The sequence below is a fragment of the Chiroxiphia lanceolata genome, chromosome 2, assembly GCF_009829145.1.
Source record: "Chiroxiphia lanceolata isolate bChiLan1 chromosome 2, bChiLan1.pri, whole genome shotgun sequence".
In the NCBI taxonomy this organism is placed as follows: domain Eukaryota; kingdom Metazoa; phylum Chordata; class Aves; order Passeriformes; family Pipridae; genus Chiroxiphia; species Chiroxiphia lanceolata.
Genome location: NC_045638.1, coordinates 13203403 through 13275491, shown reverse-complemented (window position 1 = coordinate 13275491; position 72089 = coordinate 13203403).

Genomic DNA, 72089 nt, shown 5'->3' with positions numbered 1-72089 from the left:
GTTACCTGGCCTAGAGTACAACCTTGTCTAATTGTGCAATGAGTAAAACCTTGCCTACTCTTCCTGCAAACCAGCCATGTAGCCATTGCTTAAGGAATAATGAATTCACAATAATAATTAGCAGTCTATAAAAAGCTGTGAAACGATCACTTTTTTTCCCTGATTGTGGGCTGAGGTGTTGATAAGAGCCAAAATGTAGTTTATTTAACTCTAAAACTATTCTCTTACACAATCACAGTAATTTTTTTTCAGTTTTGAACAACACCTCTGGGCTAGCTGTGGGACTATATTTTACATGGTTGTCTGCAAAAAGGTAAAACATAGCAAACTACTTTGGGCTTCTCTAGTTCAAGCCCATTATTTTGTAGTGTAAAGGTAAAAGAAGATATTTACCAAGTCACAATTAAGACTGAACAAGCCCCTCAGAACCTTTTCTAGATAATAAGGCTTTTTAAAAAACATCTAAATCTGGGAGCATTGTGTTTCGCAGCCTTTTCATACAGGGCTTGTACCAAGCAGACCTCATAAAAAGGCTTGACTAGGATGTAGCTTTGATATTTCAGAATGTCACATTAGGTAACTTTTAGAGCTTCTTTTATTGCTTAACTTGCGAGAGTATTTACTGAGTCTTTATTAGAAGTAGGTTTCCAGGTTTCTCTGCTTTTATCTTGCCACCTACAGTATTTAGTGAAGTCTAACTTGGGGAGGAATTGTTCTTGGCTTTATTCTCTAAGTGATCCAGTCCTAACAATGAGTCCATGATGATCAATTTAACTTAATTTATGTTTTGTCATAAATTGTTACCTTCTTGACTTGTCTGTGTAATATGCAGCCTCATTCAAAAGAGCTGTTGGATACGTTTTCAATTGCTTTGTGTGAGTCACTGTTCTAGAGGGAGCTTTTATTATAGTTTTAATACTGCGGATGATAAATTTACATGTATAAGCAAAAGTATACGCTGTATTAGATTTATACCTCTTTCCCGTGTCTGCATATATTCATGCACAAATATACATTTGTATTAGTATGCACACAGACTCACAGGGGCCTGGAGACAGAAGGATAAGAAGGAAACATTGCGATGTTGCCAAGAGTAAGCACAGTATCTTTGGTCATGATTATTATTCATTATTTATTCCTGTTGCTGCATATGACAAGGTTGTTCACACATAGTTGTCCCTACCCCTCTGGCATAGTCACTTAGGCTGTTTGCCTTTTTTCCATTCTAAGTCAGCAACTTTGAAAACAATATGATGTGAGAGAGGAGGAGGAAAGGCTGATTCTGAGCCTGCTGAAATGTCAAAAAAAGCCCACCTGAAATGAGAAGCTGAATACCTACCACCCCAAGAGACTAGCTTTAACCTCCTGCAAGTACATGAACAACTAATCAGGAAATAACTAACTACAAGAACATGGTACAGGGGGAGCAGTTTATAGAAGGTGAAACTGAACCACAGTAATTAGAAAAGTGGACCAGATCTAACTGGAGACCTTCCTGCTAGAGCCATACAAGTTAGGAGTAAAGGGTATGTGTGTGTTTGTTTGCTTGTCTGTTTGTTTCTGGCAAATGCTTTATGTTGCTAGGAGCAGGCAAGACAAGTTGCTCAAGCATAAGGTCTTGGTATATCTCCCTCACCTTGCCATCTGCAGCATGGACTGACATATTTGAGTCAGTCCCTCTGAGCTCCATCTGCATATCAAAGGCATTTTTTGAGTTCAGTTTATCTGCTCATTTTAGGTATCTGCTTTAAGATGAGTGGTGCTCTGCTCATGCCCCCTCCTCTCCACTCCCTGCAGTGAGCACCCTGCTCCTGTGAACAATCTGCAGCACATGCCAAAAGACATCTACACTGGATCAAATGACTCTCAGCTGAGCTTTGGGAGCTGTCTGCGCTTACTTTTGCCCTCAGTAAGCATGAGGTTAGTTATATTGCCTGCAGTGTAGTGAAGGATTTGAATTAGTGTAATTTACCTTGCATTTGCAGTAGGATACGTTTGCACGCGTGACTGGTCACTACTGTTCCTCTGAGGCAAGCTGTCATGTGTCTCCTCTGGCACTGATGCAGTTACCCTGACAGGAAAAGTGCTTCCATTACTACTTTTTCTACTACGTGAGTCAATACCAGCCAACGTGGCAAAGTGGTTTAGCTTTTTTGCTGGTCTAAGCTAAGTCTGTGCTAGGAGCTGGCCTTGTAGTTGTGCCTGTGTGCAGGCTCAGATGTGGGACCGTGGAGGCATCGGTGCAAGGATCTGCTGGGGTGATCCCAGGGGGATAAAGTAACATCAGACATCCAGTGGGTGAGGGATGAGCGATAGAGTCCTTCAGAGAGTGAGTCAAAATACACATTGTAAACTTTCTCCCCAGTGTTATCTCCACGGGAAACATAATTTTGGACGTCTAAAGTTCAAACCTGTCAACCATGTACACCTGACAGCAAATGTAACTGATAAACACACTCAAGTAAACTGAATTGTCATTTAAAACACAAAGTGAAATAAAGAAATTAATTTCAAGTTTGTTGCTAATTGCAAAAAAACCTCTGGTTTCATTTTCAGGTTCATCTTTTTCACCGCATCTAATTGGGAAACTGTGACATTAAAACTGGACAAGAACAAACTTAATTTTAAAAAACAAGCTGTCTTTCACATCTACTGTCAGTGACAATAGCCAGCTTTTTGTGTGTGATTCTGCTAACTTCAAAATGAGAAAGGCTGGAAGTGGTGCCCTCTTTGAGAATTTGGAAGGAGGTTTTGGAACTTACTTTGGGTTTTCTGAACTATTTGAATTATTTACTGGCAGCCACAGGCAAGTGGCATTTTACAGTATGTTAAAAACAAGCTTTGATATCTGAAAATAGCTCCTTTGGTACAGTGCTTGTCTTCCTTGATTCTCACATAAGCTGCATATTTATCATAGCTGAGTGATAAATGGTGAGATTCTGCTGTTTTACATTCAGTGAAATGACAAGGTCAGTTTTAATTAAGCTGAGATCAAGCCCAGTCTGTATTGCACACTTCTGATTAGGTTACTTCAAATTAACATAAGTTTTTGGAGACTTCACTGAAGTCAGTGGTGTTAAACACCAGCTGTGCTGGCAGATAAGCGTGGGATATAAGAAGGAGATAGAATTCACATTGAAATTAGCACTTGGCACAATATAATTCTCTGATTGCAAACTATGCGAAGTTGCCTGCGCTAATTGGTTGATTTTATTTGAAGCAGATGTTGTTAGCTTTCCCACTAATGATCTGGAGAGAAATTTTTTTTGAAAGACATGCCATGTTAGGTTCTCTGCAGTATAATAAGCTAATTACAACTTTAAGTACTTGCAGTAATTAGCACAATGTGTATAAAGTGGTCCTGATCTTTTCACCCTGCTGCATTATTGTTAGGACATCTAAAAAACAAAAAAAGAGAGCTAGATGGATTTAGTTTCCCCAATCTAGCTTTTTGTTTTCCCAGACTTTTATATTAAGGAGATAATGAGCTAGACTTTTATCCTTATTTTTAAGCACACCAAAAAGATTTAAACCTTTCACCTGTTTTCTCTAACTCTCTTCTCTAAATCAAATCTGTTTAGTTTTATCTACGTCCATTGATGTAAAGTCTTCCAGCATCTTAAAAAAATCCCATTAGTAAACAGTTCTGTACACCAATGGAGTATTTGTTCTCTATTAATTCATTTAATCACTTGCCCATGGATTACCATGATGCAAAGTATATCTGACCTATAGAAAGAAAACAAACAAACCCACCCTGGAAGGTTCCTTCTTTCAGAGCAACTGTACTCCTTGTGGTTTGTACTGTTGATGATTAAAAACTGCTGTCAGTTTGCAAAATAGACCCAGGGAGACCCATCAAGTGATCTTGCCTGCAGGAAAAAGGAAAATCAAAAAGAGTGATGTGAAAATGGTGAATCAGTTATCATCCTCATAATACTTTTTGAAACTCAGTATGGCTGCTGCAGATGGTGGGTACACTACAGAAACGGCTGAGAATACAGTTTAACAAATACTTTGGTTTACCCAGAGGTCTCCTGGCATGGTTTGGTGAAACTTGCTCTTCAGAAACCTTCACCTGTTATTTACATCAAAGATGCTTTTACTTCTTAGTGGAAGTCACTGAAAGCCAGATAGAACCATTCGCATAATTTGTCACATTTCCCAGTTCCCTTGTTTTGTGGGCTGAGGAATGACATGCTCAACTGTCTTGGACAAATTATGCCATTTCATGCATATCTCTGGGGCCCCAGCCACCTGTGTGACACACGTAAGCTGGGTACCAGAGGCTGGTGCCGTAAGGCATTTCCTTACCAGTACCTGAGAGACGGGTCAGGGACAGTCCTTTCGAGTTTGTGACCTGGATAACTGATTTATTGTCAGGAACTGCAAGGGCAGATATTTCCAGACAACAAGTGCCTTGGACAGGCATTTTTTGGTGGGCCATGGACTGAAGCCTGTTCACATTCAGCCAGGTTGAGCCATGCTGTTTGCAGCCAGTGGACTGTCCCAAGGGACTGCTTGCAAAGACTGGCACAGCGAGAAAGAGTGTGACAAAGTACAAGGCCCACACAGTCTTTTGGGCTGGCATGTGCAGGGGCATCCATGACACTTGAGGGGGTAGAGCAGGAGGGAGCTGTTGAGAACCTCAAGCAGCTAGCATTTTGACCAGTCTGACTGTCTGGTAAGATCCTCTTTGACAAAGTGCATCAGGCCCAAATGTTTCCTCTTTACATCTGTTTAACTGCAAGTCATATTTGTGAACTCTGTTTCTCCTTGGTGCCTATCAGAACACAATAATTTCAACCCATCATGTTTGTTTGTTTGTTTGTTTGTTTTTCCTTCTCTTCTGGTTTTCAAAAAAAATGTCTCTTTTGCATCTTAGGTCATGGGTTGACTGTCCTTGTGTACCTCTCTGTAAAGTGCATGTAAAGGAGGTGTTCAAAAACAAATTGTGGATTTAGCATGGTATATCTCACTGAGGTATTTTCCCGGGTTAGCAAAAGAGACCAAAAAGTTAAAATATTTATTTACTTCCATCAAACTTTCTTCTTTTAAATAAGCTGGTAAATCCACATCTTCAGAATGTGGGTAGGAAAAGGAAATATTTGTCATCATGGCAGTGGTGAGCTTTAAGGAAATCTTGAGTTAGCGCTAAATCCTAATTTAAAATAAACCACAACTTGATTTCTGTAACTCCTTAAGACCAAATTAATTACTTTTATTGCCTGGTCCAAAATCTTCTATCTATGGGTTTAAGCTAAAGCAAGTATGCTACTTCCCTTCACTCTGAAGAATTGGCAAGTAAATTTTCTTTGTTATTTTAATCTCATGATTCAATCTCCTGCTGCATTAATTTGGTGATTTGACTAATTGGTAGTTTAACCTATTATTAATGTTCCACCATTAATTTCCTGATGCAATTTTAATGACATCTTGATGTCACTATTGAATTAAAGTCTGTTTTAGTCTAAAAATAAAAGGAGAGCAGTAGTTTTAGATGTGGTTATCTATTTGCTGAATTTTAATGTCTTTCTTCATTCTAATAAAAGTCATGGAAATACAGCGAGCTGTATCTTTTTAATGTAGCAGATTGGGTTTTAATCCTGAGTCAAACATTAATTTACCCAAGAATGTGGATTTAACTGAAAGAAACAGAGTCCATTACATTGTTCCTAGCCCACTACTCTCTCTGGACATCCTACTTTTTTACACGCAATATACGTAAAAGCCTCTGTGTGAAAAGGCAGCTTCTGGATCAAGCAATGGTGATCATGAATATTCCCTCTGGACTATGGCAAAGTAACGATGCAGAAACTGAGTTCTTGACTTTGCTACAGCTCATCCTAAGTCTCCACACAACTCTTTTCATTTCCTTATGCGTCACTGCCTGCTTCTGACCCAATTAAATGGAGATCTCACTTCATTCCTTTTGCCTTTCACGTTTCATCTGTTTGTGGTGTAAATATGTCAGAGTAGAGACCATTTCCCAGCTATGTTTATGATCTCTACAGTGCCTGTTGGGATCTTGAAGGGCTGTATGGGACATATCAGTAACAGCAACTGGGTAATTAAAACCGAGTAATACCAGATATGGTGGAACCAAAATAACCTACAAACAGAAACTAAGAGAAAGAGTGACTCTACTGCTTCTGGAGCCTTGCAACAGCCCTTCTGAATCATGCTGGCATCATGCTGAATCTGATGCAGAGAAGTGCAAGATGTGTTGACAGAAATTGTAAGAAATGCCACGATGTGAACAGTCATTCTCTAATTTATTGAGCAGTGCAGTGCAGCTTGCAGGGGGATGAGCCATGCAGCTCGCCCAGCAGCAGATGTGGTGACAACCTGTGTCTGGCCACTCAGCACGCACACAAAACGTCTCCGTGCCCAGGTCTTTCTTTGGCTAAAGAGACACTAAGGTCAAGGCACTGTTACCTAGCAACTAATGAGAGCTGATTAATCCATTTGTGGGCGTCGCATGCTGCCGTGATGTATGGGAGCCTGTGCTTGCTTCTACTGTTTGTGTAGTGGCAGGAAATCAAGTAATAAACAACATCAGTAATGCTGACAATGGTATCATTAAATGTCTAAATAACCACAGACAACAGTGACTTTCTGTTTTTAATGCTAGCATTAGATTTTGAATTTCTAAACTTCACTCTTGTTTCTTTGAAGGCTTTGGTATAGACCGGATTTAAATGTGAAGGGAATCATCCTGGTAGATACAGGACAATCCAGTTTTTCCAGAAAAGAAAGCTCTTTGCTTTCCAGCAGATTCCCTGCATAAGCCAAGCTCCCCCTAATCTTCATTGTATGTTCCACAAAAACCTGATCAAACTAAAAGAAAGTGAAACTTTACTGAAAGCTATTCTTTTGAGTTTTAGCAGCTCCTGAAGAGTTAAATAAAAATAGGATATTTTATAATGCATCTGCTTGCTGTCTGCACTGCACGCTCCAGAAGGGCAGTACCTCACCCCGTCAATGTTTAATGAACTGTGCAGTTCCATATGATTTATCATTGCTGGTGTTCCACCAGGAATGATCAATAATATATTCCATATAATTTCTTTTTACTTCCAAACGCACACAGCAGGGCAAAGGAACTTCTATTAAATTGTTGGAAAAAAGTAGAACACTTTCCATATTTTAACAGAGAAGACCCCAGCAGACTTGGTTTGCATTTTAAAAACTTGAAGTCAAAAGCAAGTATCTTTCACACACAGTTTGCTTATCTTTAAACAGAAGATCTCATGAAAAAAAAAAAAAGACTTTATATGTGCAAAAGAGTCTTTAGAGTTAATAGTTTTAACAGAGGAGATAAAACTTAGGAGACTTTATTTTTTACAGTTCAGTTTAGACAATAAAGCCAAAAAAGCAAACTCCCAGAGGCTCCAAAACAAGCAACAAGCAGTGCAGTTTGGCTCAGACTCAGAAGAAGTGCAGTATTGTCCTGTTTTTCCTGCCCTTCATCTTTCCACTCCCTCAAATACCCTGCTTAAGATCTTCTGTTTTTGGGCATTAATTTTACATTTTTTTTTCCCTGGCCCAAGAGGATAATGAAAAGCAAAATTGTCTCCCCTAAAATGGTCCAATTGTTTTGGAGGCAGAAGTAAAGAGGGAGGGCCAGTTCTCTTGCTGCAACCAGATCAATCTGAGGTATAATACATTTTCTTGCTTCTATCATGATCAGTTACCCTTTTCAGTCTTGTTTATTCCAACCACTGAGAAAATTGTGGCTGGAGAAATTTTCTTCTGATTAGTGATTAGACACAGAAAGGCCTTTGTAGCCTTTACAAGAAGGAAGAAGCACCTCCACTCTAACTCCCACTAAATTAATTTTTTTTTTTTTCAAGAGTAGAAAAGAGGGCAAAGGAAGCTGATGTTTTTTTCCTGATTTATAGAATGGTTTGGGTTGAAAGGCACATTAAAGACCATCTAGTTCCAACATATAGGAGACATTTACCTGAGATCAATTGTATATTTGCTGTTTAGTACATTTTAGTCTCTCACCTTCCCTAGCAGAAAAATATTGCTGGAGACAGATAAAAGGTGTTTGAAAACCCAGCTCTGAGAGAAATCATGCTGGTGGGAGCAGGGGGTGGATGAGAAAAGAGACATGACAAGCCTGGACTGTGTTGAGCAATTAGACTTTTTTTTTTTCCCTGCAGGGGATTTTTCTACCCTTGTTCACTTTTCTCTTTAGTCCTGCTCTCTGTCTCTCTCTCTCTCTCTCTGTGGCCTTCAGAGTTTATCATCTCACCCCACTTGCCCAGTTTCCCACCAGGAGTGGACACTGCTCTCCATCTTCTTAAAACTTGGAGTCACTATGATGCCTCTGAATCACTTTGCTTTATCAGTGGTCACATCTCTGTCGTGAAATGTTATAGGTTTTTTGTTCAAAATTGTTCAGTAGATAGACGAGGATGCTCTCACAGTAAAGTCCTTTCATATAAATATAGTTCAGCACTGAAAGAACCTCTTCTGATGCCTGCTTGGTTATTTTAAACAGTTCATTTTAAGCTTCACGCAAACCCACAATTAAGTGCTTTAACCACTGCGTTCCCCTTGCTTTCCTTTTGTGTAGCTCTGTGAAAGATTGAGAGTCTTTTTTTCCTCTCGCCATGTCCCCTATAGGTGGAGATAAGGTTGCTCTTGGGATATAGCTTCAGGCTGGGCCATTTAAACCGGTATCCTAAAGTGTTTTCACTATGCTGTTACAAGTGGCACACTTAGCAAAGGAAGGACTCACTTCTTTCCTGAAGAATAAGAAATACCCTACCTTAACAGGCAACAGAAGTCTTCACCATGGACTGGAAGGGGGTCACCACAGCCTGTTCCACCTGTGGAGAGACAGAGGTTAAATTATGGGCGTACAGTGCATTGCTCCCTGGTATGCCGACAGAAACTTACTCTGAAGGTGGAGAGCCTGTGAGAGACACTGGGTTCTCACAGGTCATCTCAGGCCACCAGAGTATGCATCTCCAGCTCCCCTCTAACACTCCCACATGCTGGGTACCTACCAAAACTTGGTGGGTTCTAACATTGTGGATATTTTGCCTGAGATGAACCCACTCACCACATGACAGGTGTGTTCTCTCTGTGGTGTTATTCTCCTTTTTTTACAAGACACCATTTTTGCTTTGTGTTTGTACTGTACATCTTCCTCTATAGCTGGGTCTGTACAACAGAAATAACAGCTTTGTTTTAATGACAGGGGAGCTGGCAAGTTTTTAACCATAGTCTGTTTTTATTGAATGTCAATCACTGATATGAGTTCATCTAAGTTTGTCTTCCTTCTCAACTCTGTAATCTGTTTTTCTTTGTGCAATATTGATTTTTTTTTTCTTAGAAAAGAGAGCCAGAATCAATTATAACCGAACCATTTTTGACACTTTTGGCTTTGTTTTGTGGTACCAGTTAATCACATGTTCATAAATATGCTAACATACAGGTCAGAAAGATGACGTTAAAATTTAATGCACTTGGGGAAAATAAATTAAAAAGGTCTGCTGGAGGGGTTTTGCCATAGTTCTTTTCCTGGAGTCTGTCAGAGGATGCATAAACCTGTGACCTTTTTTGTACACAATTACAATATATCTCCTCTATCTAAAGCCAGATAATTACAAGGTTACATAGTCCCTTGGCAGGCTGAAGGAAAGGTTACTTTCATTTTCTTCCAAAGGCTTTAGAGTAATGCTATGCTCTGGAAAGGTGCACAGTCATTTAATCCAGTGTGAATGGAGAGGAGGGGTGGTGTCTCCTGCCATTGCTGCTTAGTTACTAATGGAATGACAACCCTGAATTTATGTTTAGTTAGCACTATCATTCTCCTTATGCACACAGCATCCTGTATGCAGGTTTGTCTGCAGGGGTTGACTGGAGCCAATGCTCAGTGATTCCTACCAACATCTTCTAGGTGGAACCAGCAGTTTCTTCAAGATTTAAGCTATAGGACTTTTAATGAACTGCCTAAGGCTGGTTGGGAAGATAAACTTCTGAATGGGAAACTGTACAGTGCAGTCAAAATGGATGTCTGCCAGATGGCAGAAAAATCAGTCAAATCCACACCTGTGTAGTCAGTGGGATTCAACCTGGGAATTTCTTTTGGTCTGTATTTGGGAGGTGTACGCAGTCCCTCTGCCTTCAGCATCAAAGCTGAAACCAGATGATGACGACTATGTAAGTGGTTAACTTTACCCAGCACAGCCTTAGCCACTTCAGAGGGTGTCAGTCAGACGTGAGGACTCAAGCTGAGCCTGGTTGCTACGTTCTAGACCTGACCCTGACGAAAATGGTAATGTAAAAAATGGGCAGTTAGATGGCAGTTTCCTCCCCAGGGCAGAATCTGTCACAGAATGGTTAGCAGGGTACAGACACGTGTGCTAGTGAACAGCTAGCAACAGCACAGGTATGGTAACTGTGAACTTCTGGACAGGAAAAGAATAGGAAGTGATGAATGTAACAACAGCTGCAGATGGGCAAATGTGTTCACATATTGGTGCTGCGAATTACTAAAGAAGAAACTTAATGCTTAAAGGCCTTTAAATTCATTAGCTCGCCCACATCCTGTTTAATTGATCCCTCTGCTATAACAATGCCAGCCACCATATATGATGGATTCCTCATTGTGATGTATGATGCTCCAAAGCTTTGCTGCCATAAAGATGATGACTCTGTCCCAAGCAGGTGGCAAAATCCTCTTCTTTTTCTTGCCCATGCACAGAGGCTGGTGAGGTCACTGAAGTGGTTTAGTGAAAAACAAGAAATACCCCATAAAAAGTCTGCAGCTATTACATCCAACTCACAGCAGACTAGAATATCATGGACAACCTGTGACAATCCTGTGAAGGCTGAATTTGTTTCTGGGCAGACCTGACTGCCCTACTCTGAGCTTGTGGCAAAACTACTGGTCTCTATGGGTCAGCATGCCAGGCAGCATTCTGTGCTGTGATCCTAAGATCTTGAAATACTCTTTAACACTTAATGCAGTCAGCAAGACTAATGATTACAAATGTACGCACAGAATGCTTGAAAAGCTTTAAAAGAAAACAAAAAAAATTAAAAAGAAAAAAAGAAATTAAAATGTTATTTACCTGGAATTTTTTTTGTATTTTTCTCTAACGGCCCACCACCTCTCCTGCTGTAGTGAAGGTACTGTTGCCCTGCAGTAAGGGGAATGTCCACTGGATGTCATGATTGCTCCACAAAAGTGCAAACACAGTGTAATTTATCTAGCAGTCAAGATGTTATTCCTGAGAGGAAACAATTTTAGGATGTATGTTTGGTGTAGTTATTCTCTCTCTCTGTTTCAGCCTCTCATCTATACACACACATAAATCCTCGGATTTCTTGAACTGTGCAGAGACAGTAAGCCATAGCTAAACCCCTGTGCCTGTTAGGTTATATGTGAATTGTGTGAAAACAAAAAAATGACTTAAAGTTGTCCAAATAAATTACAAAGGAAAAGACTCTTGTCACTGTTTTCAGAAAAAGTCAGTCACCTACATAACTTTGAAAATCAGGGTCTTATTGCCATGATTAATGAGAGAGAGGGAGAGTCTCTAATTGCAATCAAATAGATTCAATCACTTAATTCAGTGATTAATGAGGTCAACAAATTGTTTATGGGTCATCTCAGCTTTAGGCTTATGCCCTGCCTGTAAGTTCTTTACAGAGAGAAATAAGAAATGAAACAAACAAAAAACATCTACTATCCCCCTGCCAAAAACTCTTCTCAAATCATCTGAATTCATAGTGCATGGAAAATATAACTGCAAATGCCTATACTCTGCAAATGTCAGTAGTGGCTAGCTATTGTTTTAATTTACTATTTAAATGTATTAAACATAAAAGGAATCTTGTTAAATGTCATAATCATAATGACAATCCAAATGAAATTAACAAGAAGAGTCAATTAGACTCAGAGGCCAAGCAGGAAGTAAAATGAGTCACAGGGAAAGGAGGATCCCCCAGACTCTGCACAGCATGGATTACAGTCTTAAATGTCATGTGGAAATGAATGCAGTCCTAATGTTCGCATATTTAAGGCAGGTTATTCACTCAGTCTCCAGAAGGCAAGCTTTTATTTTTTTTTCTCAAAGTGTTAGACAGATCTGTGGACTAGGTAAGCACAGAAATTGTGCAGCAGTATGGGGCTACCTGAATTGCAAGCACATGAAGACTGTTTGGATGCATGAAGATTAATTTGTAGAAATGAGGTTAACAGATATGCAGAAATTATGAATCATAGAATCATAAAGAAATTTAGGTTGAAAAAGACCTGTGGGATTATCAACTGTTAACTCAGCACTGCCAAGTCTACCACTAAACCATGTCCCTAAGCACTACATCCATGTTTTTTGAACACTTTCAGGGATGATGGCTCTGCCACTTCCCTGGGCAGCCTGTTCTGATGCTTGACAACCATTTTGGTGAAGAACTTTTTCTAATACCCAGTCTAAGCCTCCCATGGTGCATCTTGAGGCTACTTCCTCTTGTTCTATTGCTTATTACTTGGGAAGAGAGACCAAACACCACCACATTGCAAAGTCCTTTCAGGTAGTTGTAGAGAGCAATAAGGTCCCCTCTGAGCCTCCTTTTCTCCAGGATAAAAACCCCTTATCTCCCTCAGCTGCTCCTCACCAGACCTGTGCTACACATCTGTCACCAGTTCCATTGCTCTTCTCTGGACTAGCTCCAGCATCTCAATGTCTTTCTTCTAGTGAGCGGCCCAAAACTGAACACAGGATTTGAGGTATGGCCTCACTGGTGCCAAGTACAGGGGGGCAATAATTTTCCTGCTGGTCACACTGTTTCTGATAGAGTCCTCTTATTTTCAGTATCAAAGTAGCTGGTATTCATGTGTGACCAGAAGGCACATTTGAATTTGTGAACAGGATAGATAAATTGTTGTCATTTAACAAAGAGACTATATTATTTGTTTTCCTCTCTGTCTCTGGCTTTATTTTTCTGAAATGTTGAAGGAGCCAGTTCCATAATCATTCTCTCTGAATAGGTTAATCATTCCTACCAACACTGCCATCTCTAATAACAGGACTTACAGAGTTCAACAACAGATATTTTCCTTCTTGGTCCGTCTCTGTAGTTGTATGTCTTGTAATTTTATGGACTCTAAGGCACCTATACTTTGATCAAAGATATTTTACAAGATCAGCTTTCTGGTTTGTGTTCTACTGTCACATATATTCAGCAAAGAACAACTTCAGATTATGATTATACTGTCATGTCTTTTCTGTCACTCAGTCACAGATATCTTGTGACTATTTGTAGTAGGAGGAGGTCAGAGCAAAGGTACAAGATTAACTCATAGCTTGAAGATAACTTCAGAACTACTTCAAGGGTGACAGAATACAATTTAATAATTATGTAAGTTAAAACTTGGAAAGGCCTTACAGTTTCAAAAATATGCAGCATACAAATGTTATTCCTATCTTGTCCCCTTCTCCCATTAGCTTGCAATTCATATTACAACTTCTCTGATCTTTGTCCCTTTTTTCTTCAGTCTCAACATGAAAGATTGCGAAGGACAAAATGAGAAAAGCAGGTTCACCAAGTGAAAATGACTCTTGATTACTTACATTTTTGGTGGATGATTTATCTCTTACAATACAGCTCCATAGGGCACTAAAACCAAGAGCAATTTCTTTGTAGTTTAATGTTTTTAGCTGTTTTACCCTTGCTTTGAACACAGCAGATAAGTTTCTTTGTCACAGGAAGCAGAAGGAAGAAGCTTGTCTGGGATGGCCCAGGCATCAAACAAAGACCTGTTGTCCTTCAAGATGCAGCTGATGGCCTCTAATGCCTGTGCCTCCCGACAGCTCTGTGTCCCTCATAGGTCTGCCCCATTTGTTTTGGGATGGAGTGGTTGGGAAAGCTGTGTGTGAACCATGGTTTTGTACCATAGAACCATGGTTTTGTGCCATGCTGCAGTGATGTTTTTCTGCGTGCTTTCATCCTCTCTCTCCTATTCCTTACTGTCTTTTTGCCTTTCTGACTACTGAACATTGAGCTGACATTTCAGGAAATTATCCAGAGTTATTCTGAGACCTCTTTCATGAATTGTTAATGTAGAGCCTATCATTGCATATGTATAGTTAGGATCATTATTTTGCCATGTGCATTACTTTGCATTTATTGACATTGAATCTCTTCTGCCATTTATTACTCCTTCATGAGTGCTTTCTTCAAGTCTTTGAGGTCAGCTTTAGGTTTGATTTTCCTCAACTCTTTTCTAGCAGCTGAATATTTGCCATCTCACTAAAAGAGATTTATTGCATTAATAGCAACAAACAGACTTCTGCAGTTCATTTATGAATATAGGGTGAACAGAGATGGCTCTAGCCCTGAAACTTACTCCTGAGGGACAACCTCCCTCAACTGTAAGAACTGACCAGCCACAATTTTTGACTTCTGAGCTTTTAAAGTAAGAATTATTAATTAGCAGGCTCCCTCTTTCTTCTGCCATGACAGCTTAATATCTTTAAGAGCTTTTAGTGTCCAAACTCTTCAAAAGCTTTTGGGAAATTCAGGTACATGATAAAACCATGTCACTTCTCTCCACAGGTTCATTGATCTCTTAACAGAGCATCAATAGCTTTTTGAAATACCTCTTTCCCTTAAAAAGCCATGTTGGATCTGACTTTTCTCCAATATATCTATGTGCTCTTTATGACAGAATTACCACTATTCAGTGCACTATGCCATCCAGGCTCAGTGCACAGCAGCTGTGACCATCAGTGTAGCTTTTAGAAATCATGGTCCCATGCTGTGCCCTTTATTTCTCCTATAAAGACACCCATCTAAAACAGAGATTAAAAGTTACCAAGCTTCATAGTTTAACAGTGTTGTGCCTCTGCTCCTTCACCCTGAGTGAAGACCATCTGATCCTCTCAGCTTCTTATGATTCTTTCCATTTCTTCATCACACTCTGGCCTGGGATTTTTCCCTGGGCTCATCCTCATGAGTAAAGGCTTTGGTGTCAATAAGTCCCATAGTTCCTATAGGAGGGGCACCAGTGGGAGGAATTAATTTAGCTTCTCTTCTTCAGATTTATCTTCCCTGAGTGCTCCTTTTAGATATGACTTTTCAGCGTGTCTTCTTCACTGGCAGCCTTCCAGGTAATCTTGTTTGGAAAATTTAGTATTTTTTATTTTTTTAGTTCTTTTACAAATCATTCTTCCTAATCTTTCAGACCCATCGGATAAAGTTTTACAGACAACTCCTTAAAATTCAAGCTGTTTTTTTATTTTTCTCATTTAGGTCTTTTTTTTTTTTTTAAGATTGCTTTTTGCCTCTAATGGCAGCATTTACTCTGCCACTGAACACTCTTGGCTTTTACTGTGGTCAGATGGTAATCTTTTGTCATGGGCAATGCATTCTGAGTCTCTAATGGGCAATCCATAAGGAATTCCATAATTCTGGTCTCCTACAGGTTTTGTGCCTCTGTCAATCCATTGAGCTACCTTCTGTGTAGCCTTCTCATTCTCCCCTCTTTGAAATGAAATACTCCTGGGAAATTTCTGCATTTTGAGTCTATTTTATGTACCTTACAGTTACTAGCCTAGGGTGGTTGTTTGATATTGATATCATGGGACAGCTACTGTGCCTTGCTTGGGTTAAAATCTTGACAGGACAGAATTAGCTTGTCTGACCAGTTGGTTCAAGAAGTCAGGGTTTATGCTGCTTAATAATCTGTCTGCAGCATCTCCTGTGTATGGACTTTCTCAAGTCATAAGGGGCTAGACTCAACTATTTGTTCTGCTCTTCCTAGGTGGAGTTGACGCCGGCCAGCAGGCAAACATCCATCCAACACCTCTCTTAATCTTCTGTCTCATGGGATTAGGGCGGGGGAGAGGGGAAACAGAAGGAAGGTCAGAAGACTCATGGGTTGAGATACTGATAGTTTAATAAGGAGAGGAAAAGCTAAATGCACAAGCAAAGTAAAAAGAGGAATTAATTCACTACTTTGCACAGGCACACAGATGTACAGTCACTTTGATCAAAGCAGGGCCTCAGCATATACAGTTGTTTGTTTAGGAAGATGAACAACATAGCAATGAATGCCTTGCCTTTGCCCTTTCTTTCTTGAGCTTTTGTTTCTGAGAATGATGCCATATGATATGAAATATCCCTTTGGTCAATTCATGTCCGCTGTCCTGCCTGTGCCCTCTCTCAGCCTCTTGCCCACTCCCAGCCTATTCACTTTGGGGAGAGGGAGAAGAGAGACTTGACATTGTGCAAGCACTGTTTCAGTGATAACCAAAACACTGGTGTGTTATCAGGACTGTTTTAGCCACAAATCCAAAGCACAGCACAATACTGACTGCTCTGAAGAAATTAAGTTCATTCCAGCCAGACCCAGTACAATCTCCACACCTTATTCCAGATCATACCTGGGTCCCACTTTATCTGGTATGTCCAAATATTCTCTGACCATCCCTTTCATATATTGCTTCATTTCTATACCCTATTCAGATTTCTCACTTACTTACTTACCCTACACCTCATTACAATATTTAATCCTTTTATTCCATATTTTTGTTTTTCCTTTTGATTCAATCTTCTCATTCGCAAAGTTCCCTCTTACCAACACTAACAACATATACAATGTACTTAAACCACCTTCACATCCAACAGTCAAGTTAATATATCCACATTAACCATTATCCTTTGTCCCTTGACATACATAGACACATAAACTGAATCTTAAGCACCTTCCCCCTACCCCACCCTTTTTCCTGGGCTTAACTTTGCTCCTGTGTTCTTTCCCTTCTCCCCATGAGTGGGGCAGGGGGATGGGAATGGGGATGTAGTCAGTTCATCACACATTGTCTCTGCTGCAGCTTCTCAAGGGAAAGACTCCTCACACTCTTGCCCTGCTCCAGGGTGTGGTCCCTCCCACAGGAGACAGTCCTTCATGTACTTTTCTAATGTGAGTCCTTCCCACGGGCTGTGGTTTTTCATGAACTGATCCAGTGTGGGTTCCTCCCACAGGGTGCAGTCCTTCAAGAACAGTTGGCTCCTGTGTGGGTCCCCTGCAAGGTTCTACCACAGCAAACGTGCTTCAGTGTGGGCTCCTCTCTCCAGGCTCAGGTCCTACCAGGAGCCTGCTCCAGCACCAGCTTTCCATGGGGTCACAGCCTCCTCTGGCCATTCACCTGCTCCAGTATGGGGTCTTCCAGTGACTGCAGGTGGATATACTGCTCCACTGTGGATTTCCATGGGCTGCAGGGGCACAGCTGCCTTACCACAGTTGGCTCCATGGGCTGCAGTGGAATCTCTGCACCGGTGCCTAGACCACCTTTTCCTCCTTCTTATTCACTGACCTTGGGATCTGCAGAATTGTTGCTCTCATATAATCATCCTTCTCTCTCTCCAGCTTCAGCTGTCATTGCACCATTGCCCCCCTTCCCTCATCCTTCTTAAGTATATTATCCCAGAGGCGCTACCACCATGGCTGATGGGCTTGACCTTGGCCAACAATGGGTTTGCTTTGGAGCCATCTGGCATTTGCTCTGAAAGACATGGGGAAAACTTGTAGCAACTTCCACAGAAGCCACCCCTGTAGCTTTCCCACTACCAAAACCTGACCACGCAAACCAGATATAAGAGCAACGTTTTATAAGCAGGCACTGACGTCTTGCACCAGTCCATAAGGGTTAACCCCTGTGCTGCCAGTTGGTCTGTTTCCATTGCCGCCTCCACAGAGCATTTGCCCAAGGGGTCACTATAGAAGTAGAATACTGGCCATTTTTCTGTAAGTCTGTCTGAATGTACCTCCCTTCTGCAAATTTATTTGGCTCACCTTCTCCTTTGGCAGCTTTGATAACATGTCATGCTAGACTCCACTCAGCGGATTTCCACTTCTGATGGTTTCCTATAACATGAGAGGATCTGTTGGTAAACAGAGCACAGTGCCTTTCACCTTCAGATGTTTCTAGGGCTGATGGGTAGAAATGTGTTCCAGTGTGTCTTCAGGTGAGGAAAGGTTCCCAATATGCAGAGTAATGGGAATGGAACTGAAGAACTGAACTACACCTTTACATGCATCTCCTTGTTGGGGAGAAATTGGAGACTTTCATATATGGGAAAGTCCCAGAGAAAGGGAAACACTTGTGCCATCAATATAAAGCCCAAGGAGTTCTATGTGCTCAGTAACAAATCCCTGAATGCTGATTGCAATCCATGAGGCAAAACAGAATTCAACAACCAGAAAACATGTCAGGGATATAGTGTGCGGTTGTAGCTGTGTGTTTTAGATGTCTATATCAAGATCTACAGTATCAGAGGGGCTACAGAGCGAGCACAGAGGTAAAGACACTTCTGCAAATACTAGGGTAACTGCTCTGTGAAAGAGAAGAGGTGCTCAGCAGTTTGCCATATATGAAGTGCTGGCACTTGGAAAATAATAGCCGACAGTTCTTCTCTGTCAGGGGGTTATTTGTATATAAGCATAAATAAATATATGTTGTTGTATGAATATACACGTTGTTAAAGAGCTGGAGCATTTTGTCCTTTTTCAGACAATCACTTGAAAGAGAATGTATTTGTCCAGGCTGTGAGGTCTTGCTGCTACTTGGAGTCAGCAGGCAGCCTTTCAGGTTTAGGAAAATCAAAATGTAGAGGTCATGTCTCTATTTTTTGCCCTTTGTAGTTATAAAAGCACTTCATTTCTTTCACCCACCAAAATGGCTTCTGGCTACTTTCTACACAAAAGGTTGGTTATTGCATGCTGAAGAGTTGCTTTGGCTATGGAAACAGAAAATTCAGTAATACTGAACATAAATCCAGTCATCTGGACCATCTGAAGTGAATTAAGGATATGTCCAATGAAGGAAAGGAAGACAAGATGAGCAACTAGATTTACCTTTTAAACTTTATCTTCAACTAGTCCAAATTTAAAGATATTTGCTATTTATATCATTATCAGAGGAGTGGGGGAAGGGAAAAAATACATTAAAATTATACATGAAAAGCAGGTCCTGCTGCAGCCTGAACTTCCTTCCAGAATATTCTGATCCACAAGGATCAGAGTCCAGCTCTTAAGTGAATGGCCTCTATGGGGATCAAACCTGTTGCCTTGGCATTATTATCACCAGACTCCTTCACCTAAATTAGGTTTCATGAGCCACCACATGGGCATCTGGGATGTTTAATGGTTAGGTGAGATCTGGAGAGGTGAGTGACAAATAGGCAGTGTCAGAACCGCCTACTGACAGGCATGGAAATACAGAAGAGGGTTGTTCAGATATATGCCCAGGTGATGTTGGATTCTTTGCCTGTTGAACTAAACAGGAACAGGCATGGGCTGAGCCTCTGACAGATAGTCATCCCTACTGACAACACGTGGTTGGCTCTGCTTTAGTATCTGGATTTTCCTTTCCTTGCATACACTTTATTGGCAAACAAAAAGTCTGTCTTGGGGCTAAAGACTCTGGTGAGACATTTGAAGTCTGGGCACTGCACTGTTGAGTTGAGCAATGCATTTTAAAAAGCAAGACCCTGGTATATCTTCCATCCTCCAAAACATATCATCCTGGCAAATGAGTCTAGAGAATTGCTGTACCTCTGTAATATAGGAAAGTAAAACAGAGAGAAATGAAAACACAGACATTTTATCCAAAACAAATGGGCTGAAGTACAAAATTGCTCATCAGAGTAATCAACTTTTTAAAGAGTTCTTCTTTTCTCGACCTCAATCCTTGTTTGCTTATTGCACTTAGGTAGCTTTAAAGACGTGAGTGTAACTATTCTATGCCTGCTCTTGTTAATTTTCTTTAAGTACAGTAAAGTAACATTTTATTGCTTGCACAATTCCCTGAACAATTGCATATTCTTTGTCACACTTCCTTGGCAAGTAAAACTGCCTGAGCCGTGATGGTTGGGTAAATTAGTATCATTCACAAGCTCATTTTGCACTTTGGAGTGTCAAATGTTGTTTGACTAAGAAAACTTCTTCGCTGTTGTTGTTATTGGATGTGGGAGGAAGGGAGCCGATAGGTAAATTTTTGTAATAAATAGCGAGACACAGTTTTGAATGTCAGTTTTATATATGTTGATAAAACCTGCAGACACAAACCAGCTACTGACTGATTTCAGTTCTGGTGTGCCATAACTTCCCACACTGTCTAATGAACAAGCACAAAGGGAATAATAGGCCTATGGATTTAAATATTATTTAACAAAACAAAAAAATATTGGTGACAATGTGCAATTCCAGAGAGAATGTTAGAAAAAAAAAGAAAGTATAGACAGGAAGGGGGGTGAGGTTCTCAAACATTTGTGTTGCACAGTGCCAGGGATTTAATTCAGGGGGTGCCTCAGATTAACCTGTGGGGCAGGCTCTCTCTAGAGGTCCAATGCCCTCTTGTCAAGGTCATGGAATCTGCAGGAGAGGATGCAGCTCCCCTGCTGTCTGCCTGAGCTCTTTCACTGCAAAACAAGGAGGTGGATGATGAGGGGGAATTGATTTCCTCCGGCGTCTCCTGCATTGCCATGTGGCCATAATGCAGCTCGATGTGGTTCTTAACACACCCTGGCGAGCGCTCCAGTGTCCTGTGCTTCTTATGTGGCCTGAGGGGATCCAGTTCAGAATCCTAAATTCACTCACTAGCCTGTGGAAGGAGAGAGACTAAACCTCCATGAGTTTAACTGGCAAACTCAGGTTAGATATTTGCCTTAGATGGAGTTACCATTTCCACAGCAATATAAGGGATTTATCTGTCTTCAAATTCCACTTCTGGGCAACTTTAGGCTTATATACTGGCCTCTAATATAGAGGCATTCTGTTTGGTGTCACACAGAAACAAAACTCAGATTCCAGAGAACAAGATCCAAAATACTGGCCTGGGACGTTTCCAACTGCTAAAACTCTGTGTCAGAGTACAGAGATGGGGGAGGCAGGCTTATGAATGCAGACTTATGCTTGTGGAAGATCATATTTATTATGCCCCTGGTGCCTTTCCTGACATAAATATTTGTTTTTAATGCCAACTAACACAGACAAAACACATGCAATGGAAAAATTGCTGATTAACAATTGTGTGTAGGTTAGAAGGGTTCGGTTGGCTTTCCTTCTGTGCAGTGAAGGGTAATACTGGCGTGATGGAGGAAGGCGGAAAGATGCACTTATTAATGATTAGCAAAGGGCAGAATTTTAGATCTGGCAACTGACATGGGCTCCTGAAGTCTGCTAATTAAACCATCTGAAGATTTGATCAAAGGCATTTAATGTGGAGATTGCTTAGCAAGATGCAGATAATTAGATGAAGGCTACTAATGATTTACTTCTGCAAAGTGTAACCTAGCACTGCTGTCTGGAAAGTGACATTGCCTGCAAGTCCTGTGGGTCGTATTCCTTGGTGTAACAGCCTAATGATTAAATACCAAGTACAGATCAGGCCAGGAACATGCCTTGTATGCTTCACAGTAAATGTAGACTGAGCTGGAGAATAGTAATGATGTAGATCAAGAAAGGGTGGATGTCCTTTCTAAGAAACACAACACTCTTCATGACTGAAGAGATGCCTGAGTGTGGCTGGAGCTAAGTGAGATGATTCCTACAGGTAGCAGGGGATTTAGCTGGGACTGAATCAGCACAAATAACTGTGCCTGCAGTTTTGTCACTGCCTTCTGTGGCTGCTACATTTGCGTCAAACTCCTGGGCTTGCTTTTCCTTTTGTACTGCTGTGTACTTCCCTCAGTCTTAGAGCTGAACCTACTCTCCTAGAAGCCCCTGCCCTCTGAAGAAGACTGGTTACCTCTGCACTCCACAGACGTCTCCTCCTCTCCTCCACCACGGTCTCTTGGGGATGGATTTGCAGGTTAGTTTTGATTCCCACAGGAGTGGGAGGTCAACCTGTCTTATTGCTTCCTAAAAAAGTCCTCTGCTGACTGGGTTACAAGGTAGGAGCAAGCTCTGCTCTTTAAGAGAGGCTTAGAAGGAGCTTGAGGACATTTTCCAGGTGAGCTGTTGCTGTTGCTGAAATCTGGCAGACTGTTACTGTTGCTCGTAGGCAGACCTGAGCTATGCTGAGAGGGCCATTTCTGCCAAGGTGTACGTGACAGGCAGCACACCTACTGGCAGAAATCATGTACCAAGGAGATTTTATGGGTAAGAATGCAGGCATCCAGAGAAATTTAAATAAAAGCTAATTTAAGTAGAAGCTAGCCTGAGGTTTTGGACTTGTGCGTCGTGTAAACCTAATCCCTCTTGACCTACTGGTTTAAACATTCCCTGTCAAAATGTCTTAATAATTTTTTAATTCTTTGTTAACAGTTTATAAATGGATCTCTAATATGAAATCTGATTAAGCTTTGTCCATTTTGCTCCAAAAAACAGCTCCATGCAAGAAATCCCCATAAATTATCCAAAGCAGCAGCAGCCCTCAGCCTTAATTACAGCATTCATTACACTCTTATGCTATCATACAGGATCCTTGGATTTAATGAAACTCAAGAATGGTTTTTTTTTTGTTCGTAATTTTAACATGCATCCTCAGGGAAGCTTCTGTGGAGAGGCAGCAGGCTCTGAAACGAGCTATGGCTGTTGCTCTGCACTACAAAGTAGCCAAATGAGCCCTCCTCCTGCCAGGTCAGGCCTTGCTCATCTGCTGCCCTCATCCCAGAGTTCCAAAGTACTCAGAGGTCACCACACAGACACCACTGCACTTTTCCAAGATCTGAACCCACCTCTTGGTCCAGTGTCAAACCGGCAGACTCTTCCTTTTTTGGGATCCAGAAGCTGGGTGATCCTTTTTCTGTCAGCTCTGAGAGCCTGCATCTTGCATTGTGCACCACGGATCAGACCCTGGTACTGAGGTGAGGAAGGAGGGAGGAGTGTGAGCGCATCATCAAAAAAGTCAGGGCAGCTGGGGTTGGTGGGTGCATTTTAGTGGTGTCTATGGCTCCTGTGCCTGCCACACATGCCCATCACTTGGGTGTGGCCTCTGGTCCAGAATCTGAAATGTTAGGAATTGACACTCTGGCTTTATCTTACTGTCTGGATGCAACAACCTTTGCAGTTTCCTGGTTGTGTGCTGGGGATGGACCCGGGTACTCAACACCTGCATCGTGCCTTCATGGCTTTACTGGGAAGCAAACCTGGGTAAGGACAGAAGGGGAGCTGAAGGTGTGGACTAAGGATGAGGATGACAGATAGATCACAATGAATAGAAAATAAATGAAAGAAATCCAAGTTGGATTTATTAGTAATTAAAAATTAGAAGGGAAGGAGAAATAATAATAATAATAATAAAAAAAAGAACAAGAAGCTGGTAGACCAGAAATGGAGTATAACATAAACTCCAGAGAAGAGAAAGCCAAAAGAAATGCAACATTTTAAAAACAGAGCAGGGATACTGGAAGACCTGCTGAAGACCACAAATAATTCCTATTTTAGAGTCATCATAGTAGTTTCTGATGGATCAGTATTTAGACCAGGCTAGTTCTAAATCAGCATATCTTACTCCCAGATTTGATATTCATCTTCCACTCTGAAATAGGATAAACATGCCAAATTTTAAGTTTCTGTGGAGTGCTACAGTCCGCAGCATTTGTTTCCTCTTGATTGATATGCTTCAAATGAATGTTTATGTTAGTAATTTTTATGGTATCACAGGATGTAAAAAAAACTTTCAACAATGCTAAAAATAAAATTAAATGAAAAATCAGTTTGCAAACAAACCCCAAAGTGTTCCCTTTAAAAATACTTTATTTTCCCTACCCAAGCAAAAGTTTACAGAAGAACTATGTTTCCACAAAATATTTAATTTAAATTTACCAGCAGTGGAATTTGCTTCATCAGGAGCTGACCAGCTTTGTTATTGATTCAATCAAGGAAAGAGCACAGAGGAAAAATTCAGAGACTGATTTACTGCTGTTTTTTGCTCTTATGCATTCATTTGCATTTATGGACAGGAAGTGTAAAATATATATACATACATACACAAAACCAGGCCTGTACAATTCATGCAGATTAGATCCACACAGTACAGGCGTAAATAGTTACATAAAGATCAAGCCAATAGTGAAGCAGGCACAATATTTGTGTTATCCATGAAAATGTAGAGTTTATATATTTTGGTTTAATTGTCGATGCACTATATCTGCTATTCATCTGTTTTGAGTGTTCATCTGCTTTCACCTTAATTGCTAAAGAGACATTACATCTCAGCAAGGATAAAAACTATTTTCTTTGGCATGTTGTTAATAAGAAATACAGTGGAAAAAAAAAAGAAAAAAAAAAGTGTTCCCACTGAGAATAAAACCCCTCAGCAATTGTAAACCTCTGTGTGGTTGGGGATGATGATATGTCAAAAGGCTAGAGAATTTCCTCTAACACCAGAGAATGAGCAAGCTCTGCATTTGAATGCTCATGCATTTGAGCAAATAGATCACACACGGTTGTCTGGATAAAATCAAAAGAAGTAATTAATTGCAAATTATACGGTGATAGCAATTCCTGTTGAGAACTCGGCTGAATTTTCTCGTGTTTAGTAGCTCTCCATCCCACAGTGCCCTCTTCTGAGGTACAGGAGAGCCTGAAAATGATGGGAAGAGACACAGGCTCTCAAAGTACATCCAGTACATCACTTCTCAGTGCTCTCTGTCTTGCTGCTTATGGTGGTCTACTTTGAAGTTAGAAGTGCAGATGCAGAAACTCTTTTAATAGGCATCCCTTTGAAACATGTATTTGCTTTCCTTCCATTTGTTAGCCTTTCCTGTCCTTTGCTTCATATCAGAGAGAATTGTGTTTTGCATTTTTAACTCAGATTTACGTAACTTCCTGCTCACTTCTCCCTTTATTGTTAGCTCAGCCATCTCCATTGATATCCAAATTTTGCTTTCACTCTTCCTTCCAGATCTCCAACTTCATGTCTTCAAGCCATGTAGCACAGCCACTATAGTCACTTTGGATCTGTGAACTGACTGATAACTTGCTAAACTGTTTCATATGATGTCCAGAAACATCCACACTTCTATCTGGCCTGAGTTACAGGAGAGATCTACCAGGGAAAACAGCTGTTAATGTGCTAAGCATGGTGCTCATGCAAACTACAGGCATGGTGTTAATAGCAGTGGCACTCCTGGGCCCAGTCTATCTCCAAGAATAAAAAATGTGTGGCATCAGTTTGAGGTAAAGCTGCTTGTTAGGGTCTGGGTATACACAGCTGTGGAAGCTGGAGCCCAGCTCTACATTTTCATGGATAACACAAATATTGTGCCTGCTTCCCTATTGCCTTGATCTTTATGTAACTATTTACACCTGTACTGTGTGGATCTAGTCTGCATGAATTGTACAGGCCTGGTTTTGTGTATGTATGTATATTTTACACTTCCTGTCCATAAATGCAAATGAATGCATACGAATGGTACCTTTTATTGTCTTCTCAGACATGCAACCACAACTTCTTTGAAGTTACCCTTGCTCTTGTATGAATTTGTTGAGAATATGGTATCTGCTATGCAGACTTGCCTTTGTCCTCACTGTTGTGCATTTCTGCCTGCCTGTTCCCTCCCTGTCTGTTCTGCCTGTTTCTCCTCCTGGTTCTGTAGGTCACGTCATTCTTCTATTAACCCTTTCTCATTCATACCTGCTTGACCTTTTCCTAGCCAAATTCCTATTGTTGCCCACTAATATCCCTATTAACCATAGAATTTTTCTCTCATTTCTATCTTTCCTATTTCCTACTCTAATGTTACTCACTCCTGGCAAACAGCCTGCCAAATGGACAGTCAGTCCTTTTCTGCACTTGGATAAGCCTAACAGTGAGTTAAATATGTATTTTTATATTGGTAGGGACCCTGAGTGCTCAATTTTTTCCCAGAAGTGTAGGTTCTCCAGCCACTGGCTGGGATAATCAGCATGAGGTGGGTGGCATTAAGGGCTCCCAATGCAGTGGGTCAGCAGCTGTCTGGGTGGTATGAGAACTGAGGATTCAGTGGACAGTATGGTAAGTCCTGCAGATCTGCAAGATGGCTTGTTTAGGTAGTTATGAAGTTTAGATACATGTGTTGGTGTGCCTTCTGAATTTGGATGTTAAATAGGAGGTATTCATGATACTTCACAGTTCGAGATGTGAATCTTAGCTGAACTAAAGTCACCTGAATTTGAAGGTATTTTTACATTTAGTCTTCTCTTCAGAAAGCTGTGTTTCAAGTTCAAAGGATTTTCAGAGCAATCATCGCTAAATATAAATAAATATATTTTCTATTAAAAGCAGTACACCATCATTCCACAGGTAGCCAAATATATCTTCATCCTACAGAAGTCAAAGGGATGCTGTCCAATGACACTGATGATCACATGATAGCCATTAGTAAATTTTTGCTATACAGTAATTTTGATGTCCTTGTACTGGTGTTAGATGGCTGAAAGAGTTGGTTTAGCCTTTATTTTAAGGGTATTTTTTGTTGTTTTGCTGCATCTCATGAATATATTCAGACTCGTTTACAAATTTACGTAAATTCTATTGTTTAAAGAGAAAAAAGTGTCAAAATAGATTCAAATATCTCTCATTATGTTCTTTGTTGCTCTGCTGTGTTTCTGTCTCTATCTATATTTTATTATTAAGAAGGTCTGCTTTTACTTTTATGATGTGAAGTCTGTCAAAACAATGCATTAAATAATTCTGAATCATTATTATCCAAAACTACATCTGTTACTTTTTTTCTTATTTTTTTCCCCTTCCCTTAGATGGTCCATGATTGAAACCTGCTATTTCCTGAATATTGTACAGCTGTGGCTAAAATATTCTTTTGTCCTCCTACTCACAATAGTTCAAACTATTGTGTTCATCACTCAAAGATCTTGAAGGGTCTTACTTGTTAGTGTTCTGGGGATCTGAACGACATAGAAATGATCCTTACACTGGTTCTTTCAGTTAATATCAAGAAGATGGTCTGCAGCAGCACTCATGAAGTATGGGCATGAAGACAGAGAAGGAAAAGTATTATGGCATTATTTTGGAAAGCATGCTGTCCAAGGTCTCAATATTCCACAGCTTGCACAATTTTATTTATTTTTTGGGGAAGCAGTTGAGATCAGATGTAGCCTGCAGCCTTTTACTCCTGGAAAATCTCTAAGTGTTTGCTTTAGGTCTGAGGATAGGGTCACACTTGCTCTGCAGCCTGTGGGATCTACCAACTGGGCACCAACGAGTAGAAAGCAAAACCAAAACACGAGGCTTCTTAATTCTTGAATCCAGTCCCAAGAAATTGCAGAGAATCAGAACAAATATCTAATTTAAAAATGTCCGTTCAACCCACAAAAGGCCACAAAACATTTCCTCAAATTTTTACAAACTTATGACCTGGCCTAAAATACAAAAAACCCACAACCAACCTGTACTTCAGGAAAAGGTCAAGGGCAAAGTCCCAGGTTCTTTCAATGACAGGAACTGCCTTGATAAAATATTAGATGATCCTGGTAAGTCATAGATTAGGGTAAAAATCTTCCTCCAGCTCACTCATCATGCCAGGGAAAATGTTACCCATCTCTCTCTGAATTAGCTGTGACTATGTGGACATGGCACACAAATCCAAGACACCAGTGCTACCAGACTCAATCCAACTCAATCCAAGGCACGAATGCACCAGTGCACCCACTGCATCATCTTGGGAACAATGGTTGATATTTGGTGCTTCAGAAGGATGGAAACTACTCTCTCCAAAGCTGCTTACATTGTTCATTGAAGAAAATGTGTTGGCTGTGCCTGTTCCTCTTTGAGACTATTTTCCAGTTTGTCTTAGTGTGGTTTTTCTTAGGGTTTTTCTAAAATTTTGTCCTCTTTCTGCCTTCTTTAAGTGGTCTCTTGCTTTGCCTTGAACAGCTTGTGTGTGCCAGATGGCACTTAATATGGGAACAAGCTCTAGAAAAAAACAAAAGAAAATGTAGACAAAAAGTTGTTAACAGCTGTGTTGGAAGACAATGTTAGAACTGAGTGCTATTTAATCCACTGGTAGCTGGCTTGGCTTTGCTAGTCGCTTCTCCTAGGTACCCCAGAAGTGGACTAATTCCTTCATGAGATCTCAATCTAGAGACAGACTGAATTTACTCTGTCATTTGAAATGCCAGTGTTGCTTGTAAACTAGTGGTCACTGTACAGGTGTGTGAACATATATGCATGTGTCTATATGTGGTTTTATATAGTTCAAATTATATTATTAAAATGTTCTCCTTGGTGTTATTTGTAAATGGTGTTCCAACCATGGTCACATCATTCTGGAATGAGATGGAGCAGCAGAGACAGTGGGTTTGCAGCAGAATTTGATTAACATTCTTGTTGAACATCATCAGAGGACCCAAAACACAGTAGTAGGAGACATTCTGCGTAAATTGTGCCTGAGACACAAAAAAGGGCTTCCTAAAGCTCTGACAGCAGTAGAGCTCATCAACCTTTTAGCAGTGATTTTGGTGCAGATATCTGGCATTTTTTTATCCATTCCTCAGTGAACAGAGGCAGGCAGATTTCCCTTTGGATGTCTTGAGAAAAACTCTAGAATCATAAATTCAGATGCTTTTCTTCTTGTTCTGAAACTTTCCTAGATATTTCTGGTGAGGCAGCTGGGAGTGCTTTGAAGTATCTAGTTATGACTTCTCAGTCAGCTATGGATAGACATTCTTTTGGAGAAGTTGCTTATAGGTATGACTACTACTGTCAGTCACAGTGCCCACTTTTGGTATAATCACATCTGGTAAGAGCTATCTTGGGAGCTTATTAGTGCCTCAGCACATGTTTCAGGGTGATGTCCCAGCCAGTGAACTCTTCACCACCTTGCAAAGAGCATTCTTTATGCCTTCTGTTAACACAGTGCTTAAAGGAGCAAACACCATGAGACCTGAAGGGCAATAGCCAGCTTGTCTTTAATTTGGGGGTTAGGACACACAACTGGGCAGAAACTAAGCTCCTAGAGCTCCTTCTTAAAAAAAAACCCAAACTGATGCCACGGTCTGAAGTGGGGGGGATGGGACCGTAGCACACCACGAGTCTGGGACACAAAGGTGGGATTCAGGCAGAGTTGCAAAATGGATGCTTTATCAAGGTGTGTCAGGGTTTTACGAGTTTTAGGTGGGGAAAGGGCCAGGACATGGGGTGGAGCATGAGACAGACAAATGGGGAAGCAAATCAGGATAGGGGCACAGGCAAAAGAGGGAGGAATGCGGGAGGAACCGGGGAGAGAAGGGGCGAATGGAGGCTGTCCCCTCTCTGCAGCTTCTCCAGCCAACCCGCAGGAAAGCAAGGGAACGGACAAGCCTGAACATGCCCAGGAAATACAAATTCTGGGGAAGCATACAATGTGTATATACATAATAATTGTAAAGTCTGTATCATCAAGTCCTTTCAATCACTGTACATCTTTTTCCACTTCTAAGATTTTCCCCATTCTGATTCCTGGTCCTTCACAAACTGATGCTGCTCTACCATAAAATGCCTGCACACTTCACAGAATGGGTTCTCTATCTGTTTCTGTCTATCACGCGGGAGGGTCAAACTCCACTTGATCTGTTCACCTTTTGACCCATTGCTCTTGCATTCCTGGCTTCAGCTTTCATAAAAATTGGACATAGATGACTCGTTTGCATGCCTTTCTCGGAGGCCAGAAATGACATTAAACCTTTGCAACATGAGGAAAGGCCGAAGAAACAGGCATCACCCTTCTTGCCTGAATTGTGCAAAGGTGTGTTGAGTGGCTGTGGGAGAGCCATCTGTTTCTACCCTACAGTGCCATTCCACAAGTTGCCTTGCCTTGGAGGAGAGCTGGATTCCAAGCAGGTATCTGGTACTTTTCCCTAGTTCCTGTGCTGGAGGAGTGAGGCAAAGATACGACATTGACATCTGACAGCCTTGCCACTGGAGATCTTATTGGAATTCACTCCACAGAATAAAGAAATTAGCTTCTTATTTCCAAAAGGCTGAATTATCTTCTTCTTCTTTTCTCTCAGACTAGGTGGTTACATTTTGGTGCACTTGCAGACAAAATGAAATGAGATGGACTGGAGCCAGTAAAATACTGCTTGCAGTGCTGTAGTCAAAATCACAGAGGAGAAACTTCTGTGTCATGTTCTACTGAAACCACATCACTAGCATCAGTTATTACTCTTTCTAATCAATATAAATGAGCAGAACATTGTATAAGCCCTTGAGATTTTGCAGATGGTTCCACAATTCCATTAATTCTTGCCAACTACCTGGGCAAGCACCTATTTACCTAGCAACATAATAAAGCATTATCCTCCCCCTGCAAAGTGATGGAAGGAAAAAAAATGAAGGGGCAATGCAGATCTTTCTTCTGAAGAAAGCCATTTTCATGAAAGACATTTGATATTTTTTACGATGGACAGAAAGCAGGACTTCCATCATGAAAAAAGCCCACGAATTATTTTTCTTTATATATCTGAAATTGGGATATTTTTAGATCCAAAAAATAGAACTCTTATTACTAGAAAGATGCCTTGGCTTATTGAGTACTGAAGATGAAGAAATACAGCTAGAGATGTTTATTCATAAAGTTGGTATCTCTGTTGCCAACCTGATTTGCATTTGCAAATTGCATGAGGTCTTCAGGCCTTTGTGTTTGCATTGGTCCCAGAAAGCTATTTCTTTTCAAAAGGGCTGTGTAGTTTTATGTGTTTCCACTAATGTTACTGTGGAATTATCTTTTCTTACTGTAACCTTTCATGTGTAATCTGAGGAATTTGACTTTACCTGACAGAAAATTGTCTTCTGAAATGCAGAATTTGGGAAAAGAACCTGTTGTAAAACTCAAGCCTATTGTTAATCTTGGGCATAACTCAGAAATATTGAAGAGCGAGGCTTTCTGAAAGCAACTCTAGTGTTATGAATAATTATCTCTTTGAACTTGAGGGAGGCTGGAAATTTTCTGTTAAGCTCCCTGAAGTGCTTCTTAGTAGTCATTACTATACAGCTGTAGAAATTGGGCTGGTACCCAGGTAAGGAACGGACGTTTCATTCTGATATCTGAAGGTACTGTGTAATTCATTCTTTCTGATAGTCTTTTAGCTTTTAATTTCCTGAACTGTTCACAAAGCACAGAATTGTGCAGAGGCTTTAGAAGTTAAGTTAGCAAAATACCAACCTATAAAACTACATTGAAAATCCTGCAATCTTCTAAACATATGTGCTGCGGTCTGAGGTTGACGCTGGGACACCGAGCAATAAAGGGCTCTTTACAAGGTGGAAGGTCTGAAGCTATCGCAAGTTTATTGAGGGAGGGTGCCTGCTCTCATAGGATTCAGGGGCAAGGTGCTGGAAAGATAGGTGCAGCATGGGATTGACAGGTGAGGGAACGAACTAGGGAATAAACTAAGGAAGGTAGGAGGGAAGATGAAACAACCAGGGACCAAGAACAAGTCACTCCACACTGTGGCAAATCTTAACCAGTCAGGGGGAGGAACAGGAGAACAAATCTGAACATGTCCAGGCAATAGGAATAAATGGGGTACATCAATGTATGCATGCATTAACAGTTTTATAAACATTCTAGAGTCCTTGAAGTCAACTCAATAATGTCTTCTCTTTGATGCCTTAAACCCCTAATGGTTTTTTATTTTTCTAATATTGGTAAGCCTTATAAGTTTTATAAGTAGATTCTAAAAGCAGCAACCCTCCCTCCTTTGTCCCTTGTCCCTTATCCTTTTCCCTCTAACACCCTTGTTTACACATTCCTTAACCCTCTTACCCCATTCTATGCTCCCTATATCACTCATACCCCTGAATATAGCAGAAATGTTTAGTCTTTTGTCAAGGCAAGGCCTAGATTGTTGACAGAACAGTATATCTGGGCCTAAATCACAGAATATGGTCAAGAATTAGGTAACTATGTACCCTTTGTGCTCTGATGATGGTGAAGATGGGATGAATGGGGGGTCCCGAAATACACCCCAGACCCATTTTAAGGGGGTGGACCCGGGGCGGACCAGAGTAAAGGCCACAGGGTGGACACATCTGGGATTGGATGGGTGGTATTATAAAATGTAACCTCTCAGGCACGGCCGGCGCGTGCGTCGTATACCATCTACTGCCTTGGCAAATAAACCCTTTCTTATCTCACCCCTAATTAACTGCTCTGGAGACTTTTTCAGCACCATAAATCCCATGGCAACACTTAATTTCTGTAAACTTCTCTCCACTTTTGGAACCTTTCCCATTCTGATTTCTCATCCTCCACACATATGCATCCTCCTGGTAAAATAGAGGCTGATGGCTTTTAGTATTTGATAAAAGCTGTGTTTGCAGAGTGTATGGCCTTATGAAAGAATTACTATTGGCTTTATGACATTTCTTAGAAATAGTAGCAATGTTTGTATCTCTTTCTTTATCATCTGAAAACTGATATCAAGCTAGTGATAAATTTACCATCGATGAATCTCTGTGGAGTGAGAATGTCATACCCAAATACCCTAAATGAAAAGTCTTATGTGAGCCCAATAAGGTGGAACTGGGAAATATGCAGAATATAGAAGAAACCCAGGATTGTTTCTACTTTGTTAACAGCTAAGTACCTGTGACTGTTACAAATAACCTCTTCTGGATACGAATTTTAGCACTCCAGGAACAATTTAGATTTTTGTGCAAATTGGAAGAGGTATAGGAAAAGTATGAACAAGGCCCTATAGGTATTCCAAAATGCTGTATAGACCCCTCTGAATTAAGCAGGCTGTGCATATGACTGTAGAAGCCACAACTCAGTGATGCACCTGGTCCCTTCTCTGTCTCTGTCCCTGTCAAGAGAGCTGATGAAATGTCAATTTTGGAATTGTTTTCTAAGGGCACTGTGAGATTTCATGTGATAATATAATCATATATTAGAGACAAGCAAATAATAACTAAGCATCTTGACGTGAGATTGACACTTGGCCTCCACATCCTTCAAGACATCAGTACTGGATATGCATGCAATAAAAGAGCATCGGCTCATGCCAGAGTAAAACTAGTGTATTGGAATAAAAAGCTGACCAGATTCTTTAGAAATCATCAGGTATACATTTTTTCTAATCCCTTTCATTGGGAGATTTAGTTGTCTTAATAAGTACAACTGGCCTTTCAGGTGTGGAGAAATGATATGAGTTGAAAAGCTGCTATTCTTGCCCTTTCCAACAGCCCATGTCACAGGCAAAGCCCTATCCCTTTTCAGCAGCAATGTCTGTGGTAGCTGCAGTGGCAGCTGTGTGCCAGAAAGCAGATCTTGACATTTCTGTTTGTGAAAAATGGATTGAATGGTGCTTAGTTTCTGGCAAGCACAGGGTAGATAGATCTAGAGACTGTTGTATTTTAGAAGGAAAGTAAAATGTAATGAATTTATTTAAAAGCAAGTATATGTGCACTCATATTTAGGCATATCTCTATCTATCCAGGTGAGGTTAGACTTTCCTGCCACACAGTAATGTCAGAAAATATCACGAGGGCACAGTGTGTTGAATTCACATGGGTTTTAGACATTACACATTAGAATGAGAATTTTGCCCCACAGGTATAAGAAAAATACTGCTCTGGCTTTACTATTGCTTTGAGATAACTGCTAGTAGATGCTGGTGACCTTTCAGACAACGGACAACCTTTTGTAACTAAAGAGAGGATGAAAAATAGTGCTGTAATATACTGATCACTTTGCTAAGGCAAAGAAGAAATGAAAGGTGGAGATGTATGTCCAGGTCAGAGTACTGACCTAGAATGAGATGAAGGTATACTTCCCAAAGTGTGGAGATACAGCTTTCTTTTTTTCCCCCCTTTTAAAAAATTACTTTATTTCCAAGTGTTATACAAAGCTTAGCTGAAATAGCTAAGAACAAATCTCACCCTGTGAAGAAATCATTTTTCTTTGCTGGAGCAGGTGTGTTGAGAACCCTGTCAGATGCTCATACACCAGGAACTATGAGGGGACTGAGAAAAAGTGTTACCAAGACTGCAAGAAGACAGAAAGAATGAGCTTTGTACAGATGTCTCTGAGGGAACATTAATAAAAAAAGGAAAAGAGAAATGTTTTTTTTCCAAAATCTGCATGTCATTGATATCAATTTTTCTGAGCTCAGTGTGTATGATGATACATTTGCTTCTACCTTGCATATAAGGACATTTTCAAAAGATGTTTAAAGAGAACTTATTAAGAGGTTTTATGCACATTGTAAGCTGCATTCAGGAATGCTGCAGGAGATCTGGGGCATTCCCTGCTTGTATACTACAGGAAAACTTTGTCCTGTGCTGGATATATGGGAGAAGGAGTCACAGAGAGAGGAAAAGGTATTAAGAACAGGTGCACCCAAGAAATTATTGTGAGGCTGCGTAAGTAATGGCACTAATATTTCAAAGGAAAGCAGTAAAACAATAAAAAAGATAGAAAAAGAGCTGGAGGGGGACTAATGTGAGTTCTCTAGCTTAAGTGAAGTGATCTCAGCTGCTTTATTTCCTGGACATACCCCTTTTCTGTATAATGTCTTACATAATGAATGTGGATTTTCTTAGGCAAAATTTGTTTTCACAATTTGAAAGAAAAAGAGTGGTTTTAACTGGGAAAGAAAATGAAAACCAACAAGTCATTGTGAGGGTTGACAAATGTGGGATGTGACATTGAATCTCCAACTTGAGGTACATGCCATGGAAGCATTTTATTTTTGGCTAGATCAAATTGGTCTCACAGCACATCCTCTGTCCTCACCAAGGAAGGAATGTGATGTTTGTGTCACATCCCTGCAGGGAGCATCAGAAACAGCTGAAGACTCCCCTAGGACTTGCTAATATTACATGTAGTACACTGGGGAGAACAGCCTTTCCAGAGACACCATCTTTTACATGGACACGTGACAAGTACCTTCACTGAGGCAAAGTCACAACTGAGTCCTGGTGGATTAAAAGACTGGAAAGGAGCAGAATGAAAAAGCAGAAGGTAGAGCTGCTACCTAATGTGTAGGAAAACCTTTACCTCTCTTGCACAGGCTGGTGGCCTTTCTAACTACCCCTGCATTACTGAAGCTTGAACTATCAAGCTGCCTCAGAGGACACAAAATGCTTGCCCAGGCTATACAGTTGATGTGATTGTCAGATGTGTTGGATGACTGATGACTGTTCAAGGTCTTTCTGAAAATTGGCCTTGTATCCTGGATGGTAGAAGGAAGAAGCTTGACAGTTACTGTGATTTTTTTAAACAGCATTCCTTGTCAGCAGTCAGACCTCTGCAGATTGCTTTTTGATCCTACTGAACAGTGTGTCAAATATATTGTTATTTTATGAGCATCTTTCCACCTTCCCAATTCCAAAAATTTCTGTAGAGAGTGAGATCATAAGCAGAGTGCTAATATAGCCTATAAATTGTGTTGATGGCAGTACAGTGCTTGAACCTTCCCAGGGGAGAAGGTTTTACAGCCCTTACCAAAATCCTTTGCTCTACATCAGGCATGATACCCGCTATAATGACCATAGCTTGATTCCAAGTTGCAGTTTATAGTTAGCTGCTTATAGTTTTATTTATTTTGTAGCAAGGCTCAGAGGCTAGCTATTAGGAAGACAGTATATATCTCAATAGATCTACACTCACCAACCTGTGGAGTCTGGACAGGCCCAACAGGCTGCACCTGCAACTCAGGTGTGCTTGTCCCAAGCTGCCCTGAGTACTACTTGCATCCTTCTGTGAATTTTAACTACCATCTGAACCACCCAAAATGAAAGGGTTAATCACATTAGTTCTCTATGCCAAAACAATTGTCTTTTACATACTCAGCTCAGAGAAACAGTCCCAAATCCTCTGAATACTGGGTAAGAGCATGATGAAAGCAAGGCTTCATGCATGTCATGTTCTCATGAAGCACGACACTCCAGCAAACCTCAGAGAATGAGCTCGAGTGTCCATTTAACAGACCTAGTCTGTCCTAAGGTAATATATGCAACTAACATATATGCCTCAGCTTTCTCTGTCTGCCAAGGCATAGTTAAGTGCCTGAGGATGAGATCCAAGAGGCAACATTCATAACCATTTTTATGTCTGATGAGTGCTATGGATAAATGTAAAGCAGACCTAATGGAAGAGGCCATAACCCAGAGGCACCCAGCAGCTGGGTGTATAGAGTCAAATTCACTTTGACCCTTCATTTAATTTGTTTACCAACATTTTCTTCCAGTGAAAATAAAAAATATAAATGGGACATAAATGATTCTTACTCTGAAGTAAAAAGAAACATTTCCATATTTCACGGTTTGTAATGTCTTAAACATAAAGTGAGAAAACAGTAACTTCCTTAGCTCACATAGATAGGAAATGATATGAGATTCTTGAAGACTGAAATAATGAGAATCTTGAAAAAAGATCCCTATAGACAGAGATGGTAGTATTCATCACACCAGGGCCTGAGTGCTGGGAACCACTAAAGGTGTAGGAAATGACACTTTGTCCCCCAGGTCCCAGTCATTGTCCTCCTCTAGCAGCTGTTAAGTACAAGCCCAGTAGCCTGTTTGCATACTCTGTGATTGGTATCAATGTTTATATTAGTATTCAAAAAACAACAAAGGGTGTGTTAAAAATAGCAGAGATGACAGAAAGAGGGCAATTACTTGGTTGTGTGAATAGGAAGGATAATATTAAGTTACTGTGTAATTAAGGTTACACCAAGGTGAAATAAAGATAGCAAACAAGGAAAGTAAGGAAAGGTTACTCATTCTGGACCCAAACCTATCCCTACTGGATATAATGAAAGGTTTAGACCGACCTCTGTGAAAGTGAGTAGGAGTAGACTTGAGATTAATGACATATTCATAAGGCAGTTTAGTGAAACTTGATAATGTATAATAGAAGAAAAAAGCACAGACAAATAAATAGAAGGGAACTTATTGAACTGCGTTCATCTTGGAAGCAGTTTGATAGCTGTTCTCACACATCATGCTGTGTGCTTATTATGAGAGATGAAATGCATGGTTTTGTTCCACATTAGATTATTTATGGGATTTTTTGAGGGCAAATCGTTTTCAAAAGGCCTAAACCTGGATGAGTTCTGCCAGTGGTCAATCTCGGGCTGCATGGCTGCTTACCAGCGGGGTACCAGTGTTGTTTTCATGCTTGACTGGGAAACATTTGTGGCTGAAATCCCATCTTGTTTGCAGCTACCGGAAAATGCTACATTCTTTTACTGAACAGGCATGGAAGTTATTGATTTCTCCTCTGTGTTCATGGGAACATTTCTTGGGGGTTTGTTGGGACCACCTGAAACAGTTCAAGAAAATTGCTTGTGAGACAGAGAAGGAAACTAATTAAATCTTCAGAGAGGAAAAGGACTTAAATGATGAAAGATGGTGGTAAATTACTTAGCTAGCAAATAGGTGCCTTGGAAATTGAAGTACAGATTAGGTTATCTAATTTTTCACTGCAAACCTAAGCAATTCTATTAATATGATTTCCATCTTGTGCTAATATTTCGTGGCTCATCAGGAACTTGCTGAAACATCTTAAAGACAGCTGGAAACAATGGTAATACAAAGCTTTTAGTTCCAGGTAAGGTGATGAGACTTTTCCAAATAAAAGGACCTTAAAAAGTGATATGTTGTTACATTCATGCTACCAATGAACATACTACTGTATGTGTCCAGCTGAATAGAGCATGTGATGATAGTCTAGACAATCAAGTTTGATCTCTTTACCTTCACACATGTTGTTAACATTGCCACATGGAGCTGCACTGAGGGGTTATTATGATGTACTATGGCCATGCCTCAGGCAGGCTTCTTCTGGGGCAGGAACTAGAGCTTTTGCTTTTAGACTGGTGCTCTCTGCCACACACTTTATGTTGTAGTACCAGTATGACGTTTTCACTGCACTCGCTTTCTCTCTGGGCACTTTATGAGCTTGACTCCTGAGCTCTTGCTGTTATTTTACTATGGTTAGGAACTGCAGATGGGGAGGTCAGTAGAAGTAGGAGAGGAGAGAATACCCAGCTACTCCTCAGAAGCCTTTACCAGCCTTTGAAAGGTGTCTGATCAGATTTTCCAGATTTTCCCGCAATCCTCTTCGTGCTTGCTAGAAATGTATGCGATCACTCGCTTGGAGTACTCACTGCAGTTACTGGTGATTTGATTTTCTTATACATATATTGCCTTCACCGTGTTTCAGCATTAATTCTGCAGTCAGAAAAATACCTATTGCTCACAGCCGTCCATAAGTTATCTTATTCCACCTGCCTGCACACCGATATTCAGCAACCTCCCTTTATATTATACAGGGTTTTTTTTCCCTTCTTTAAAACATGATTTTAAATCCAGGAGTAACTAGGAGAGCTGTTGTGAATTTATGGGAGACTTTTATTTCTGTCAATTCCCAGAGCACCTTGCTGCAGCATGTTTTGTGGTTAGTGTAATGTGTAGAAGTGGCGAAGACAGATGAACATGTTTCTAATTTAAAAACAACTGTTTTTCAGCAGTAGCTATACAGAGTGCATCTTTGACAAAAGAGGAGGGAAATGATAATTTTTCTTTTGAAGGGTAACTTCAACCTCCACATGATTTCAACATGATTTTGAATCTTGTCTCCCTTCCCCTCCCAGCCTTTTTTTAATTGATTCATCAATGAAGTCATCCAGCAACAGTATCAGTTGCTATTTTACAGTATTAGGTGTGGCAGTGTTTAGCTGGGGCAAATGACAGCATGGCTGAGCTTGTTTGTGATGATTTAAAGCAGACTACTGCATTTTATACCAAATGGAGCAGGTTGTATTGCCTCTATGATAGGTACAATGAAGTGAAGCAAATTAGATCCAAATCCTGTGACAACTTTTTACCGATTACAGACAAGAAATGTGCAGTTGTTTGTTTCCAATAGCTGTCTTGTCAGACAACATTTTGAAGATCAGAAATAGGAGACCAACTTAAAAGCCTTAAGAAAAATAGTTCAGGAATACTACAGAAGCAGCTCTTCCTATCACCCCACCAGTGCTTCCTACCCTGCCACTCATTTGGGCTGTACCCTGCAGAGGCTCTGCAGAAATGCTACAGAAGCAGACTGACTCTTTACCTGACTGATGTTTCTTCAAGCTGTGGAAATAAAGCTTTTCTCCTTTTGACTCTAATTCTATATGAACTATGCATCATCCATAAGGTGACATAGACTGTCTAGTTGCAGGATACAGTTTTCTAGCCTCTGTAATATAGCCCTGCACAACAAAATTGCCCTAGTGCACCACTAAAATAATGAATTTTCCTAACCTGCTGTACATTACTAATGAAATAAACTCTCCCTTCATTAGTCACTTAATAGGTTTTCTGATTCATGTCAGCTGTAATCCTTTTTTAAGCATCACCAAAGAATAATCCTTTTATTTCTACATCAGAAACATGGACATTTTACTCCTATTACATTGCTAACATGATAGTTCTCACCTCAATAGCCCATGTTCCTGCATCAGTAAGTTTAAATGAAGTCTCTGAATCTCCACAATATCATAGAATTATAAGATTATAGGATGGTTTGGGTTGGAAGGGACTGTAAAGATGGTCTGGTTCCAACCCCCCTGCCATGGACAGGGGCATCTTCCACTAGACCATATTGCACAGAGCTCCATCCAACCTGTCCTTGAATGCTGCCAGGGATAGGACATCCACAGCTTCTCTGGGTGACCTGTTCCAGTGTCTCACCACCCTCTGAATAACGAATTTATTCCTAATATCTAATCTAAACTTACTCTCAGTTTGAAGCCATTCCCCCTTGTCCTGTCACTACATGTCCTTGTAAACAATCTCTCTCCATCTTTCTTTTAGGCTCCCTTCTGGTACTAGAAAGGCACAATTAGGCCACCCCAAAGCCTTATCTTTTCCAGGCTGACCAATCCAAATTCTCTCAGCTTTTCCTCATCGGAGAGATACTCCATCCCTCCAGCTATCTTGGTGGCCTCTGGACTCATTCCAACAAGTTGATGTCCTTCCTGTGCTGGGGGACCCCAGAGCTGGATGTAGTTCTCCAGGTGGGGTCTCACCAGAGTGGAGCAGAGGGTCAGAATCCTCTCCCTTAACCTGCTACCCACACTGCTTTGGATGCAGCCCAGGACATGGTTGGTTTCTGGGCTGTGAGTTCACATGGCTGGGTCATGTCCAGCCTCTCATCCACCAGCTGCCCCACGTCCTTTTCAACAGGACGGCTCTCGATCTGTTCATCCCCCAGACTAGACTGATACCAGGAGTTGCCCTGACCCACGTGCAGCATCTTGCCCTTGGTCTTGTTAAACCTCATGAGATTCCCATGGGCCCACTTTTCAAGTTTGTCTCTCTGGATGACATCCCATCCTTCAGGTATGTCAACCACACCATTTAGCTTGGTGTCATTTGCAGACTTGCTGAGGATGCACTTGATCCCTTTGTCTATGTCACTAATGAAGATACTAAATAACATTGGTCGCAGTGTGGACCCCGGAGGGACACCACTTGTCACTGATGTCCGTGGGGATTCTGAACCATTAACCACTACCACTGGATGTGATCATCTAACCACTTTCTTATCCGTCTAACAGTCAAATCTGTCTCTCTTGATATAGAGGGAAGGATGATGTGGGGGACCATGTTAAAGGCTTGACAGAAGTCCAGATACATGATATCTGTAGTCCTTTCCTTGTCCATGATGTAGTCGCCCCATCATTGAAGGCCACTGGGTTGGTCAGGCATGATCTGCCCTTGCTGAAACTGTGCTGGCTACCCCAAATCACCTCCCTGTCCTCCATGTGCCTTAGCATAGCTTCTAGGAGGATCTGTTCCATGATCTTCCTAGGCACAGTAGTTTCCAAGGTCCTCCTTTCTGCCCTTATTAAAGATGGATAAAATATTTCCCTTTTTCCAGTCAACTGGGATACCTGACTACCATAAATTTTCAAATATTATGGAGACCGACTTAGCAATGACATAAACCAATTTCCTTAGGACTCTGGGATGCATCTCATCAGGTCCCATAGACTTACGTACATTCAGGTTCCTCAGGTGGTCATGAACTTGATCTTTACTTATAGTGGGATACTTTGCTCCCCCATCCTGCATCCACTCGAGAGGTGTGGGAAGAGAGGTTGCCATTGAAGACTATATTGTCTTGGAATGGCACAAGGCTTGCTTTAGGGACATTACAGATGGTAGTAGTCTACATGGTCTTTGCAAGAAGTTCAAATCATAAGAGATGAATCCTAACAGAGCCGTAGATAGTGTATCAGTCAAAGCCAGATGTTTCCTTGGCATTCTGTTTCAAGGAAGAATTAAACCCCCTAATTATCTGCATTCAATCTATACCATAAGAATGATGATAAGATTAATGATCAAAGCTGTATTTCTGTCTCAGTGTTTCTCCTGCTGCTTATGTGTCTACCTCCTGCTTAGGAACCATAGTGATAGATGTAACTGTCACACAATCTCCAACTGCCTGAAATAAGGTTCCCTGGTTGGTTCCTGTATGTGATGCCCTGCTTGCTGAGCCCTGTGTGATGTAGGCATCTGTTTCTTACTTGTTTTAAAAACCTGCAGGAATAATTTAGTCCATATTAATGGTATCAGCCTGTGATCCCAAAGTGAACACCGAAGCTATAATTCAGTTTCAGGGCTCTGCTGCTCTTCATAAGTCATGAGAATGAAGAAGGCTCTTTCAACCGAATGACTATCTTATTAATTCAAACACCATGAAATTGATCTGTACCATATAAAAAACTCCTTGGTTTTGATGGTCTTAAAAGTTTTGACTTGCTTTATGGTCATTGTTTATTTGGTTACTTAGGTTCATTTCTCTCTTTTCATTGTTGGTTCTGATTAAAAGGGATCACTTAGGAAAAAGAAGAAGTTATTGTCCTTTATTCTAATTGATTTTTTCTTGTGGAGTGAATTGTGTCTGTTTTCCCCTGTGGGGTTGTCACTAGAGGGTTTTTTTTGTTTGCTTGTTTTGTTTGTTTGGTTGGTTGGCTTTTGGTGGGAAGTTCTTTTGCTGCTCCCTTTCTTGACCAGTGTGGGACACATATGGGTAGAACACGTGCTGGAACATTATTGAAAAAATAAGATCCTTGGCAGAAGCATGTATTTGGAGTCACTGCCACCCAGGCAGAGCCCATAGTTGCTTAGCCAAAACCAGAGTCTCAGAAGGATTGGGAAGAGCAATGATCACTTAATAATTAAGTATCTGACATCTGCTCAGTGTCCCCACATCTGTATCTGCACACTCACTGTAGTACACCTCTTCTGGGACTCAGTGTGGTGGCAAGGTGTGGGTTACCCAACATTTGGAGCCATGTAAGCTCTGGGTACACATCTGGTGGGAAGCTGGCTGCAGTCTGCCACTGCACGTTCAGCTCCTGAGGGAGAACAAACTGCAGTCAATACTTGCGTCAAGTGATCACAACAGCAGTGGAGATTAGGGAATACAGCACAAGGTTTCTTCTTCGTTGTTGTAACATTTTTTTCACTGTGGCTAAAGAAAAGGGATAATGTTGCATGGTTTGTTTAATTTTAAAGATTATCCTTAAAATAATCGAAACACACAATTGATTTAGGAGCTTGTATTTCATTAAGTCTAAAGGATATAATGTCAGGATACTCACAGGTACTTAAGCTTTGAATCCTAGTGACTTGGACGGGAGGAAGTGCTGTTAAACTACTTAGAGGTGGATTATGAGATGATATTTAGATGCCTAAATATGCAGATGTTTTCTTGTTGTCTTTTGCAACAAGCACTATGAAAAATTCTTCTACAGGATTTAATTCTCCTTGGTGTGGTGCATCTGAAAGTCTACTTTTAAAAATTTCAGTCTTTAAAACACAATATAGACTAAAGGTTCCTTCTGTAAAGGAACTGGTTTTGGACGTTGTCACAGATGTAGCAGGGATCTGATTCAATCTGTTTTTGTCTTCCTAAGGTGTATGTGTTCTTGGGAAGGGAACTGGATAACTGGTAACACGGTGAAAGTGCATTTGTTCATACATGCGAATGATTATTCATAGAATATTTTTGCTTCGTTGGCCAGCTCTGTCAAGTACCCACCCATCTACAATGAGAGGACTTAGAATGTCACAAAAGTAAGGTCTCAAATACTTAACACACTGAAGGCTGGATTCCGATAAAGATCTGAATAACATCAGACCTTTAATAACATTGCCTTCAAAGTCAGCCGGCAAGAACATCCCCAGATTGGATGTGATGCTTACATGTAACACAAGAACTAAAAAGCCCACCATACTGGGTGTGAAACTCACAAGAAATGCGAAAATAGAAAATGTGATGGGCAGCACATGTATAATTTAAAAAGTGAGTATTGTTGGGTTTCTGTCATTTCCATAGCATATCTGAAGGCACACGCATTTGGGTAGATAAAATATTTGTATGAGTGAGAGTCTTCCCTTTAGGAGCTGCTCTGACCTTATTGGTCAATGGGAAAAATTATTATTTTCTTCCGGAAAAAGAAAACCTTCACCTCATCTCCTGCTTCAAGATCCTCTTGCTGCTGTGCCTTGTAACTATCAATCTTAATTTACTTTTCTGTAGAGAAAAATGAACCTTCTAGGAGGGCACTTTTTTAAAAGTGCAGTGTAATTCCTTAGTACCATTGGTGCTTGTTGAACTGTTGGTGGTTATATTAAGCGAGAAATACTGATAGTGTCTGTACATCATATCAATGAGAGTCTGATGATCAATTAATTTTTTTATCAAATATATTCTTTAATGGGTTGCATTTTGTGTGGTTGACTATGCTGATAAAATCAATGTAATTAACTATCAAGATGTGACAGAACACATTCAGGTGTCATTCATATCAAAAGAATAATAATTTCAATCAAAGACAAATTGCCAACCATTCTACTGAGGTATCTCAACATCAGCAGAATTTCATGCTAGTGATCAAAATGAGATATTTCAGAGTTTCTAACAAACTATGATCATAAGCCAGATATTGCATTAATACCAGGATACACTGTCACTATTTAGTCACCAAGTCATCAATATTTAAAACAAATTCTTATGAGTTCCTGCATGCCTAAGTTGGAAAAGAGAGAAACAAACTACCTTCTGCTCAGCTTGTCATTCAGGAGTGTGTACGACTCAGTTTCTGTGAGGAGGCAGGTGGTACCCTTACAGCACATCTCATACTTTGTGGGGTGCAGGTTTCCTAGGAACAAATAAGCAGTGGTGTATGCAGCTTACTAGAGTTTACACTGATGTACTGTGCTATCACTCCATATTATTATAGTGTGAGGCTGAATGTCAGCAGGATCTATTACAAGACTGGATGATTAAAGTACTTCTTGACTTTCTACGAGATTTTAAATTCAGGATGAAGGAAAGGGAGGCATAGTGTGTGAGAAAAACACAGAAAGAAAGTGAGAGGATTATGCTTCAGCAGTTTTTGTGATAAAATAGTAGTAATTAGTTTCAGTAAAGTCCCATAATAGTTTTTCTGTGCTTTGCAGGAAATCAAGTGGCAGACAGATAAAACAAATTACTTTACTGAGGGCAATTAGCAAGCTATTACAAGGTTCTGACTATGTTTCCCCATGACTGCAAAGATCATGCCCTATTTTTCCAAGAACTTTATGTTCCTGAAAATCTCATCCATTTTTAAACCTATCATTGTGTGTGCATAGAGCTACTACATCTCTCTGAGCACAGCCTGCACAGGAGATAATGAGTTCTGCAAACACACTGAGAAGAGGGGGAATTCCTCATGTGAAATAAACCCCCAGGGTTACTATCGTGTGCCTGACTGACACAGAGTGCAAGGAAAACATTTGGGCTTTATTCTCCTGCATTCATGTACTGCACTAGCATATTTAAGTGAAAATGTGCACTGCAGATTTAAGTGTTCAGAATTTTGTGGTTGTTTTTTGACGGTGACCCCATTAGAAAGGAAAGATTATTTCTTGGTAACAAAGATTTCAAACTAAACAGAAAGGGCGATGAAAAATTATTTCAATTTTTTTTTCTTTTGACTCAACAGGCTTTTCAAGTTTGTGTTTCAAGAAGGCACCTATCTTGATAAATTAAAGATTGGCTTCATATAAGAGTAATTCAGAAACTAAACAAAACAATAAAAAAAATCTAATCATGTACGGTACAGAAAGATTATATGTTTGGAATATTGAGAATGCCCCTTAATGCACAGTCATCATTGCTTTAGGCTCAGTTTAAATAAAATTATGCAAAATATGAAGATCATCACATTTACAAATAGGAGGTTTAATTTATTTTTTTTGAAGAGAAAGCTGTTGTTATTACATTGAGACCAGGGGAATTAGACTGGTATAAAATGTAGGAACAACATAGAAAGTAGTAGTGTAGTCTCTGGTCAGACTTTGTCCAAGGACACCAGTTCTCCTCACTTGATCTGCCTGGTCATGATAAAAGTTTGGAGCTTCACGCCAATTGCCGAAAGAACCTAAACTTCATTCCTAAGTTATAAACATTAAGGATTAATACCAAAACCAATTTTGCATTTTGATTAGGCTTGGTGGTATTCAACATGTCTTTTTACTGAAAACTGATGGTTAAAGTAAAAGCTTGGTTTTCATTTATAGATTGCTTCAGCCTCCTCTGTCTCACTTCTGGACCTTCAATCCAGCTCTGTAATTTCAGGTTTGGCAATCCAGCTGTTTTAGATCAGAAATTATGCCTTGTGTAGCTGGGATGAAACCTAGTACTGGCATCCCAAAGAAGAAATTTCATTGATATGAATATGGAACTTTTTATAACTCATTTTAGTGATATTATTACTTCTAGGTTGTAACACAATTGAATTGTGTATGTTAAATGAGACCCTGCACAACAAATCATTTATTCCCTCTGCCAGCCAGAGTGAAGGATATGTCTAAAAGACATCAATAATTGGGTTGTTAAATATTCAGATTTATTAGCAGTAGTCAGAAGAATTGAATGGTTTTACTGTGATCTCTTCCCATCACTCACCTTATCTTCCTACCAATGGAGATATCTTGAAACAGGACAAGTTGGAAGAGGCTAATGGCATATTTGTGACCTTGAGCAGACAATAACAACACTCAGTCTGCTTGAATGAAGTGGGGTGGGGGAAACCTATGGCTGGGTTTGGTGATTACACTAGTAGATAGGCTTCAAGAAGAAAGAGATTTGTAAATTCTTTCAGAAGATATTGGAAATCTCTAACAAAACAAATTTAGGTATCAAAAGTTTGGTTTTGGTGTTATACCCTTAGTGAGTCATTGGTTCAAGAACAGAAAATGTGCTTAAACGAAATGAGGGTGCTAGACTTTTCACTCTAATTTTTCAACATTTTCTTCCAATGAAGCAGAATTTATTATTGATTTTATGGGGAAATGTTATTACAGTAATGCCAGGACTTAACTGTGCACTTACTAAAGAAAGAAGGGGGTAGAACTTGAATGTAGATCACTGTGCTAACACTACTGTTTCCCAGAGTTGCTACTTAGTTGCCAGAATTACCATGTGTGGTAACAATAGATGATGTTTCACAGCAATTATTACATGGTTAGCCTTCTGTCACTATCTTTATTGTTGTTTTACCTGTTCAGTTATAGGCAAAGTCAGGATTCATTTTTGGACCTTGAGAGTGTCATGGTTCTAACAAAACTCTGAGACTTCCTAGTTGACTTTATCCATGGCAAAGTAATTCTGCCTCAAAATGACAGAATTTGTGTTCTAAGTCCCGGTTGCACAGGCTGGTAGAATTCACAAGGGGAACAAAAATAAGAGCAGCAGCAGAATTTCCTGTGCTAAACCCCAGGCCTCTGGGACTGGAACCATCTGTATCCTAGTTTCCTTTGAGAAATAAAATTCTCTCTGCTTAACTTGGTGTAAAATGAAAACATTATTAAAAACCTCTCAAAGGCAGTGCAAGGTTTTTTGCAACCTATGCAGATCAAAACTGTGCTTTGGATTTGTATGTGGTAGTTGCTGGAATAGGGATGTTAGGCTTGCAGCTTTTTCATACCTTTTGCTTACAAAGCCAGGAAATCCTGCATGGTTATGTTTGGTAATTCCCTCAGTATGCTGGTGTTTCCTCCCTCAGGACCATGCCAGCTGGTGGAGAGCTGAAGGCAGCACTTGCTAACACACATCTCCATCCTGGGTCTGAATATGGTATTATTATCCTCATTAGCAACCATCCTCAATCAGGCAAAGGGCTATTAATAATAAGGGCTTTAAAATGTTTCTAAATACCTCTTAGGAAAGGGAAAAAAAGGGAAAGAAGTCAGCTCATTACAGTTTACATGATTATTCTCCCATCAAACTTGGATCCTATTCTACACCTTTGGTCATAGCAAAGCTTTTGTAATTGGAAGGGTGTACTTAGAAAGAACTTGGGCTTCTGAACAGTCCAGCTGATTGACAAGTTTGTTAACAGAATAAAACAAGAAAAAAGAAATGTGAATAGAAATCATTTATCTTTTATGCAGGAATGCACTTGGATTTTAATTGTGTAACGTAGCCAGAAATCCTGGATCTGAAATGTACTCAATTGACAAGGGCTGTTCTGACCAAAATAAGTTCCTGAGGTATCTGTAAAGTCACTGTGATCCAAATGATATTTTTAATATGGAAATAATATGAATGTTAATTGAGGCAAAGCAAACTGTTCAAAGGAAAATTCACTAGTAGCACTGAGGGGACTATGTTTTATAGGACTGCTGATCACATACAGTTTTACGTGGATATATGAATTTGTTGTTATGAATGAAAAAGGGGTGTGTTTGAAGAATGATTCATTAAACCTTTCTTGGTGATGACACCTTTATTGCCTATGGATCAACTTGCTCTGCTAGATGGAAGGTGGTAGTACAAATGCACTGACACATTGTAAGTTTATGTTTGCTTAAAAATGCAGTAAGAAAGCATGTTAGGTTTACCTTTTTATTCCTGCCCAAGTAAGCACGTAATTTTGATATGAAAGTTCAGATACTCATCTGGTGAAAGTGATTAATATCCATCCATTTAAAGTGATTAATGCCCATCCATGGGCAGCAGAAAGCTCCCACAAACAGTTTCTCAACATCTGAGTCCCCGACTCACAATTCCAAGTTGAAAAGACCTTCCTTTAGCAATAGTGGACCATTTACCCTTTAAAGTTCAACTTAAAAATTGACTGCAAAAGTGGTGTTATCAAGATTTTGTGATAATTTTCAGTAACGAGAAACCTCATCTGCTCTATTCCTAAGTAAAATAATGTTTTTTCTCTTCTATCAACCAGCCTTACACACGTATCTTGAGAATATATGATATTCTCATATCTTGAGAAGATGTAAGTCACCTTCTCAAGAGGATGCTTTACTTCATATTCACAGTTGACTAACAATAATTAACTTATCTGGGCATTAGCAATTCTGCTTGTGATGTGCAAGATGCATTAAAAACCATATAACTTCCATGTAACATAATGGACTGCAGTGCTAACAAGAAGTAGTAAAGGTAATAAAAGTATGTTTCAGGCAATAAAGCAAACAGATACTACTACAGAATACATACTAGGAGCAGATGGCTATAATAAGACAGACAGTTTGCACAGACACTTTCAGAGAAAAAATATATTCCTTTTTGGTCCTGATTTCTCCACTCTATCCAAAAGGCATTAGTCACACAAAGTGTCTGTGGCTTCCCTGTAGAGGCTCAGTCTAAGGGTGCTAGGCTATTTTCCATTAAAGTATTGTTTTTTAGAGGAAACCAAAATATTAAATAAAAGTATACATAGCATGAAAAGCATCTGCATGACTCAGAAATTTGATATTAAAAAAAAAGTCCCAAGGCAAAAATATTTTAGATGAAGAGATGAAGTATATTTTTTGGTGCACTATCCTGGGATCTTGTGGAATTTAATTTTTCTTCATCTTGTACTCTTTTTTCCCCATGCATTTATACTCTCAGTTAAGCTACATCTCTCTTGCAGACCAGGAGCTCTGCTGGGAGACATTGTACATCACAGAAGAGGCAATCTGGCTGGAAAGCCAGGCATGTAAGGGAAAATGGAAATTGGAGAAGTTTGAATCAAAACTGCAGTGAGGCATTGCAGCTACCTTTTCAAATTGTATTACTTCAGCTTTGACCGCATTTTTTTTTCTAGGATGAATTTGCTACACATTGACAGTCTTAGTTTTGTGATGTAAGAAAGACTATAGCAGATGATAATGAAAAATCACTTTCTCTAATTTGATTGGAGGGTGAGAAGGACAGGAAAGGAAAATAACTTCTACTGAGCTCTAGCTGTGATAGCAGATGCATCCTTTGGAGACTTAGGACCATTGCCCCAATTCTCCCCTTGTGGTCACCTGTCTTGCATCCCTGGCATTCATCCTTCATCCTGTTATGCTGAGGAATAGGATGAACATACAACCATGAGGATTTGGGCTGAGATAGGAAAAATTAGTTTCTTCCCCTGTCTCTTGGTATTTCTACCAATTGATTGAAATTGTTCACACTTTGGCAATTCAGTTTTTTTGAGTCCTAGATTCCCAGACAGTGAAGAAGCAGGAAAGTTATGTACAAAAGAAAGTTTCAAACTTTTAAATTGGTTTTGTCTGGTTCTAAAAGAGCACTTAATGTTTGTATCTGTTAAATCTTTTTAATTGTTAAGTAGTCCTGAGGGCACCTATAAATTAAAGGATTATTGGAAGAAATAATAACGTGACAAGGAAATTGGGGATACAGAGTGTTAAACTATCCTTCAAAGTGTCAGTAATTAAAATTAATTAAGGTTCATAACCATCATTGACTCTAGAAGGAAGGTGATACTATAGGGAAATAATAGGATAGAAAATTAGTGAAATAATATGAGACATTATTTGAATTTTTTTTTTTTTTACCTCACTGGCCATTTGAATACTACCTGAGAAACTCTGAAAAGTTTTTTATGAGTGGTTTTGTTTTTGAATCAATAAGTTTGTTTTGGGTGGTTATCTTCCTCCAATTAAAAAAAAAGAATTACTCAATAAAAGGTAGGAAGAATTTTTAATTCTAAAAAAGGACAAAGGAATACCTTATATTACTTTCTAATGCTTTTAAAACCCAGAAGACCCCTCCCCTGCATGTTTGTGTTGTATGAAAAGAACAGTAGATAGACAAGATCAAACAGACAACAATAAGATCAGTAGCATCTTATTTTACAAATGTCCATGCTTACTTGCTTTTTAGAAGCAAATATCACTGAGTATTATATGGTCAATTTAGAGGGTACTTATGAAGACTGAATGTTTTCCTCCAGTAACATGCTTATAGAGAAACATTCAGTCTCTTTATGAGACCAGTGAGTATCTTAGTTGAGGGCAAGTAGGATTTTATTGTTTTTTCAAGGAGGCATGAGTCTTGCATGGTGAATTAACCCTACATGTCCTTTCATAAAAAAATAATTCTATGTTTGTTCATCCTCTGATAAGTTATATTTATGGAGGAACATAATATCTACTTAGTCTTCTCTTCCCTTTGATGCCATATGAATAATCATATGACAAGAAATGTGTTAAAAACTTATTTTATCTATGTACAAAACCAAAATTATACTTAAAACTGAATTTTTAAAAAGTGTTGCTTTTTTCAACTTATGACTTTTATCCTCTTTTTAGTGACAAGTTACACCATTTGTGCTTTATAGCCAGACACACAAAGGAATTTATTCCTTGGAACTCAGATGCCATTTTAATTGTCTATAGTCAGAACTCAGATTACCAAAGATGCTCCATTGCTGGCGCAGAAAGAACCTACTTTTCTTAAATCTAACTTTTCTTGCTCCTCATTACGCACATATGCACCTCTGCTTTCAGCAGCTGTCTTTTTATCTCATGAAGGACAGAGTAGACATTATTCCACCCACCTTGTCTGTTGGCTTAATGCGTTTGCAGCACGTGCCTCATCAGTTGTCAATGAAATACAGGGAAGGCATGAATATTTTCCATTCTGCTCCCTGCTCCTGCCTTTCCCAAGACATCATGTGGTAGACAAGATCAGGGCCCACAGAGGGTGCAAAGGTGCCTCTCTCAGCGTGCTTGCACTGCCCATTGCTCAGGCACTGATTCTGCAGCAGTGAGATGACTCTTCCCAGTGGTGGAGTGGGAGATCAGTCCACCCTGTTGAAACTATTGGCTTTTTTATACAGTATGGTCACTAAGTCAGGTCTTGGGTGTGAAAAAGAACATGACTATCTGGCACTGTTATGACAACTGGGATGGATACCTGTCATCCTACCATAGAAAATTTTGGAGTGAGTGATTTCTGGTGTTAGAAGGATGTAGCTCTCCTCCTTCCTCAACAAGTACCGGGTTGGCAGAATTAAACTGACATTTGGCCTCTTTCTCTGGAGGAATCAATATTTAAATACAATATAAAAAATGGAAGACTCTTTTTACAGAAAGGAATAAGATTTTGTCTTCTGGAAATCCTATAAAATAATGGTGATTAGGGTACTTTCTTGCACCTCATGTTTGAATTTTCTCACCTGGAGGCATGAGGAAGATCCAGGTCTCCTATGCAGTGGTCTAACCAGTGCCAGCAATGGGATTTGAGGGTCCAGTCATTGTTTTTTTAAATTGAGACACGGGAATAAACTGTTCTTGATTTTTAAGAGGACCTTCTACTCCTCAGCCCCATATCTGTGTCTTATTTCTCATGTCACCTAAGCTCCTGCAGAATCCACAGTGCCATCTCATTGCTGTGGCTCAAGCTGTGACACTGGAAGGAGAGAGGGAAGAACAAACTGGGCCAGAAACAGAGGGACCAAAATGGTCTGTGTACTGCTGATTCTTGCTTGGGGTAGCACTTGGCACTGCAACTGCTGGATAAAATATGCAAGCAGGTCCCCACTGCTGAGCTGATTCACCTTCTAGTGGGAAAGTTTAAGCAGCTCCCCTGGAGGCATGTTCTGAGCATTTCCAGGCTCCCTGCTATGAAACCACAAACCAACACCTGGGCAGACATAAAGTGTCCTCACTGCCCACACTGTCTGCTTATGGTGTGTTACCCAGACTGGAGCAACCAGTGGGGTTTTCCTCTGAGGTGCAGTCTGAGGGACTCTGCCAGCTCTAATGACCTGGAGATACTGATGGGGAAAGGGGAGGGGGGGGGGCATGCTCATGTTGTTCTGGCCCCAAAATCTGAAGCAAGGAAGCATTAGACCCTTTACTTCAAAGCAATCAAACCAGAGTTTTCTCAGGATTCACTCAGGCTTAGTAATATTTGCTTTAAACTTAGAATGCTTGAAATTTGAAATACTTGGATATCAATGGACTGTTACTTTTTTGGAAAAAACCTTGGTGGAAAAAAACCTCAGTGGAAAAAAACCTCAGGCTATCCCTTCTTCTGGAAAAAACATTAACTATCACAGATAATGTAATAGGTAGAGAAGTCACTGCAAATTTTTCAGGTATGTTCCATGATAAACAAAAGAAATAGGCATCCAACCTGTTTCACAGGTTTCCTTTACTTGGTTTCTTATGACTCTTATGATCATAGGCAAAAAAATTCAGCACTGATTGTAAAATATGTCATCCCAAATGTATTTTTCAAGTTTATTTGTAGTTTAGCATTTTTTCATGGGAGCTAAAAGGCATCTGAAAAGTTTAAGATAAAATAAATCTATATGTATGTATATGCACATGTGTATGCAGAGCTAGAGGCTAATGTGAGTCTGAGTGAGAAAGAATGAAAGAAACACAATATCAGAGAGTTTCTGGAAGTGTAAATAATCTGTGCCATCTAGCTTACTGCAAAGGAGAAAAAAATCAGATTGTTTCTCCTTCTGTGAGCAGACAAATTACAGAATCCTTTATTTTCTTTATGAAAAGTGTTTTGAATATCCTTATCTAAATCTAAAGTAGCATTACTCAAGAAGTAGGAAATAAGCAGAAGACGTATACAGAAGCAGAAGGCTACATTACATGTGTAGGTTTACATCTTTCTGGGCTCCCTGTGACCTTTTGGAGAGGACCTAACTCATCTGTTACACATCTATGATTTAGAGATGAGAACTCTTTTACCCAAACTTTCAGACCATTGCAATTCCAGTTATTAATAACTTTTATCCTAACTAAATATGCATTTTTTTCTGGAACAAAGACAAAAATTTTGACTATTAATTACATATAATAACTAATTTTTTATTTGCTTCTTCATGGTCTCATTTTTTCCAGTGAATAAGCTTTGAATAAGTTTACCCACATTTGAGTTCTTTGAAAAATTGATATTAAAAAATGACACATGCAATTACTTAGAATATGTGCACATGAAAATAGTCCTTTGTGAATAAAGTGACGTCATTTTAATATAATGCCATTTATATGCTATGCATTGGTGAGCTTAAACTTAAAAATGCTGCAAAATCTCCATGGAAGGAGAAATTTTTGTTAAAGTTGAATTGATATTCATCCTTCAGAACTAATTGTATATTCAACTTAAAGAAATCTCAAGCTCAAAATCATGAAATTATGTATCATATGTGATTACACCAAGCAACAATCAGATATAATTCATAATGTTTTGCTTCTGCATTCACCTTCTGAGGTGGTTTTCAGGTTAAAGTATCACATATACAAACAAATGATCTAAGTAGCAAGGAATGAAACAAACAGGGGGATCCAGCCTCCCATTCCTCTCAACAGGAGGGGCTGAGGCCTGGGCTGGGGGCAGGTGGGGGTCCCTGGATGCCTTCAGGAGCTGATCCCATCCACCAAAGACAGATGTTTCAACTTCAGGTGGACTGGAACCCTAACCAACAGCTTAAGAAAATAGTTTCTTCCTTATTTGCCTTATTTACCAGTGAGTTGGCATTTGGAATACAAATCAAGAAAACTCTGTAGGCAAACGAGTATTCTGACTATAAATTATTATTCTAGCACATGAACACTGTAGAATTACAGTATCTGTTTATGCAGGAAGCAAGATATGCATTTAATATTAAAGTGGTTCCAAGATCCTTTTTACATGATAATTTATACATATGCATTATAAAACTGTTTACCATTCTTAGCTCTGTAAATTTGCATGAATACAACCTAAATATATTGTAATTCTTAAATTAATACATAAGAGGTTTTGTATTTTTTTTGTTGTTTAATTTCAGTGTCTGCTGGTCCCTTTCTCTGTAGACATTGCACTTAGAGTGTCAGGCTGGAAGAACACAGTAGTGCCATGCAGGAGTATTACTTGTTTGAGCAGGCAATTTTAAATGATAAAAACATATTTTTGTTGCAAGGTATGACAGGCTCTTGGGTTCAAGACATGGATTCTTATGCACAACAAGCATATAAAAGAACTTTTTGTTTAATGTATAGACCTAATTTACACAGTAATTAGAACTAGGGCCTAGGCCACGGTTCTGTCTTGTGCAAGCCCAGCCTTTCTCAAGTTGTCCCTGCAAATGTGTGTGCAGGGGCAGCTGTGCTTGGCCTGGCCACCAGCGGTGTGGTTCCCTTCACTCCAGATTTATTGGATGTGTTTCAAGTGCCTTTGAAAATGTGTGCCTGGCGTACCAGAGGTATAAAAAGTCAGATTCGAGTTGTGGAGACTCCTGGTTAAGTGTCCTGTCTCACAGCACTGCTTCTATTAAAAATGTTTGTCAAAGACTGTAGAATATCTACCTACACATGATACTACTACACTGTCATCTACTTGTTCCCCTACCAAGACATGAACAAAATTAATTAAACGTATTTTTATTTTGGTCCTGTTTAAAGAGAAGTCCAGAGGAGGGCCGTGAAGATGATCAGAGGGCTGAAGCACCTCTCTTATGAAGATAGGCTGGGAGAGCTGGGGCTGTTTAGCCTGGAGAAGGCTCCAGGGAAAACTTCTAGCAGCCTTTCAGTACCTAAAGTGAGACTACAAGAAAGCTGGAGAGGTATTTTTACAAATCCTAGTGATAGGACAAGGGGGGAATGGCTTTAAACTGAAAGAGGATAGGTTTAGGTTAGACATTAGGAAGAAATTCTTTACTGTGAGGGTGGTGAGGCACTGGAACAGGTAGCCTAGAGAAGCTATGGATGCCCCATCCCTGGCATTGTTTAAGGCCAGGCTGGATGGGACTTTGAGCAACGTGGTCTAGTGGGTGGCATCCCTGACTGTGGCAGGGGCTTGGAACTAGATGGTCTCTAAAGTACTTTCCAACCCAAACCATTCTACGATTCTATGATTCCCATGAAAACCGGTTTACAAGGAGTGCCCTCCCTACCCCATGCCCCCAGCCTGACCCAGCTAAGTAGGACAGAGCAGTCCTGATGGAAAACAGCCGCTCACCTGGAAAAGTTAACAGCCTCGTGAGAGATACCGAACAGCTCCGGAGAAAAAGCCCGCTTATGGTCTCCCCTCTTACAACAGAGGGAATAAATCCCTTCCTGCCTCCCTTTAATGGGATCTAGGAACTAGGAAAAAACAAAATACACGTTGTTTTGTGGTTTGTGTTGTGTGTGTGGTTTTTTTTTTTTTTTCCCCAGTGGAACGCGGTCGGTATCTGGCTCTGCGCGGTGCTGGAGCCCGGAGATGGGTTCAGGATCCACGCACTCTCCCCGCGGCCGCCGCCGGGTGTCAGCAGCGGCGCTGGGCTGCGGGAGCCCTGCCGCCAGAGCCGGGGAGAGGGAAAAAGGATTAATGCCTTCCGAGCAGCTTCTTTCCCCCTGTGTCACAGAGGCGTTTTGTAGGTCGAAAGATAAATATTTGTGTTTTCTGAGTCAGCTTCGCCTGTGGTGGATAAAGGGCTCAATAAATCCTCTTGTCTGTCCAATAAAGAAAACAGTGTTTCATGCTTGTGTGACATCACAAATATTTACCAGGTCCACCTGCAGGTCATCAGTGTGCAGTTGTACCCTCCAGCCTCTCGTTTTCAGATAGAATTTACTTAGTGCCTTTGCTCTGTCTTATCAACACTGATTTTTCATTGTGCATACGATGGATATTAACTGGTGGCTGGAAACCTGCTTTCCTTCACTTAAACAGTTTCCCTGTCTCCTACATTGCACCACTATTATGCTATGAGGTTAACAGATACCAACAGAAAGGAAGGAGGCCACATGTTTAAACAAAAAGGGTCTATCTTGGAAAGGCTGGGATGAATGCGTCTTCTTGCACATAGATTTAGGCAAAATATTAAGCTGTTTTCCCTTCACATTAGATTATGTCAACAAACATTTTGTAAATATAGGTCACCCACTGTTATTTGATATTTAGTTGGAAATGTGATGGCTGTCCTTATGTATGAGGTAGTGACCTTAGTTCAGGAGATACCATGAGTCTAAAGGGCAATATGTCTGCAGTAAATAATACTTCTTATTCTAGGAACTGTTTATTCAGAGTAACAGGAATACTTCTGAATTATTATCCAGACCTGATGCTCTGTGTCATCTGGCCCTTCTTCTGTCATCTCCCCCTCTTTTACCTTGCTGAGTTGTTCAACAATGATATGCCTTTACCGGTAATAAGAAATATAAATCTATATTACCCATATAGATATGCCTGTACTCCATGAGAACCCTCAGTAGTTCTTGTTTCTGTAGAGTAACAAGGTGTCACACAAGAAATGTATCTTCATGTCAATTTTTTTTACTCATTTCTTCCTGCTTTTCTGCTACAGGAAATAGTAAATAGAAGCTTTCTGGTACAGCCATCCCTCTCTAATCCAGTCACTCAGGTAACCAGTGACTTCAGGTGCCTTTGTGTCTCCAAACATTTTTACTACAAAGTCTGGATTTCTTCTATTTCTGAGTTTAAAAAAAAAGAGAAAAAATAGAGAGAGAGATCTCCATCTCACATATTAATTAAAACTTTCAAGTAGAATTGTTTAAATCTCATTTTCACCTCTCTGTATGAGTTTCTCATTGTTGCCGGCCTCTCCAACAGACCTCATTATCCTGGAGGTTTCTTAAAGTTCCAGCCAGAGGATTAGTTTGATTTTTCAGAGAAGTCTAGCTTTTACCAAAACAAACCCAACAGCAGTAGTAAAAATAACTTAAAAGAAAGAAGAAAAGGAAATTTGTGATCTCTGTGTTTGAGCACAAAACCTCAGCCACTAAATGAACAAACAGAATGAAAGGGGAAAAAAAATTAAAAATTCTTTTGCTTCTTTTACACTTGCATGATTATAAGCAAAAAAAAATATTTTATTTCATCTCTTTTTGATCTTGAAGAATGCTTTTTCAGTGTTCCAGATTGCCATAATTGCATCCTGACTTCCCTGAAAGTTTGTCCAATTATCGGTTCTGAAAGCTGAGGGTGCATTTTATAGGCAACACACAGTTTCAGCTAGCTAAGAAAAAGAGAGAAGTTGATCTTGGATCCAGTGCTATATGGAGGTATTTCTGGGATACCTTAGCACTGGGCAAGAGGAATAAAAGGCAGTTTTGAAGCTGTCATTGAACTCTGACTCTCAACAGCACATCTGAATGATGGTTCCAGTGTATCTTCATTTACTTTCTTGGGAAAGGAATTGTTTACAACTCTTAACATGCATGTGCTGATTACACGTGCCGCTTCACGCAGTTTAATATATATCAAAATCAATGGGCATTGGAACAGACATAAAAACTTGGCATAAACTTGATGACTCAAGTGGTTTAAAAATGGGATAAATTTATTAATCCTTCAGGATAATTAATTTCTACTCCTTATTTGTTGAGCATCTGCTCTAATCACAGTAAGGTGGGCCAAGAAGTTACCAAATTCCTGAATTGCTATACCTTTGTTTTGAAAAAACTATGATTACCAACTAATGACACACAGTGAATTCTGGAACTCTGACATCTAATATGTGCAGTACAACCTGGAGACTGTGTTCCTCGGCAGTGCTGAGTTATCTAATAGGTGCTGAATCCTCTGGCCCCTATGTGTAGGTATAGGTATGGCACTGACAGTCGTTACCTTTGCTACATTTTGGCGTCAGTTCAAAAGACACCAGAATAAGACCTTTTAAAAGCTGAGTAAATCAGAGTGCCAGTGGAACAGTAACTAAACATGTATGCAGACGCTTGAACATGAGTGACCTTCTTTAGAACACCTGGAGCGCCTGCTGAAGTCAGCAAGACTAATGTTAAGATGGTGGGCTACAAAGTCTTAGGAAAAAGCAAAACCCCATTCTTCTAAGCTTCTAAGACACATTCTAAGTCTAACAAATGCCTTGCAGATTTCAGTCAGGGCTTAGAAGGTTTAAATATTACTGAGGTGATGCCCTTATTGCTGCACAGCTGCACAGGCACATAGTCATCCTTATTATCTATTCATTGCTGTCTTAAGCTTGTATTTGCCTAAAATAGATTGGATTATCTTCTTTTCTGTTATACCTTTTTTTTTTTCCTTTGTGACTTTAATTTGATTTTGTTTGTTCATATAATTTTTTTTTTATTTCTTCACACTTTGGTTACAATTTTCCTCATGATTTCCCCACTCATATTGAGTCTTCCTTCCTTACTCTTCCTTCCAGAGTTGATCTCCCCCCAAAACTGACAACTGTGTTCACCCTTTTTTTCACACACGAGAGATACTGAGCGTTGTTCTTAAAGTTACTGGCTCGAATTACTGGGAAAGTCGTTTCAGCCTTGCCACCCAGAAGGACTGGTTGAGTGATCTGTGTATGTGCTGGCTTTCAGTTACCATATTACATTGATTAGAAATATAGTTCTCTTGAATGTCAAGGGAGACCTACTTTCCCCTTTCCTCTGTATATGCATTGCTTGCAGCAAGAATATGATGACTTTTTAATAGGATATGTTGTTGTTGTCATTGTTTAGATAACTAATACTACAGTAGTGTGAAAGAAAGGGAACAGAGTTCAGTTGCTTTCAAATTTATTTTTTTTTCCATTGACAAACAGCGAAATATTGTACATTCATAGCATGAGAAAAAGGAAATAATAAATACAATCAATGCAGATGATTAATGCTCTTCACTGAGAGTTACAATGACTTTTGCACAGGATAAGAACTAGATTGTCCTGTAACAACCTAGTTCTTTAAGACAGATGAAAATGTGCATTGAGTGTATGGAGGGAATGAAAGCACCTAGGATGTCATATGACACTAGATTCTGAACTCCTTAAGCCAGAGCTGCCAAAAGCCCTTAGACCAAGTGCTTTCAGAGAAACAAAATTCCTGTCAGCATCAGCATTTTCCACTGCCAAATGGTTGAAGTTTTGTAACAAATCTTGAAGAAAAAGGTTCTTTTTGCTCCCAGACACTTGAGGCTGTCACACTGCTCAGTTATGACACGGCCATTGAGACAAAAAGAGCCACAAAAGTTCTGCACAACAGCATAGTGGCAAACAGTGCCTGACTGCACCATTACAAGCGGAGCTGCACAGAACATTCAGAAAGCCACTGGGTTTAAAATGCTGCTGAATGTTGCTGTGACCCTTGCAAAACAGGCCTGAAATTTACAGCTGATCAAGGATGGCATTTTAGGAACAATGAGCTCTTTCAACCTGGAAGAGAATTAGTAGAGATGTAATAGCCATGAATATCATTCTACTGTTTCAGGGCTCAGTGGGCTATTCAAACAGTGGCAAACCCACAGGAGGATGTAACAATTCTTTCCTGTCCCAAATCTTCTCCATCCTTTCATTTCCCCTTCTCCCATCTTACCTGATATAGACACTACTGTTCCTGGGGCAAAACACTACCCTGCAGCATTGTCTTGAACAGGAGTGGCAAGAGATATGACAATTTATAAAGTGCTGGCGAAGTGCAACCCTGTGTGTGATCTCCTCTTAGGACCATCAGAGGTTTCCAGGAGTGTTACAAGACCAGGGCAGGAACTAGATTCCAAAGAGCTGTTTTGGTTTTTTAATATATTTCAAAAGGAATAACCTTTAAAATGTTTTCCACAGCCTCCTTACACTGACCTGTGAACAGGGGGAGTACGGGGCAGTAGTCTAACACCAGCATGAGCAGTTTGCACTCAAAATGATTACAGGATTCAGATTCATGACCTATGAAATTCATGAAGCCTTGAGGAAAGCCTTTGTCCACAGATAATTTCAGCTCATCCACAAGCTGTTTATCAACTTTATTCATCCTCTTTGATTTACATAGACACAGGAATAAAGGATGGCTCAAATAAGGAGGACTGCAAAAGAGTTATAATTTTATTTGACTAAATTATCCCTGAAATGAATAAATATTTAAATGTGAGCAATCGTATTGCAACCACACACATTAGATGTTTATTGCCCAGTGCTGACCCTGTTTTCACACTATTTTTCTTCTTTATTGTCCTTTGTAGCTCTTTGATGATGTTATTTTAAGTTCATTTCATATGGCTCTTTTTTTGCTGTTCATGAATTGTCAGAGAATAATGGGACAATTCTTCAGCAATTACACTGAAATGAGCACAACAATGCCCTGGTTATGTTTCCTATTTCAGTACACATGAGCACTGCAAGCCATCTTTTTCTTCAAATTTCCAATATATGAAATTTTAATAAAGTTATTATTAGACTACTGACACCAATGAATTCCTTTTAATTTTTCAGTATACAGTCCGGGTGGGGCATCAGTGCATTCTTCAGTCAGGCCAGATAAGATCTAAATCACAGAGGGGTTAGGGTGCTGAAAATCAATCTGCTCAAGCCATTTCTCCTGTTTTTTAATTCTGTGACTGTCTAGTGACAAAGCTGTCACATAGAAGCAACAACATGTGCTTCACTTGCACTCCTTGCTGAGTGCCCTGAAACTCAGTGATTACAGGTCCCACTGGCATCTTTCTGCAGGTAAAGTTTGAAGTTCACAGTACCCATAATTGTTATTCTGAGGTGACAGAAGCACATTTTGCAGCTGTCCTTTTCTTAAAAATCAGACTTTTTAAAAATTCCTATACATAAAGAACAAAGCCTTCTGGGCTTGTATGTTTTCTCTCTTGTAAGACCTAGGCAAATCATTGGGTAGCAGTAGCAAAGAACACAAATCCTGTTTCTTTTAGGTATGTAAGAGAGCTGAGATGCAGTCTCTCCTTTAGAAATTGGAGGGGGTTAGATATCCAACTTTCCATTACAGCTTAGTTGTCTTCCACAAAGTGTATGTTTTTTGCTCGGAAAAACAATCTTAGAAAAACATACCCTATGAAAAGAACTACTTAAATAAAACAATATCTTTTACTAAGAGACAAAATCCTGAAAACATCAGTCACACTGAGAAAAGTTCTAATTTCTTTTTCTTAAAATATCGCCTATCACAGAGCTAGAAATGGAGGTTGGAATCAAACAGGCAGAGTAGATAACTGAGTAAAAATGTAAAAATGAAGTTGCTTCTTAATCTCTGTCAATGTTATATAAAATCCATTGATTTATGATGTCAACCTCTTGTGATAAGAACAGAATCCCCCCCTTGTACAATCTCTCCTGTAAAACATTGAATAAACTGTTCAGAGGCATCTATAACTAAAGGTGTAATCACCTAGTGCAACCACACTGGCCTGAACTGAATGTTTCTATTTGTGGGCAGTTGTATGGGTTTTCCCAGGTAACTTACTGGGAATTCTGGAGTGAGAAGTTGTCTCCTCGTGGAGAAAAAGCATCTTGGTGACCAAAACTGATATTTTCATTCATCTTCTGGTTTCACCCTTCTTGCAGTTGCATCTGTTGAGGATTGCTTGTACCTTGGACTTACTTGAGTATGTGTAGATGTTACTATTAGATCAAAATGCCTAAAAGGTTCCCACATTTAGATGCAGTCTCTTAATTCAATTAGGTACTTATTTAGTCTTTAGGCTAAATTATTTAAAACTTCTTTTGGTCTCCACAATGGCATTTTGATGTCTTAGTCACTGAAATGATTTGAAAAATACTACTATTTCTTCTTATATATTTTCTTTTTTTTTTTTTTTTTTTTTTTTTAAATTTCCATTGTTAAATATGTTTTATGAGCTATTTGGGATATTTCTGTGTCATGCTGAAATGTGCAGAAGTTTGTGTAGATACTGCATATTTAGGTGTCTAGATATCAAATAACAAACTTAGGAGGCAGAGAGAAGCCTTGCCCTTATGTCGTCACTTGGGCATCTGAACTGTCTACTTCAAAAATTCTGGAGTTGACAAGTTATTAGAAAGCTTTTAAATTTAATGTTTTTTAAACATAAAACATTTAAACATAAAGCATTAAATGTGGAGTTTAATTTTTCAAGCTCTCATTTATTATGTCACATTATTTAATTATCATAATACATATGAGCATACTTCATTATTTACTTTATAATTTGAGAGGAATGATGGTTGGTGTCCTAGATAGGGCACCAGATGTGGATCAAAAGAGTTAGGTTCTGCATGTCTCTTTTTGTCTCAGGCCATCCTTTTTCGGGGACACTGGCATGGGGAGTGGGTGAAATTCATAGAATCACAGAATGGTTTGGGTCAGAAAGGACCTTTAAAGAACATCTAATTCAACCCCCCAGCAATGAGCAGGGACATCTTCAACCAGACCAGGTTGCTCAAAGCACCGTGGGGGAACCACAACTTCTCTGGGAAACCTCTTGCAGTGCCTCATAATAAAAAATGTCTCCCTTATATCTATTCTGAATCTACCCCATTTTAGTTTAAAATTCCCACCTTTCTCTTGAAATTGAATGAGATTTCTGGACTCTAAATTCCTAGCTAAGTAGACTCTAATTTATTATGTGGGGTAGTGAACACAATGAGACATCCAACTCAGAGGGGTCATTTAAACTTGACGTAAACAGGGGAAAAAAGCGCAGCCCTAAAATGAGCCTATAAGATGTGAGATGCTAATGTAGATATGGATAATTCTTTAAGGGTTTGTCCCTCCCTTGATTTTACATTATTTTCCCCCAGTTAGTCAAATTTGCTATTAAAAAAATCAGATTCAAATAGGGAAAATACCTATGTTTTTCAGTGCATTTCTTTCATTAACCACAGCTGCTCTCCCACAGCCAGTTCTTCAGTGCTTTTGCACTGCCATTGATCCATATTGTTTCACATTAACTGTTCATGTAACAGTGTGGTCTTCCTGTTAAAAGAATATCTTGCTAGACAATGGTTCTGTGGGTTCCTGGTTTATTTTTTTGTTTGTTTGCTTTTCTTTGTTTGGGTTTTTTCAAAGAAACAAAATATGCCATGGGGTGGATTTATTTTGCGTGGCAAACTTTTAAACCTCCTCAATATCTTCTGACCTGTCAAAGGAGAAAACTTCTCTTCAGGTGGGACAGATTTGCTCTGATTAGATTTGTCATGTTATTTTCAGTTGAAGTTTGACTGTGCAGGAGTTACATAAGAACCAGTGAAAATCTCAGATGTGAATTCAAACACTATTCCCTTGAATGCAGCTGCTAAAAAATCCCCATGGATACAGTTAGCCTTGCTTCTAGCACAGTAGTCAAATTGCCATTCTCTCTGTGTTCTTAGGGAGAGTGAGTCAAGCCATTTAATAGCTGTAAAGAAGCCTGAGAATTAAAAAGGTCCCTGGGTTATTTCATGCTATGAAATATTCATTTTTTGAATCAGATTTGTCAGTACCAGTGGTACAGATGATCAACATATGCATCAGCATCACTGCAGAGCCATATTTTCCTTAGACCACAGTACTTTTTGGAGAGATCCAGCTCTGATGGATACACTGAGCAGGGTCAAACCATTCTCTCTGAGTAGGTGGAAACAGCAGGGAGTATGAAGTAACAAGCCAATACTAAATGCCCCTGAAAATGAATCACTTCATGGGCTTCATCTTAGCAAGTCAGTGTCCATGGAGACTGTGGATAGAACAACAACAGATGGACCTTAAAGACCCTGGTGTTTCTGTCAGCAGATGCAGCTGTTGCCAACTCTGACAGAATTACAGACTTTGAGGTACAATTGGTGTTTGCTTCCAGAAAGTTTCGGCTTGTTAGATCTACACTCTAGGTCACAGAAGGAAGGGAAAATGGTCCAAGAACTGCAAGCAAAAAGAGGGTCTGTATGTTTTTGACTATGACAGATTCAGTTCCTAGTCAGTTTGCTTCTTGATTAAACTACATAAACATTCTATGAGCATTAAATAGCGACATTATTTAGGTAAGTTGGTTCAGAAGCAAGCCAGGTGTCTGCCGTTCTAAAGCTGGAAGGTTCAGCATTCATGGAAAAGCTTGTTGTCTTTTCTCCTTTCCCTCCAAAAGTGTTAGCTCTCATAAAGCAGAAATTACAGATGGTATAATGCAATGCCTTGGCCATTCATTTGGTACATCCAGACATTAATGTAATACTGATTAAACTAAGAGTCCCTTCCCTCTCCTGCAGTCCCCCCCCAGATCTTTCACCTGTCATTTTTCTTCAATATAAGGCCTGTATCCTTCGTCAGTGTGAGTGGTGCAGAGTCCAAGATTAGCAACATTTTCTGTGGTGAGCCCCATTTTGAGACTGATCGAGCTTCCATTTGCTCTGCCATAAATCAAGAGTAAATCAATGTGTATTAGTAGGACTTATCACACTGGATCCAAACTGGTGAAGGATGAAGAGAGTCAAGCTCCCTGTGTCCTATTTCTGGTGTGCATTCACCCTGCTGTTTCTGGACCCTTCATTGCTCATGTTTGACAGTGTCTTAAGCTTGTGAACATGATGGTCCAATTTACTGTCTTTTAAAATTGTCTCTACTAGACTAGAAAAAGAAGGGTGCTCACTGATTTCTGAGCTTTCTTTTACTCTTTGCTTCTGATTTTGTTATTGAGCAGCTTTCACAGATCCAGCTTTCTTGAAAGTAAAGGAATTAGACTGTCAGCCAGTCTTTGCTTTAATGGATTGAGTTAGTGCCTTGTATCTGCAGTTTTCTCTTTAGAAAATTCATCTTTTGAAATGCTCTGTGACTTTTCTGGGAGCACAAGCAAAAGCAGCTGGACATGGAGAACTATGGCATAGTACTTTGGCATAGTAGTTTTGGTTTTTTTTTGTTTTTTTTTTCCAGAAAAAGATGCCCTATCTGGATAAAGAAGGTGCAGTAACAGTGAAATATTTGCTCCAGAATGAATGATCTCAGGTGCGCTTCTAGCAGTTTCAGCTAAGCTCTGAAGCAGGGATCTTGACTGAAGGCTCTTGTAAACATTGGACAGTTTTGAAAAAACGACTCCAGGGTGCCTGCTTTTGCCATTGTCCATCATTAAAATGTAAATGAGGGGGGGAAAGCATGTAAAAATTTTGCAGGACGTATCATAAGGTCCAGCCTCACAAGGATGTTAGTGTGTCTTCCACACCATAGATATTAGATGCAGTAAGGACTGCTGAGGATTAGCAACCAGGTGCTTGTTAAACAGGTTCACATACATGTTGTACAAGTAAGAAGGGAAAGCACAGGCAGTGAGGAGATGCTGAAGCAGCTGAAGCTGTGAATCACCTGTAATTTGAAGCTAACTTTATGTAGCAACTTCTAAAATCTGGCCTAACCTAAGCTCTTTTAGACACATAATTAAGTGAATATATGAGGATATTTCCTCTACTGAGAAGAGATTGGAATATCTGTTTTGTTCAGTGCAAAAGTTCCCCGTTGTTAATATCCCAATATTTTCCACTTAAATTGAGAATTCAGGGCTGTAGTGGATTCACATGCTGGGTCCTGTCAAACACTTCATTCTCTCTGTCAGTCACAGAAAACTTCACAGCCATGCCATCTATTCATAATACCATTTTTTTCATTTTGCTTTCTTAGTGGGTAAGAGAAAGTTGCTAAAGTGTCAGATTTTTCATGTGTTTTGACCTACAGACACAAGTCAGCATCAGTATTGACTGCCATAAGACAAGGACAAAGACAGATGGAGGGAATTACTTTCTAGTGCTGAAAAAGGAATGTTTCCAGAATTCAGTAAAAGTAATGTAATGTACCTGTGAAATTAGTTATTCAAAACAAAATCCATGTTTATTTTATTTATTTATCTATTTATTTATTAATATTGGTTGATGAACAAACACTCATGGTTGCATTTCTTGTTTTCAGTTTGAATCACTTTCCTTTTGTGTTCTACTCCCAACAGATTTTTCTGGCAGCATCAAGGTGATAAGAAGCAGAGAAGATGCAGAATGACTCAGATCATGCTTATTCCCTGATGCACTGCTACTTAGTTGGTTTTTAAACAATAAATGTCTGGTATCTGTCCTTCTATTAAAACTATGGGAAAAATTATAATTTTCTGTATCAGTAGGCGAAATACTTTTCATCTTCTAGGGGTGTTGTTCTTCAGTTTTTCAAAAATGAAAAGCTTGACCTTTAATAATGGCATCTTTTACTTGAGTTTCCCAGCCTACCTGAAGCTTATCCTATTAATAGTGCACTCAGCATTGAAATATCCTCTGTTAAATGAACATGGCAAACTCTCACTTGAGCAGAAATATTGTAAAGCAAATATTGTTAAGGATCATTTGCTATGGAGAAAAACTTATAGTAAGCACTCTGTTGCAGCTTAGTTTATTTTCCCCTTTTTCATGCTTTTATCTGAATTCTTTCCACTGAACTTTCTGGCTGAAGCTGAAGAACTTGTATGGCACAGACAATTCCACTTAAATTATACCTTGTAACTGTCTCAGTCTAGTCTGTCTCAAATCTCCACTAAAGTGGCTCCCAGGAGTTTCAAAAGTTAGTATGATTGAAAGAATATTATTATACCTGTCTTGCCCTTTAAGGAATGCAGTGTAAAGTAGATGTTAACAATGAGTTATTCCCCATAAATTCTCCAATGATTCTAGTCTCTGACTGTTCTCTTGTCTTCTCTTGTACTTAGTTATCTCAAAATTTGTTCAGTAACAAATTCCTGCATGAAATTTGATCTTTACATTAACGTCAGTGTCATTGAATCCCAAGTCCAATGTGTGAAAGAGGGAGCAAGTAAGCCAGATATAGCCTGGATGTCTTTTTTTTGCCTATTTTCCATTTAAATTTCTATTTCTCAAATGAGATGAAGGGTAATTGTGCACCATATATGTTTGTTCATTAATACATGGTGTAGTAGTATTAATTACGGAAAAAAGAATAAACATTATTACAGATGAGCTTTTGAACAAGAGGCTGAAATTACATTGTCTTATATGGTCTTCATAACATTGTAGATGGAATCATATCTTTCTCTTTTGAAAGTGGGATAGTAAAGAGGTGGTCCAATGAGATGCAAAAAGAGTGAATATATCAATGTGCATAAGAACTATAGTCTCTTAAACTGCAAATGACTGCAAATACTGATTTTTCTGTAACTGTATGAAGTCAGTTATAGTATGAAAATCTGAAAGTAAAGGGGGAGTGAGAAACACAAACTGAAACAGAACGTCAAATTTTCCCAAGTGCAGAGTCACTGACAATGGTAGCAGTTACCGAGAAATAAAAAGCCTTTATGAAAACATCAATGTGCCTATTTCGGAAAATAAATATGCACTTAGGAGCTGAAGCTTAGCAATCAGTTTCTGAAAAGTGTGTCCCATGGTCTGTGCAGTTCTCTGTCTGAGCAACTATGGCCTTCAACATGCAGTCAGAAGCATGGACAATGTCTTTACTCTGTTTCAGACAGTTGCAGTAGTCCTCTGCCATTTCCCTCTGGGATATTTCCTTAAGCAAGCCAAAATTCACAAACACTCTGAGTCCCAGTAGGATGAATTTGACATATATTTTTGGGGATATTTTTTGTATTTTCAGGGCTTAGGGGGAAAAAACAGTAGGCTTATGATTCAGTAGGCTTATGGAGAATTTACCTCTGTTGCTCAGAGGTATCTTGCATTTTTGAAAGGCAGTGGTGCCTGATCTGAGCTGAACCCCCAGATTTGCTACAAAGCATAACTGCAGCATTTTACCCCAAAGGGCTGCATGGCTGCTGGTGTACTGTATGTCTTACACTGCTTCACTTCAAGTTTTGCATATTTTTCTAGTTTTGTATATGTGGAACAATATTTTTAGAGAGTCACATCTCTTTTGCTATATTGTTTCTTTGGATTTTTTTCCCATTATTGGCAACAGCTAAGAGCTCAGATACCTCGCTGAACAAAAGTCTAAAATGTCGTACAATTCAGTTTTAATTTCAGTATCTTAGATTTTCAAATACATAAAGAAATGCATCATAAAATCTGATGTGTGAAACTAATACACATAGGAAGAGCTCCAAGTAAGTATGAAAATACAGCATGGAGAGAATTGAAGTATTGTTGATATCTTTGAAATCATTTACAAAAGCTCTTTCACAGCGCACTTGGAACTACTTGGAGGTGTTCTGTCAGAGTATAGATCAGTTTAATGACCTGAGTGTGTAAGTTGATACAGGCAGGCAACTGGAACAATCACAAACTTGCATCTAGAATGTAAAGACTAAACTTATTTCCTTTACCTTGTTAACTGGGGGATCCTTAAACAACACCCAGGCAGAGGTACACAAGCAGAAATGAAGGTACCATTACAATTGGTCCATGCCAGAGGATCACTGACTTGCTGTTCACACAGGCTTATCAAGAGTTATGCCCAGCTACAAGGTCACTTGGGTGATTTACAATCCTCCTCACCAGTTTTTTGCTATTAACCCATTCCTCTCAGCACTAGAGACCACTGAAACATCCATGTCAGGTATTAACATGCTTCAGTGGAGAGAACTGATGATAAAAGCTAATGGCTCCATTGAAATTAGTAGATTTTGTTTCAATGATCATTCTACAGGGCTCCATATGAGGGAAGTTATGCTTTAAAAAAAAAAAAGAATACAAACAACAAAAAGTAGTTTTCAGTAGCTTATGAAGATTAATTCACACATCAATGTTTGAGTGTAGTCCTCGATTTTTTCTAAATATTAAAACAGCAATACAGTGGGGAGCAAGGACAATCTACTTGAGCATTTAAGTTTTGTAAGGATACCAACAGCAACTAACATAATGACAAACTGGTAAAAAAGAAATCACCATCATCTTCTTTCAAAGCAAATCTATTTTTTTGTGGTTTCTCCCCTCAGAAATATGTCTGGGGTTTGCTTACATTTTGATGAAACTCAGGCCTAGTCTGAGTGTTTCGGTCTGCCTAAAGAACTTGGAGAATTGAAATCTGCCATCTGTTTTATTGCAGAACAAAGACCTCTGCCACACCATATGGGTTTTTAACATCTTCCCACAGGATAAAGACAGTTGGTCTGAATAAAACCTCCATGTAACTGTAGTAGGACAGGCTGGGAGCAGCCTTTGCCCCAGTGTTTGGAAAGAGGAAGGCTGCAACCAAATATTTTCCTCCTTTTTTTGAGCAGACAGTTCTCATATTTCCTCACACAGTCATTTCAAAGGCCTGACACCAATGAGGGTAGGTTTTTCAGTTCCCCTCAAAAGGGTTAAGAGAGCCCTGGAGAATGGGTACAGTCTGCAGCAACCTGTGAATTAAGCTATGTAAAAAGCTTGAAATTTACTAAACCATGGTGAATGTTATTTTTCAACTTAATAGGTGTGGTTTGCTTACATTAACAGCCTTGATAAAAGTTCCAAACCAGTAATTAATTGCTTCCTTCATGACATCATAGCCAAGTTGACTTGTCAGAACAGAACAGTTCCTGAGATCAGTGGTGGCCACAATCCTGTAGCAGAAAATTAGCCTGAATAGGCTCATAGGATATTGCTCTGTAGTGGGTTTCTGTGGCTGGGTTTTGATGGGAGGGGATACATGGGTGGCTTCTGTTAGAAGCTGCTAGAAGCTTTCCCTGTCTGGTGGAGCCAATGCCAGCTGGCTCCAGGACGGACTTCCTGCCACTGGCCAAGGCCGAGCCAATCAGGAGTAATGGTAACACCTCTGTGATAACATATTTAAGAACAGAAAGGTGTTGTGCAGAAAGAATTCCAACCAGGGAAGAGCGGAGTGAGGACATGGGAACAACAATGCAGACACCAAGGTCAGTGCAGAAGGAGGGGCAGGAGGTGCTCCAGGCACCGGAGCTGAGGCCCTGCAGCCCGTGGTGCAGACCATGGTGGGGCAGCTGTACCCCTGCAGCCCATGGAGGACCATCGGGGTGCAGGGACCCACCTGCAGCCCATGGAGGAGCCCGTGTTGGAGCATGAAGGAGGCTGTGACCCTGTGGGAGGCTCAAGATGGAGCAGGGTCCTGCCGGAGACCTGCAGCCCATGGAGAGGGAAGCCCACGCTGGAGCAGGTTTTTCCAGGTAGGACTTGTGGCCCCTGTAGGGAACCCATGCTGGTACAGCTCATCCGTGAAGGACTGCACCCCATGGAGGAGTGACCCACGGGACAGCAGTTTGGGAAGAGCTGCTACCCAAGGGATGGACTCACGCTGGAGAGGCCCATCAAGGACTGTCTCCTGTGGGAGGGACCCCACGGGAGCAGGGGAAGGACTCCTCTCTGAGCAGTGGTAGAAACAACAACTGACTGTAACCCCCATTCCCCATCCGTCTGCACCACTGGGGGGAGGAGGGAGAACATGGAAGGAAGGAGGGGTGGGAGGAATGTGTTTTTAAGGCTGTTTTATTTCTCACTCTTTTGCTTTTATCCTGTTAGTAATAAATTTAAGTAATATCTGTGCTTTGAGCCTGTTTTGCCCATGAAGGTAATCAGTAACTGAGCTCTCCCAGCTCTTATCTCAACTCATGAATAATTAACTGTTTTTTTTTCCTCTCCTCTGTCCAGTTGCAGAGGGAGAGTGAGAGAGTGGCTTTAGTGGGTATCTGGCAATTGACCAGGGTCAACCCACTGCATACTCCTTTTGCAAAGGAGCAATATCCATTCCCTTCCTTATGGTGCTGAAGAAATAGCAAAGCCCCTGCACTGTCAGGTCTGTTCAACAGCCTACATCAGGAGCAACATTTTGAGTCTGGAAGAAGGGGAAAGGCCTTAGGCCTAATACTCCTCTTCCCTTCTGCAACAGAAGTCCTATCAAAAGCAACAGGTTCAGGAATTGCTTAGAATTTTTTGATCCAGTAAGGATTCTGAAATGTGCTTAGGGGTCCATTTGAAGAAAAGCATCTGTCAAGCAAAGATTGAAGCATTTGCCTTGCTGGTAAAGAGTTTGAAAAGGTCGCAAACAAGCTACATTCTCTCTCCCCATTCCCATTTATTTTAAACATATTTGATCCTGCTGTTCATGAGGCCTCAGATCTATAAACAAGAATAAATGCTCTTAGACTCTTACTTTTCCTGAGAGTAGGCTCTGGGACTCAGATGGATTGAATTGACAGAGAGGTTTATTCAGAATAGCTCAGTATGAGATTCAGTTCTCAGATTAATGATTTAATTTCAGTGAGGGACATAGAAGATCTTTTAAAATGTCTGTTCAGGCTCATAGGTAGCAATATGTCAAAGTACTCTCAGGGTAGTTTTCTAAACAATCCCTCTGTGGTTTAAATTAAACCATTATGCGCTGAATTGGAGGTACTATTACAAACCCTCATATTATATGGTAAGGAGTCTTCAGACTTGCTCCCTAGTGACAAAATTAACTTCAGAAAACCCCAAGAATCATGAAAGGACATCAGAGTGGGAGCTCTGGGTGTAGGCAGTGTCAAAGAGAAAGAAAAGTAAGAACAAGCATTGTACTTTGATTAAACTTTTCTTTCCCTGCAGCGTGGAGGGCATATTGTGAAAAGAACATCTCTGTAGGTGGGGTTTTTTTTGTCCTGCAAGCTCTTACAGCCTGTGTTTAAAAATACCAGCTTTTACTTTAGGCAAAAGAAGAAGCATTTGTACTATTAAAGAGGATGAGTAAAAATTGTTGCTAGCAGAACAGATTTGAGCCGTATCACAGCAATGAAGCATCTGGTTTAAGTATAATAGTTAATCTGCTGGCTGTGTTAGTGGAGTTGCCTTCTGTAGTAAAATGCTTGAGCACTTGCTTTAAATCTCAGAAATCCCAGGGTGGTTTGAGCAGCAACATCTTCCATAATTAATTGCATGTGTAATGCAGTCCATTTGGGAGGTCTATGATTACTTGCCTGTATATTCTCGAAGACATTACAGTATCAATAGACTAGTAATTTTAATTAAAACTTCGAAATGTCTGTTGGTTAAAATATTCATTATTATCACTTGATTATGTTGTTTTGTAATCTTCTGCACTCTCTTCATTGCTGATTATCCAGACTATGCAAAAGTATGACAGTTCAAAGAATGTACCTCCTCTATAAGGGCAGTGGTCTTCAAAGATGTATTTTAATTTTGTTTTTGCTAAGAGACAAAATAACCTCCCTCTCCTCAAAATACTATG